Source organism: Physcomitrium patens, chromosome 5 (genome assembly GCF_059467195.1).
Source record: "Physcomitrium patens ecotype Gransden chromosome 5, ASM5946719v1, whole genome shotgun sequence".
NCBI classification, from domain to species: Eukaryota; Viridiplantae; Streptophyta; class Bryopsida; order Funariales; family Funariaceae; genus Physcomitrium; species Physcomitrium patens.
Window position 1 is genome coordinate 12,475,647 of NC_143414.1, and position 67,419 is coordinate 12,543,065.

The 67,419-nt window shown below is 34.5% G+C and overlaps 2 protein-coding genes across 9 annotated transcripts; both read left to right on the forward strand.

Moving 5' to 3' along the window:
• Positions 1–25,950: 25,950 nt before the first annotated feature.
• LOC112282780 (uncharacterized) lies at positions 25,951–27,141 on the forward strand. Its single transcript, XM_090250868.1, has 3 exons — positions 25,951–25,973; positions 26,289–26,742; positions 26,868–27,141. The coding sequence occupies exons 1-2, from the start codon at positions 25,951–25,953 to the stop codon at positions 26,731–26,733; spliced, it is 468 nt and encodes a 155-aa protein (XP_090106994.1). The 3' UTR covers positions 26,734–26,742; positions 26,868–27,141.
• Positions 27,142–42,988: 15,847 nt separating this feature from the next.
• On the forward strand, positions 42,989–53,653 carry LOC112282167 (alpha,alpha-trehalose-phosphate synthase [UDP-forming] 1). Of its 8 annotated transcripts, none has more exons than XM_024519495.2 (21): positions 42,989–43,291; positions 43,534–43,686; positions 44,327–44,418; positions 45,310–45,644; positions 46,052–46,152; positions 46,404–46,607; positions 47,091–47,275; positions 47,532–47,646; positions 47,877–47,978; positions 48,437–48,587; positions 48,776–48,864; positions 49,282–49,330; positions 49,496–49,602; positions 49,830–50,017; positions 50,338–50,455; positions 50,856–51,026; positions 51,187–51,306; positions 51,528–51,615; positions 51,790–51,920; positions 52,827–52,943; positions 53,071–53,653. In XM_024519495.2, exons 4-21 carry the CDS (start codon positions 45,398–45,400, stop codon positions 53,596–53,598), a joined length of 2,811 nt encoding a protein of 936 aa, XP_024375263.1. In that variant the 5' UTR covers positions 42,989–43,291; positions 43,534–43,686; positions 44,327–44,418; positions 45,310–45,397; the 3' UTR covers positions 53,599–53,653. The 8 variants fall into 8 exon arrangements, with proteins under 8 accessions (XP_024375263.1, XP_024375262.1, XP_090106693.1 ...); XM_024519494.3 differs by having other exon boundaries at positions 43,023–43,136; positions 43,534–43,872; XM_090250567.1 differs by having other exon boundaries at positions 43,023–43,136.
• Positions 53,654–67,419: the final 13,766 nt, after the last annotated feature.

Here is a 67,419-nt window from a genome sequence, read left to right on the forward strand (position 1 = left end):
TCTCGAGCTACTTCTATTAACTAGGAAGCTTCTAGAAAGTTCCAGGGGATTCTTTTCTAGAAGCTTCTAGAAACTTCTCTCTAAAAGGTTCCAGAGGCTTCTCTTCTAGAAGGTTCCAAAGGCTTCTTTTCTAGAAGGTTCTAGAAACTTCTCTCTAGAAAGTTCTAAGAAATATGTCCCTAACATCACCCCTTCCTTTAGCTTCGAGGTCTCTGAGAAGCAATATTGTTGATCAGTACCAACGCAAGAAAATGAAGATCTATCGCATAACTTCTGCTATGAACTCCAACTGTTGTTCACGAGGTAAGTGGTTCATCGACCCTTGAAGCCAACGGTAGTGGCCCACGCCTTCGACTTCTGACCAAGCATGAACTTCCGTGTCCTCATTGTGAAATTGTCCTGCAAACACGCCTTCTGGTTGACCATCGTAAGCAGGCTCGATCTCAAATACGATCACCAATGATCGATTACTTGGTATCCTCCGTCGTCATCGTGATACATGTAGTTCTTCATCTCGGGGTCGCCTTCGTGAGCTACTCGGTTGCGATACTCTGACTGGCATAGTATCTATCTCTTGGCTATCCATATCAAAAGACCAAACTACGATCTATCTTGGAGAAAATAACTACATCAACTATGAATTTTGTTGGTGCTATCCCCTTTTCTTATAATGTTGGGAGAACAAGCTTCAGAAAGAAGCTATCATCGAATTGATTTAGGTTTATCGGGATGTTGTTGATGAAACTCCTGTATCTTCTGTGGCGCATTCGCAAGATTTTCAGCTGGCTCCCACGTTCGCTCATAATGTCATAGCCACACCAATGAACAAGATATTCTAACTTTTCTTACCTTCGCCGTGAATCCAATACCTTTTCAACCTCGTATTCTTCGTAGTTCTCGATTTCAATACTAGGTGGCAGACATTGCACTCTTCCGAAAAAGATGACTCTCGATAAGGTTCCAACAAAGAAATATGAAAGCCTGGATGTACCTTCATAGAAGCCGGGAATTCCAGCCGGTATGCCACTGGATTAATTTGCTTCTGGATGATAAATGGTCCCAATCTTCGATAGTCCAACTTATCACATGGTCGCTTGGTCTTGATATTTCGTCGAAGAAGCCAGGCTTTGTCTCCAACTTTGAAAGTAGGTGCTGGATTCCGAAATCTATCTGCAAACGTCTTATAGGATTCTTGAGCGGATTGTAATTGAAGCTTCAACATAGTTTGAAGCTCTGATAGTTGCTTCGCAAATCCTTCAGCTGCTGGATTGTTATTTGTTGACAGACTCAATAAATCAAGCTTCGGATAATATCCATAGTTAGAAAAGAATGATGTTTGTTGAATCGACGCATGGAAGGTGTTGTTATATGCAAACTCGGCTAGCGGTAGATATGCAGTCCAATCGTCTTGCTGATAGTTGATGCTGCATCGTAAATACTACTCCAAGACTTGGTTCACCCGTTCCGTTTGGCCATCGGTTTGAGGATGAAAAGCTGAAGAAAGCTTGATATCTACCTTCAATATCCCAAAGAGAGATCTCCAAAACTTTGACACGAACTGGGTACCTCGATCTCATATGATATCATCTGGTAGTCCATGATATCGATACACATTATCGAGAAAGAGTCTTGCTGTGACTTCACTGGACGATGTCTTCTTACAAGGAACAAAGTGTGCCATCTTCGTCAGCCGATCTATCACGACAAAGATGCTGTCAAATGAGTTTGATGATGGCAAGTCTATGATGAAGTCCATAGAAATTGAAGACCATGGTCGACGTGGAATTGGCAATGGCTGTAGAAGTCCATAAGGGCGATGCCGAGGATTCTTAGATCTTGAACAGATGTCACAAGAGAGGACAAAATCTTTCACATCCTTCCACATTTGGGGCCACCAAAAATCTCGGAAAATAAGCTCCAAGGTCTTATTGAATCCAAAATGTCTCACAGCTGGAAAATCATGGCGAGATTGAAGAACTTGGAGTCGTGCTAGTCCTTTTGGAATGTACAATCGCTCTTCAAAGTATAAAAGATCTCCCTCCACCTTGAACTTGTCATCATTGGTACGTTGTGTGATATCAATGGCTACTGAATCTTTAATAGTCATAGCACGTACCTGGTTTAGGAAGTCAGCATCAAATGATACAATAGTAGCACAAAGTTGAAATCTCTCTGGCTTCAATAACGTTGTACATTGTTGATCAAACGCTGCTTCTCCAGCCTTTGGTACAAGATACGATCTCCTTGATAAAGCATCGGATAGTCCTTGCTGCCTTCCAGATCGATAAGTGATAACAAAATCGAATCTAGATAGCGACATATTCCACCGAGCTTGACGTCGATTTAAAACTCGAGCCGTCATGAAATACTCCAAATTCTTGTGATCCGTATATACGGTTACTGGATGTGCAGCTCCTTCAAGAAAGTGATGCCATTCTTCGAAAGAATCCACTATAGCAAGAAGTTTCTTATCATGGATCTCATAATTGATTTCAGCAGCAGAGAACTTTCGAGAATAGAATGCAACTGGATGGAGCTTCTTATCTTCACTCATTTGTGAAAGCACAGCTCCCAAAGCAAAATCTGAAGCATCAGTTTCTAAATAGAAGGCCTTTGTAAAGTCTGGATGTACCAAAATTGGAGCTGTAGTAAATGCTGTCTTCAAATCTTGAAACGCCTTTTCCGCCAAAGGTCCCCATTCCAACTTATTCTTGCATGTTAATCAAGTGAGAGGAGCAGCAACTTGAGAATAATTCTTGATGAAGATCCGATAGAAGTTAGCAAAACCAAGAGAGCATTGTACGTCTCTAACCGTCTTCGGAACCTCCCAAGACATGATTGCTTCTATTTTCTTGGGATCCATCTTCAAACCTTCTATAGTCGCAATGAGCCCCAAAAATTCCATCTCCGTCTGGTGAAATAAACACTTTTCTAATTTGGCATATAGTCCTCGCTTGCGTAGTTTCTCCAAGACCAAACGAATATGCTCCTCATGTTCTTCCTCATTTTTAGAGAATATTAGAATATCCTCCAAGTAGATGACAACAAAATCGTCAAGGTGTTCTCGAAAGATGTCATTTATCATATGTTGGAAAACCGCTGGAGCATTGGTAAGACCAAAAGGCATGACATTATATTCGAAATGACCATACCTTGTATGGAATGTTGTCTTCCAATCATCTCCTTCCTTGATTTGTACGAGATTATAAGCTCCCCTTAGATCAATTTTTGTAAAGATCTTTGCATGTCCAAGTTGTTCTAAGAGACTAGAAATCAAGGGTAATGGGTAACGATTTTTCTTTGTTACCTTGTTGAGGCCTCGATAGTCCACACATATCTGTAATGATCCATCTTTCTTCTTCACAAATAAGATGGGTGCTCCAGCTGATGTTTTGAATGACGAATGAAGTTCTTGGCTAGATTCTCGTCGATGTACTTTCGTAACTCTACCTACTCCGTTTGCGATAGATTGTAGATTGGGCCAAAAGGTGGTTGTGCTCCTTCTTGCAAGTCTATGGCACAATCATATGGTCGGTGTTTCGATAGTATATCGGCATTCTTCTTTTGAAACACGTCTTCAAAATCTTTATATTGCTCCGGTATACTTGCTGTTGAGATCTTCTCCTCGGTAGTTGGAGCCGCATAAATGACAAATGGAGTGCCTTCCTTAGATGATCATATAAACGCTCTTGCTCTAATGAATAAGGATTTCTTTTTTCGAGGTTTTTTACTAGGTTTTTTCTTGGATGGTTTTGTGGGAAAAGTCATCTTCTGCAACCTCCAATCTATCAATGGATTATGTTTTTTCAACCAAGAAAGACCAAGAATAATAGGATTTGATGGGGTTCTAATAATATTAAAAATAATATGACTACTATGGTCTTTAAACGTTACTTCTATAGGTTTTGATTCATAGGTGATGCTACCAGACAATAAAGGTCGCCCATCTATGACCTCAACATGAACAGGTTTTGAATTTTGTACTAAAGGGATCTTATGACGCTTTGAAAATTCTTCGTCTAAAAAACAAGCAGATGCTCCTGAGTCTAGTAGTGCTAAGGTTCTCAGTTTTTAAGGGCCGATAAACAGAGGGATTGTAAAACAAAGTGCAGGTTGGGCAGAAAGAAAGGAACCTGATTGTTGTTGGGATATTTCATTGTCCAGCCGCACGGTTCCTACTATGGCTGGGCATCCTCGTTTTCCTGAACAAATACTCCCCTAGTCTTGACTATGCCTCGATTTTGCTTTTTGGAGCAGTTTCCGACTTTGTGGCCTTCTCCACCGCAATACAAGCATAAATTTTCCTCCATACGTCGCTTTTTTTCTTCTATAGTAAGAGATTTGATACGTACCACATCAATTTGCATGTCTTCTACCTCTGAATGCGAATTTACACCGCTTGCCGACATAGTTGGAGCATGGCGAATTGTATGTTGTCTTGAGCGTTGGTCTTGGCGACGTTGGAATAGGCGATTATCGCACTTCACAGCTTGGCTAATGACTTCATTGAGCGTTTGTGGATTAGGAAGAGTTAACAGCAAATCCTTCACATCATCTCTTAAACTCCAATAGAATTTACTCATCAACGCTTCTTCATCCCAATTGATGTCGCATACTAATTACCTGAAATCCGAAGCATAGACTGATGTAGAATGCATCCCTTGTCGTAGCAACCGGATCTTTGTTGTAGCCCATCGAACCTTATCGTGTTCACCAAATGCTTCCGCAAATGCTTCCAAAAAGGTTTCAAAGTTGTTTAATATGGATGATCGTTTCTCAAACAAAGGAGCAAACCATGATAGAGCTTGTCCCGTAAGTAAGGTTCCAACAAGCCCAACACGTGACTCCTCCATTGGATATCGTTCGGGCTGTAAAACTGTTATCAACCTGATTTGATTGACGAATCCTCGAAACTTGAAACGTGTTCCATCAAACTTATCTGGAAGGCTAACTCGAGGCTCCTTATGTTGTAGAACTAGTGGTTCTTGTCGAACTTTAGGTAAAGTTCTTTCTCCAAGTGCCAAAATTTGAGGCTGGTGTAGTTTAGATTGTGCTATCCCAGATACTCCATCATTATGAAGCCTTGCCACCACTCCTTCAATCTCTGCAGTTCTTTGTAATAACGTAGCGAGGGCATTCATAATAGCATCTAACTTAGACTCCGAACTTTCTGTCATACTAATGTCTTGACCTCCGGCCATTCTAAAAGAAGGATAAAAATGATCCTATAAGAGGCAATATTGGTTTATAGGAGGGTAATCCACAACCTATAAAATGCCTTAAGAATTTCAAAAAGAAGGATAATCCACTCTCTCCAAGAAGAATAAGACTCCAATATTGTAACAGAAGAAGTATCAGTTTAGAGGAGGGTAATCCGCAACCTCTAAAAAATGCTAGTATACCTTCAAGTAGAGGGGTAATCCACACTCTACTAAGAAAGAACTAGCTTTGATATCTCAAGTTAGTGTAGTCTCGACAAACTGTCACGGACACAAAATACAGACTTGAAATCTAACAAGAAGTTCAAGAAGAAGTGGCAAAACTAGATTAAACAGATGAGTATAAGAACAACACCAGAAAGGTGAGCTAGAACTCCAAGAGATGTGTTGTCGAGACTGAAGAACTCTTCAGCCTCGATCCCTATATATACTCCTACTTAGGAAGCTTCTCGAGCTACTTCTATTAACTAGGAAGCTTCTAGAAGGTTCCAGAGGCTTCTTTTCTAGAAGGTTCTAGAAACTTCTCGAGCTACTTCTATTAACTAGGAAGCTTCTAGAAGGTTCCAGGGGATTCCTTTCTAGAAGCTTCTAGAAATTTCTCTTCTAGAAGGTTCTAGAGACTTCCTTTCTAGAAGCTTCTAGAAACTTCTCTCTAAAAGGTTCCAAAGGCTTCTCTTCTAGAAGGTTCCAGAGGCTTGTTTTCTAGAAGGTTCTAGAAACTTCTCTCTAGAAATTTCTAAGAAATATGTCCCTAACACCACATTAGATGCATCAACATACACATGAAAGGACTCGGTCCAACGAGGGGCCACTAATATTGGTGTAGAGACCAATTTTGACTTCAATGCTTCAAAAGCCACGGTACACTCCATGGTCCAAATGGGACTAGTCCCATCTAATGGAGGTTTCTTGAATAAGTTCGTTAAAGGTTGACAATTAACTATAAAAAAATAAATAAATCGTCGATAATAACTGACATGGTCGACGAACCCTCGAATATTGAAGACCGTCTCCGGTCTAGGCAAGTTCATAATATGTGTCACTTTATCTGGATCTGTAGCGATACCACAGCTAGAGACAATATGTCCCAATAATTTTCTTGACGGAACACTGAATTGACACTTATCCAACTTCAACGATATTCCAAACTTAGCTCATTGAGCCAAGCATTTGCGAGACAATTAAGATGATCTTGTTTTGTACTGAATGCACAGAAGTCATCTAAAAAGATCTCCATAAACAGTCAGAGATAGTCTTAGAAGGCCTGAGTCATCACTCTCTAAAACATGGCTGAGGCGTTACATAACCCAAAAGGCATCACGTAATAAGCGAATGTGCCCCATTCCTTAGTAAAGGTCGTCTTGAGCTGGTCTTCTATTGCAATTTGAACCTGATTATACCCAAAAAATCCATCTAGGAACGAATAACATTCAGGACCTGTTACAGCGTCCAATATACTATCTGTGAAGGGCAATGGGAAGTAATCTTTCTTAGTGGCCGCATTAAGTTTCCAGAAATCCTGACAAATTCAGATTTTTCCATTCTTTTTTGGCACCATCAGGATTGGAGAAACCCACTCACTATTTGGTACCAGATAAATAAAACCAACCTCAAGAAGCTTGTCCAATTCTTCCTTCACCATGACGAAATATTTAGGATTAAGGCGATGTTGCCTTTGTCGTATTAGTTTAGTATTCTCCTCTAAAATGATATGATGCTCACAGACTTCAGCGGGAATACCTTTTAAATCATCATAAGTCCAAGTAAAAGCGGATTTATGATGCAAGAAAAATTCAATCCAGCAGGTCAGCTCTTGTTCCTTAATACCTTCATAGACCTTAATTGTCCGAGGTTCTGTTGTGGTCGCCAAGTTGGTAGTTTGACATAAAGGTGCAATGGCGATGTTCTGTTTTAATTCCTATGCTGGTTCAAAGTTAGTCGATAAGTTCGACATATACGAAGTACTGAATCTTATGTCTAGGGCACTAACATGGTGCACATCATACTTGGTCATCCAATCAGTAGTAACATAATCCGAGTTTTTTGAGTCCGTCGGGTATATCAAGTACTCCTTTGGAGCTCCACATTGATACACTACTCCAGGATATAGTGCTGCCTCCACGGGCACCTCCGTAATTGGTGCTACTACATCGTCATCAAAGCTAAGCTCGTCGTTCAATATTAATTCAGATGCTGGCAATTGAGACTCCCCGTGATAGTATACTGGGTACATTTGTAACACCATTTTGTCTCTGTCCTTGTCAATTATCAAAGTACCTCGACCCCAATTGTTCTTGGCCTTTGTTTGATAAAGCCAAGGTCGTTCCAATAAAATTAGATACGATAAAGTCGAACATTGTAATCAAAAGACAATATAATCGATTTCATATGCAATATCGGTAATCATAGTTTGAACACTCCGTAAGATACCCATTGATTTAATCCGGCTATGATCTGCCATCCGTAATACCAATGTCGTGGATATTAAGTGTTCCAAATCTAAAGCATCCATTGTATCAACATTCATTAAATTGACATTGGAACCACCATCCACCTCAACACCTGAGATCATAACTATGTCAATCAAAACATCGATGGTTGGTGCACCTGGGTCAGGGTTCAAATTGACTTCACAAACTTCTTTATTATGGTACGTATGCCGTGTTAACAATGAATTTAATGTAGAACAGTACTCTAGTGTGACCGCTAGAAGTTGCTTCATAGAAATAGAAGGCCAAATAGCGTCCAGATCCTTTAAAATATCATAGGATTCCATATTTAGGATAATTTCTAATACCCTCTTTCTTTTCATTGGTTTGAGTTTAACTATGTGAGGTAAGATAGTCTTCTACCTTGGACTCAAAATTAGAACAGCAGCCGGGGCTTCCTTTGAATTCTCGCCCCCGAGAGGATCTATCAATGGATAGGACGTTTCTCGAAACTACGTAGAGATCGAAATTGTTTGGAACGGAACCGAAGCCTCCGTAATTGGGACCTCATTGGGTTGTGCCACCGAGTGAGGTCTCATACTGGGTACGAAGCCCATAACAAGACCTGAATTGGATGGTCCCTTAATTGGATCAAATTAGTCTTTCGCATCAAGATTACTCAAATGTTGAATTGGTCCTTTTTCTTTTTGCTGACTCCAGATAAGAATGGCTTAGACACATTCCACTCCATTTATTGGAGAATCTTGAGGACCTCGATTTATCTCCTCAAATTTTCCTTGGCTTTGGATCTGTTGATCTCGATTATTGACATTGAATGGAGCATTACATTGCTGATACATATGCCTCGACTGCTTGTAATTTCCACAAATTGGTGCATAATTGTCATTGGCTCTGGGATTGGGACATTCATTAGCATAATAATCAATCTGAATGCAATGGAAACAACGAAGTGGTCTTCTTGTACCCCCATCAGGCATATTAGGTGTCTCCCCCGGTATATACCTACTAGGCTTGTTCCATGTAGGGTTAGAAAATGATCCTGGTTGTCCCGTTGATACTGAAAAAACTTGGTTTGATGACGTCGGTGGAGCATATTGCTGATACCTCTGCTACTCCTTATCATAGTTATGGGGGTTCGATGCAGACCCCTGATTAAAATTGGAACTTTGAAAGTTATTGAATGCTCAATTTTGTTGATTAAATCGATTTCCATTCTATCCAAACGTATTTCCTGTTTGTACTTCATTGACGTTCCACTGGGTTGGTGGGATCATGGTCTGATTACTAAATTATTGTTGTTGTCTTTGCCAATTCCAACAATTTGCTGTTAGGTGCTTTCCTCTGTAAAATATACATTGACCTATTATTTGTGAGGGTGAGGGGCATTCTGTTATAGAATGATCGAGGCCCTTACAATTACTGCACCATACATTCGTCCTAGTATTGGTAGGCTTTTGTCTCTTCTCCTTATCTTTGGCCATATTGACGGCCATTTCCTCCATTTTCTTCGTCAAATTCAATAATAAGGTTTCATTGGAATCTTTTAGGACTGGCATTATTGATATCTCTGCCGTAGTTAACGCTTGTTGTTGATATGAAAAATATGGAGCATACGTTGTTGTCACGTTCGGTGGTATAGCTTGTAATAGGGTGACATTAACTGGCCCCTGAATATTGGCACAGGAATTGGCCCCTGTTTCTAATATCCATGGATAACTACCCACTCATTCGTTCCAAGTCGAATTTTGATATTTACCTTGAATTGGAATTATCGTGGCTCCTGCAGTTAAAAACTAATCATAATGGCATTCCTTCCAAATTTTGGCTCTATTAAAGGACACAGCCATCGTAACGGTTTAAGCTTCCTTTACAAATACTTTTAGCTCTGGTGGGTGCAAACCATGGATTAATATGGATAAGATAAATGCCTCTAGCATTTGGTGATTTAGACACTTACTAAGTATATCAGCCACTCAGCCATAGTACTATTCCATCGCCTCCCCTAGGATCATTTTGCTGTTCATTAACCTCTCTCGAAGGCGGTCCTCAAAACCAATTGGTCAAAAATGAGATAAAAATATAATCTTCAATGCTTCCCAATTTAAAAATTGATCTACTAGTTGGCAGTTGTACCATTCAAATATCCGTGGCAGCCATCGCAATCAAATAACTTTAGTTCTACCATTATTAGCTACACATGTTGTAAGAAACTGAGACAAATGTTGATCAAGATCCGCACCCAAAAATCCCCAAAAAATAAGTAGTGGTACAACACTAGTCGTATGATCGCCTACTACATCCATTTGTACTGCAATTGGAACGGCTGGTCCTCCTGACGCCATTGAATTTTTTATTCCGCTAAACTCTATTTTAAAATAATCTCTGCTTTCCCTTATTCTAATTTCCGAGCTCTCAATGCTCTTCTATTTACTGTTATTTTCTGCAAATAGTTTTATTGGTTGAATTGCAGGTGATAACCTCGAATTTTGAAATACAATATAGTTATCTTTATTGGCGACCAATTTGTGCCAATCTGAAGAGCCACTATTGCTCGTTTCAGCGGTACCTCCTACTGAAAAAATACCCAATGGAGTACCAAATTCTTCTACGCCTCCTTCTCTTTCAGTTAACGGCTTCAAGATTTCCACTAGAATGTTAACGAAATTTTTCGCGAGTGTTCTTGACTATTTTTTTAACTGTACATATGACTGCAGAATTAATAATCTATCTGGTTCTTGATATGTTCAGATGTGTCGACAAGCTTGCACCCATGGTTTAATCCAATTCTGTCGATGCTTCCTTTTAAGATTACGTTCTTGCTCTTCTCTAAGCAAGTTCCTTCCTTGTGCTCTTCCCTGTCTTTCTCTCAATTGATTTATTTTCCTCGATGCAATACTCTCATTCTTATTAACCATAATCTTGCTTCAAACACTACTGAAATCGTCTTCCATTGCCAATTTTTTTATACGTTTGGTAATTAATTCCTAACACTCAAAGCTATTATCACTCCCCGACAGCGGTGCCAAAATGTGATTGCTCGTTTTACTTATTCCGGAAGAAACCTCCCAGAATAAATCTGTATAGGAGGATTCAAATACGGGGAATAACTAGTTGCTTAAGCGTTCATGTTAGGGTTACACAATCAATTATTTTCTGAATGTATTATCTCTATTTATAATATCTGAACACACAAAGAAACTATAATCTCCTCCTTCACCTTATCGGTCTCTTCCTTACAGTAATTCAATCATACCAATAACTGCTATTTCTACCAATATATTCACCCTCATAATCTCCAACTGTAATATTATGCCCTCACAGCTTTTAGCACACAATTATCCTCGTTCCAATCACTGGAATTCTTCACACAAAATTGCCATTCACATTACGATGTTTCACACAAACACAGACTCATTCTCTCTACTGAACTACAATCAGATTTCAACATTCAATCTTTCTTCTTCTCAAATAATACCAATCACATTTCCATTCCATAATTCACTTCACAATATTCAGAAACTCTCAATCCTCTTATTCAAAGAAAATAACAAACAAAAGAAAAGAGGTAGCATCAAGCTTACCCCGGCTCACAACTATCACAACTATGGCCCTCGGCTCATGACTATCATAATCTGGCACCTTAATTAACTTCTACAACTCCTATATACTTTCTCCTAATTCTCCAGATTCTAACCGTAATTCTATAATTAACCACTTTTAAGAACTAAATCACTCATCCATCTTACTAAATTTCCTATTACATGGACTATTAATATATTTTACCAATATCTTTCAAAAATGAATTAATATCTATTCTACAATTCATCAATGTACATATTCACAAGTCAAAAGAAAACTATGGAAAGTTATTTTGATTATAAAAGCTAAAAAAGATTATTTGATTGGTGGAGTGGTAGTGATTGAAATAGATTGCTTATCATTGCTTGAAATGATTACTACTTGTTCAATATCAAATATTGTAATATTTCAATAGATTGCTTATACTAAATCATTAAATTTAGAATTTAGACTCGTTGCTAGAAAAAGCAATTTAGTAGCGGACATGTTGTCTTAAACAAGATATGAAAGAGAAGATAAGATAGTTGAAGACTTTGATGATGTTGGAACAAAATTCTATTCAATATCAAATCTAACAAAGAAGATAAGTTGTTTTTTGAAGAGCTTTATAAAGAATAATTATTAAATATTAACCATTATTAAAATATCTTAAATAAAAAAATAAAAAAATAATCTAAAAAAATTTAATATATATATATATATATATATATATATATATATATATGGATTTTTGCCTCAAAAAATATTTTATAGAAGAAACCAAAGAAAGATATTGGGATACCATAATAAGTGATAGGAAATAAAGAAAAATAAAAAAAAATCATTAAAGATATTTTATGATAGTTTACAGGCAAGACATAAGAGAATTTGAGCTACTTTTGTTAAACTTAAAGAATGATTTTAGTAAAAAAATATGTATCAAGATATACTTTTATTTATAAAATCATATAAAACTTTTCAAATGTATTCTAATATATAACATTGAAATGGTTTTCATCTAATATATTCATTAGCTATTTATTTTAAATAAATTATTGATTTAATTATTGTACCAATTGGATTATGGAAAATAAAATATTTGATCTTAGCTTGTGAAGATTTATCAAACTAAGTAAAAGATAGAATATTGATAAAAAAGTCTACAAAAATAATTTGTAGATTTTTGCTAGAAGATATTATTTGCCACTATAGATGTATAGGAATAGTCATTGCAAAGTTTAGAGAATTAAATGCATAAGAAGCTTAAGATTTATTTGAATGATGTGGAAATAAGTTATCATTTATTATTACTTATAATCTTAAAGGAAATATAAAGAATGAATGTAATCATCTACGAATTGTAGAAGCATTAGTTAAAGCTTATAATAAAAAGATTAGCAAATGGCCTCAATTTTTTCCATTTGCATAATAGGTTGATGAAACAATTCATAGTTAAATAATGGAATATATGTATATTAAGCTCCAGACAAGTCAAAAATCTATTGTGCTAATTAAAAAGAAAGTATCCACTTGGAGTGTATTACTAGAAAAAGATGAATTGACTAGAAAAGAACTTTTAATTATTAGAATTCAATAACTTGAGCAAAGACCAAAAGATGAGCAAATATAATTAAAAATATTTAAAATGGCAAGGTCATAAAATAAGGCACGATTTGATAAATAACATTTATAGAAATTTAAAGCAATTGAAGTGAATAATTAGATTTTTGCCTATAATAGTAGCTTAGATAATTAATATAATATTTTAAAGAATTTTTTAAATATTGATTTGGATCATATGTAGTAATAATTTTTTATGATAATACAACTTATTTGTTATAAGAGATAGATGGTACAAAATTAAAAATATTAGTTGTACAAAAGCAAGTAAAGATATTCAAATGAAGATATACAGAAACAAATATATGCTAAAAGAAGAATAAAAAGATTATATTATAGAAAAGCTTAAATAAAAATATTTTAGAAAATTATCTTAAAATTATACATAATAGATAAAGAAGTAGTAAAAATTAATAAATAGTAACATTGCCTTCTTAGAGAAGAGACTTCTACTTACTTTGTAAGGCTATAAGTAAACCAAATCAAAGTAAATGTGATGAATAATTAATATAGAGATTTTTAAGATGGAATTAAGAATAGATTTTAGCAAAAATCACCTCAAAATATAAATAATTTATATCCAAAGAAGACCAATTGTGTATCGAGGACAAAATCAAATCCTAAGGCACAAAACCACACACTTATAGCAACACCAAAATCATATGGATGATTGAAGAGCATTATTTGAAAGCAAACTTGTGAATCAATAATTATATTTGTCTTAAACATCTTTAAAATTTTTGATATTAATCAAATAGTTAAATTGATAGTTATAAGAGATTTTATCGATTATGATCTTGGATAATTGAAATTTGGAATCAACGAGGGTGTGAGTGGTTTTTTCTCTCCTTACTTAAATTCAATTTGATTTGATTATAATTTAGATTAAAATTAAATATTAATCAATGTAGAAATTTAAACCATAAATATATAATAAATAAATAAATTTAAATTTAAATTTAAATAATTTATTTGTTAATCATAATTAATACAATAAAACACAATAAAATAAGATTATAATTTTTATGATTTCTTAAATATTATAGTCTAATAAGTTAATTACCTTCCAAGGTTTATTTGATCAAGCTTAAATTCTCAAAAGTATGAATAAAAATTAAATTAAATTAAATTAATCATTAAAAGTTGAATGAAGAAGTTTAAAACATCTACACTAAAAAATTGAAAATAAAAAGTAAATTTTTATAAACTACAATTAAAAGTAAAAGGTGAAAATAAAAAGATAAGATAAATTTTTATTTTCTTTTTTCTTTTAAAGATAAAGATGGATAAAAAAATGAAACTTTACTAATTAATTATTGGAATGAGGAAAAAGTTCTTAAAAATTATTTAATAATATTAATTAATAATAATAAGATGATTAAGAACTAATATAGCAGATATGTGCTAAAAGAATGTGATTATAGGATGATTAGAGAGGAAAACAATAACATATCTTGAATATGTCAATTTGTATGCAATCACCCATGCCACTCAAAAATTCAACAAAAATTCCATGAAACTTCAATACATATGAAACTTGGTGTAATCAAGGTTAACTCTAGCATGCTTCTACTTTCTCAAAAATCTTATGGTAATCCAATCTAAAATGCTTGAGATATGGTTTTTTCCAAATAGCACTACTTGGGCTGCCTTAGCAGCAGACCTTTTTTACTTAAAAATTTACTAAAAGTTGGTTAATGATTCAAAGTTAATAATTCAATTTTTTTCTAAAACCAAACTTAAAAAAATTATTTTCCAAAAAAAATTCAATAAAAAAATATCAATAGGTATTAAGCTATATTTTTCCAAAAATTATTACTTTAAACTACTAAGGAAATACATCCATCTTCACTTTAAAAATTATCAAAAAAAAATTATAACTTGGAAGTTAGTGACTTAAAATTTCTAATAAATAAGACTTTAAATTTCATTCATAATAGCAATTCATATTAAAGTTGAGTTAGAAATCACCAAGTTACAATTTTTTGAAGTTGACGCTTCTATGCAACTAAAGGTAATAAACCCCCTGTCACTTCGAAATTCACCAAACATCCGTCCAAGCTTCAAATTTCTTGTGGCTACATCATTGAAATGTTTGTATTTAAAATAATATGGCTACCAAATACTTCTCAAAATCATAAAAAATTAAATGACAGAGAAAATAAATACCGAGGCAATAATAAGATAGGAAAAAATTCCTTCATTAAAAAGCCTAGAAACAATTTGGCAAGGCTTCGCCTTACAAATGGAAGAAACAATGTCAGGGACATGAATCTCAAAGAAAGAGAATCCTTAGTACACTCTTGTGTCACTGAAGAGAACTAGAAAGTCATTCAATAGGTAATGTAATACTAATTAGATTAGCTATTGTCAAAAACAAGAAGACTAGAAAGACTTAAAACAAGATTGAAGACTAGAACAATGTTCACAAGAGTGAAGAAGGCTTCACTCTTGCCTCCATACATATTCTTAACTAGGAGCTATGTCGCGATGTCCTATAACACCTCCAAAATATGTTGACTTTACAAATAGGAAAAGGTTTGAGCCTACAATAGTCCAACTTTTCATAAGGACAAGTATTCTTGATATTTTGACGAAGTAACCATACTTTGTCACCTATGTTGAATTGTGGTTGCTCTAAAATACTAAGGCTCTATTACTTAAAAATTCTTGAGTTAAAATTTTATGATTTGAAGTTTTAATAATTATAATAAGTTTAAAATAAGATATAAGATGTGGTGGTAGTATGAAACATATATTTTACGGTCTAAGGTTGTTCAATCCTAAAGTTCTTATTATAGCTTAATATCTTTGTTTTTAATTTTTTTATGATTAAAAATTATATTCTTTGTTTTAAATATTATTAATTTGATTTAATTATTAAATCTTATAATCTATTTATTTAAAATATAAATATAATTTTTTTCAATAATATCTGTATTTTTTTATCAATTGTTAAAATAGAATTGTATCAATTTACATAAATTTCAACCTTGATAAGTAATTTTTTGACAACTTAAAGTTATTATAAATTTATTTATTCTCCTTCAACTAAATTTTTATTCTTTGTACCTTGCAAAGACTCAATTATTACTTATAATGACTTGAGTACTAAATTATTTCAATGAGTCTATTTTTTTATTACTAAAAAAATCTTTAAATTTATTATTTAACCAATATCAAAATTTATTGATAAGGGCTTTATTATTTCTATCTACTTTATAAGCAAGGATTTGGAATTTGACAACATAGATACTAATTAACTATGATCTTAATTCTAAAGATAGAAACTTTATTTTTATAACCTCTTTTAATTATTTTTTAGAAATATTTAATTATAAATACTTTTAAATTTTATTTGAATCAAACATCACTTATGAATATTTTTATTAAAGGTACAAACCAAAAGAAAATATTTTTAGATTAAAATATGCCTATAAATCCAACTTGAATAAATCCTTTAAGATATAGAGAAGAATGTAATCTTAAACAAAACTTGACTTGTTGTAGAAATCTTTAAAATATTGATGTTATTTTATCAATATTTTTATTATGGATATACATATTTATTCTAATAATTATCTATATGATTAAATAGAAGTAAGTTATAATAGATTTATTTCATAATAATATTTAGAAAAGCTTTTTGAAAGCTTCATAGATGCTTTTTTGAAATTATATGTATTTATAAATGATTGCTAGATTAAAAACTTAGTCAATAAGTTAATCACATATTAGTAGCTTACAAAACAAGCAAATTATATGGCACACATATTGAAAACTTGCCTTGCTAGTTAAGATATATATCTTATAAAGTCAACATATTTTGGAGATCCTTTGAGATATTGCCATGTAGCTCCTAGTTAAGAGTATATGTGGAGGCAAGTGTGAAGCCTTCTTTATTCTTATCAATGCTTTTTTAGTCTTTAGTCTTGTTTCAAGTCTTTCTAATCTTTTTATCTTTGGCAATAGCCATTCTAATTTAATATTATATCATCTTTGAATGACTTTCTAATTCTTTTGAGTGACACAAGAGTATATTGAGGATTTCTTTCTTTGAAGTTCATATCCTTGACATTTTGATGAGTGCTAATTCATTCTTTTTGTCTTATTTTAAAAAAGACAAGATTATCTCAATTCTATTGTTATATTTCAAAGGTTGTAAATTATCCACTTTTAAATAAAAATTTTAATTTTTTAATACTTATATCTTCCTTAAAGAGAGAAAATTATCCCTCTTTGTGGAAATTTTTATTTGATATTAAAAATTACAGATTATCCTTTCTTAATTTGACTTTTGGATTTGTTAAGTTATTTGAAATAGAAAGAAAAATCATGGATGCTACACTTCGTAGAAATGAGAATAGATTTACAAGTATTATAGATCTTTAAGAACTTCTCAATATTCTTAGGGTAGAATTTTCATGTACCACAAGTACCAACCATGAAAATACTAATCCTACACCTATAGAAGAAGTCCATAATCTACTTCAAAAAGTAGTATACTTGAAGGTAGAAAGTAAATCAACCTTATAATTAAATCCAAGAAGTTTTGCTTCTACAAGTATGATAGGGACAAAGATTAGTATGCCCAAGAAGTTTGATGGAAAAAGATCAAAATTTTGAAGATTTTTGTAACAAATCAAGCTCAATTTAAAGTTGAATTCTATCCAATATCTTGATGGATTTACTCAAGTTGAATTCATAGGTGCACTCTCATCTAGAAGTACTCTTTCTTAGTTTGCATTTTTGGTAGAAAAGGATTCACATCTCTTTTATGATTTTAATTCATTCTTAAAAGTATTTATAGTCATATTTAGAAAAAATAATCAAAAAAAATAGTAAAAAATAAGATCTTATCTTTACAACAAAGATCATGATAAGCCACCATATATGTTGCTAAATTCCAAAATCTTACTTGTAATGTGGATTGGAATAAAAAAGCCTTCATCAATAAATTTTGATATGAATTCAAGGATAATATCAAAGATTTTTTATTGATAATGGTGAAAGTAGAAACTTTGGAATAATTTCTATGGAACAATTGATTATTTAAAAGGAATCAAGAGTAAAGACTTGGTTGGAGAAGAACAAGCTAAGTAATAATAGCACCTCCAACGTTTTCAGAAATTCATTTATTAAGGCAAAAAACCAATGGAAATTAATAAGATATATTTTAAATTCCTCACTAGGCAAAAAAAGACTCAATATTGTCAAAAGGGTTTATACTTATATTATAGAGAAGTTAAGAACATTACTCAATATTATCCAAAAAAACAACACAATCACAAAATAAGAAGCACTGTTGCTATAAAAGACAATGTGTTGAAAAATGAATTTTTTTAGCTACAATAGGAGCCATGTGGCTAATATCATGTGCAACATCTAGTAAAGATTTTATTCTGTCCTTAGATCCATTATTTTTTTTTACAATAGATATATATTTAGGACCTAAAAATTACAAAGTCTTTGCATTATTAAATTCAAGGGTCTCAGCTTATTTTATAGACAAAGACTTTGTCAAGAAAGAAGAAATATTTTTAGTCAAAAAAACTAAACTTGTACATGTAGAAGTCATAAATGATAGTTATTTGTCTTCTAGAGATATTATTCATGAGATTGTTTCTTTAGATGTAGCAATTAAAGATCATAATACTATAATAATATTTAATACGATAAGATCTTCTTTTAATCTAGTTATTTTAGGATTATTATAGTTAAAAAAAAAATAATCGTTATATAGGTTGAAATTCTTGTTACCTTAACTTTTCTTGTAATTTAATCCAAAATTTTGATAATAAAGTAGAAATGAATAAGCTTAATACATCCAAATTCTTACTCATAGCTACAAGAACTTTTATACTTGCAAAAAAAGAAGGGCCATCTTTTGCTATTTATGTCACATCTATTTTTTATAGTAAAAAGATATTAAGTGATATTTTTAGTCAATATTAAGATTTTTAAGATATTTTTGGAAAAAAAATGTAGACATTATTTCAAAGCATCAACCTATGATTGTACAATTGATCTACAAAAAAGAGGTCAACTACCATTTGGACCAATCTACAACTAATTGCAAAATGAATTGGTTGCACTAAAGGAACATATTCATAAAAACTTCACTAAAAACTTCATAAGCTATTTAAAATCTCTAGTAGGAGCTCTTATCTTATTTGTGAAGAAAAAAGATGGATCTTTGTAGATGTGTATAGACTATCAAGGACTTAAAAAGATCACCATTTAAAATAGGTGTCTCCTAGTTTTGATTTTAGGACTTCTTGACCAACTGAATCAAATAAAGATCTACATAAAAATAGATCTACAAGGACCATATAATTTGATCATCATTAAAAAAAAAATGAATAGAAGATTGATTTTTGAATTAAATGTAGATATTTTGAATATAATATCTTACCTTTTGGACTCACAAATGCACAAGCTACTTTTTAATATTTCATGAATAATATCTATTATGAATTTCTTGATGATTTTGTTGTCTATTATTTAGACAACATTCTAATCTACTCTAAGAATATAGAAAAATATGAACTTCATATTCATCATGTATTACAAAAGTTTAGAGATGTAGGATTATATGCAAAGATGGAAAAGTGTATATTCTACATTATTTAAGATAATTTCTTATGATACATTATTTCTAACAAAGGATTAATGATAGATCCTAAGAAGGTTGAAATTATAATAGATTGGAAGGGTCCAAAAACAATCAAAGATGTGCAATATTTTTTGAGATTTTCCAATTATTATTGAATCTTCATCAAGAACTTTTTTGAAATTGTTGCTCCTCTTATATATTTGACATATAAAGAAAAACTCGAGTAGACCAAAGAAGTGGAAATACCTTTTGAAACCTTGAATGTAGTATTTATTTTTGGACTAATTTTGTATCACATTGATTTTTTCAAGGCATTCTTTATAGAAATAGATGCATCAAACTTTCCTACGGATATTATTTTATTACAAATGAGAGCACATGATAAGCTCCATCTAATAGCTTTTCATTCTAAGAAATTTTTAATAATTGACATTAACTACAAGATCCATAACAAAGAGCTTCGTGCAATTATAGATTCAATTGAAGAATGATGTCATTATTTAAAAGATGCTTTGAATTCAAATATTATATATATGGATTACAAAAATCTTAAGTACTTCATGTTGGCATGTATTTTGAATCATTGCTAAGTTTGTTGGAATATGTCTTTATCAAGATTTGATTTTAAGTTCACCTATAGATCCAAAAAATAATAAGGTTAATTGAATATCTTTTTTAGTTGTTTTTATCTTGTATCAAAAGAAATAGATGTAGCTTTTGATTAACAAAAAATAATTCTCTTGAAGTAGAAGCATTTTCATCAATCAGCAATAAAATCAACATTGACTATTGATTCAACTTTTGTCAAGAAAATTCAATCAAGTATGTCTTCCGATCTTCTTGTTCATGTTATCAAGAATAATTCTTCCAAGTCTCATGATGCTTTCAAGTTTGAGTTCAAAAATAATCTATTCTATTTCAAGGGATAATTATACATTTCAAAAGATAAAGCATAATTATGTATTTTTTAAGCTTGTCATGATATTTTAGCAGCCATATTTTGGATATAATAAGACTTTGGAGCCAATATCTAAAATAAATTAGTGGTCTAAAATATAGAAGGCAATTAAAGACTTTGACCAATTATATGATATTTGTTCAAGATCCAAAATTCCTTATCATTGATCTTATAGAGTTTTTTAGCCATTACCTATTATGAAACAACAATGGTCTTTTGTTTCTATAGATTTTATCATGAATCTTTTAATCTTAGGATAATAAAGAAATAATTAAATTTTTTCTTGACAACATTTATTGCTATCATATATTGCTCAAAGATATTATATCAAACTCAATTTATATTAAGATTTTGAAAGGTAGATATTAAGCTCTCTTTGGCTTTTCATCTTCAATCTGATGGGCAAAAAAAATATGTGAATTTAGTTTTGGAGTAGTATTTGAGATATACCATCAATCATCATCAAGTTGATTTAACAACTCATTTGCCATTGGTAGAGTTTGCATACAATAATTTGATATATTCTTCTATTTGAAAAATATCTTTCTTTACCAATTATGGTTGTCATCCTTGACTTCATACTTGTGACTTTTTAAAAGTTGATAATTCTATAGCAAAAAAATTGGTAAGTCATTTATTAAAACTACATACAACAATAAAGGCATAGTTTAAAGAAGCTCAAGAATGATAAAAGATCAATGCGGATGCCTATTGTAAGAAATAACTACAATTTAATGTAGATGATAAGATATGGCTACTTCATTGTAATATCAAGATTACTTATCTTTGTGACAAGTTGGATTATTATAGGCTTGAATCTTTTTCTTATTTATAAATAAGTCATTCCTATTGCTTATTGATTTTATCTATCAAAGTCTATGAAGATCCATCTTATATTCTGTGCATCTCTTTTTGAGCCATATAAGACAATTAATATCATGAGAAGAAGACAAATGCCACCTCTTCCTATAGAAGTGGATAATAATCAAGAATTCAAGGTGAAAAAAGTCTTAGATTCAAGGCAACATGAAAAAAGGTTAGAATATCTTTTTTATTAGTATAAATATGATATTAATGAATGTACATGGGAGTCAACAAAGAATCTTATAAATGTAACAAAGAAGGTTGAGGTTTTTTATTGACGACATCCATCAAAACTAAGATAAATAATTAAAAAATTATTACTATAAAAGAAACAATATTTAAAGAAGATAGAATTCTACCTTCTATTCTTATTTGGTACTTTTGTACATTTGTGATACTAAGAAGATAGAAAATCAACAATCAGTATATTCAACTTAAGAGCTATCACTTGTTGACTTATTAAATGAAATATTAGAATTGTTACAACTTTCAAGACAATATAATCAAGATGAAGATCTTCAAGAAAAATATGTCTTTCCTCAAATAAATGGCAAGATACAACGTATTTGGTATCATGACCTTAGAAGAGAACTCCAATATTTGATCATAATAACTCTTGATAGTATTTCAAATGTATTATTTGAAGGAAGTTACAAAGGCCTTTATAACAATCAAATAATAGGATGGACTTTTTGCCTTGATATAGGATACTATCAATGGCTGAGATGACCTATTAACTATCTTTAAAGATAACAAAGATCAGAATATGTAACAAATATAATTTGCTGCATCTTGAAATTCTTCAATATATGATAATTGCTCCTCATTGAACTCGTCATTGAAAGGAAGAATAATGTCATGGACATACATATTTACTCTAATATTTATCTATATGATTAAATAGAAGTAAGTAAAAGTAGATTTATTTCATAATACTTTTTAGAAAAGCTTCACAAATGTTGCTTTGACTATATATGTGTTTGTAATTGATTGGTAGGTTAGAAACTTAATCAATAACTTAATCACATATTGGTAGCTTGTGAAACAAGATAACTATGTGGTACACATATTAAAAACTTATCTTGCAAGTAAAGATATGTATCTTGCAAAGTCAACACATTTTCGAGGTCCTATAGAACACTGCCACGTAACTCTTAGTTAAGAATATATATGGAGGTAAGAATGAAGCCTTCTTCACTCTTATCAATGCTTTTTTAGTCTTTGGTCTTGTTTCAAGATTTTTTAGTTTTCTTGTCTTTAATAATAGCCATTCTATTTTAATACTATATCATGTTTGAGTGATTTTCTAGTTCTTTTGAGTGATACAAGAGTATGTTGAGGATTTCTTTTTTCAAGCTTTATGTCCTTAAAACTTTCCTAGAATATTAATCTTTTTTCAAATCACAAACTATAGTAAAATACTTAAAAAGAAAATATATTTTTACATCACCAAATGAAAAAAAAAATAGATAATTAAAAAAAAGATAAAGAATTAAAACTAGAATTGTTATTGCCAAACATAAACAGATAAGAAAGACTTGAACCTAGATAGAATATTAAAAAAATATTGATAAGAATGAAAAAGGCTTTCTTCTTGCATCTATATATATTATCTATTAAAGAATTAAGTAGTAATGTCTTATAGGCCATTTCATAAGTGTTCAACTTATGGAATACATATCTAATCTGTATGGAAGTCTCAAATTAATTATTTGTATTATAAAAAATATTTATATTTAAAATTTATAATATTTTTTAAATAAATTGATATATAATTGATTAGAATTAATAAATTAATAAATTAATTTTGAAGATTGAATAATTTATTCATTCTAATCAAAATCTTATTAAAATTTAATCAAAATATTTAAAAAATATTCTTTACTTATAATTTATTTATATGTATATATAATAATAATAATAATGATAATAATAATAATAATAATAATATTTTAGGACTATATTAATAGATAATAAGAATTATTTTATATATAAAAAAGATAATAATTTTTTAGAAGATATATCATTTATATTGATAAATATTTTTAGTTTTTCAATGACTATCTATGTTTATAACAATCTAATGAAAGAATATATATATATATATATATATATATATATATATATATATATAAATAATTTATTTCTTATAAATTATCTATTTATAATTTATTAATAATAATTTTAGATTTAATCTTTAGAAGCATGTAGATAAGGTGCTTATTGTTATGAAATTACATAAAAATATCATGTTTTAAACATAAAAAGTAATTTTATGTGAGTGATACGCCTCTTATTGGCATTGTTGAGATGGAGAGTTGAGGCTTGGCAAAGTCTAGGAAGAAAAATTTAAATAGATTTTTTTGGAGTATGATCCATGCTTTGGAGTTTAAATGAGGGTTAATATGTTGAAAATTTTAAAATATGACTTAAATTTGTAAATTTTAATATAAGAAAATAAAAAATAAAAATAAATTCTTATAAATATGTAATAATATATATAAAAAATTAACATATATTTATGTTGAAAAGATATTCTATTTTAAATAAAAGTTCTCAAAGATTAGTAGCAAAATAAAAAGTCTTAAAATAAGCATTTGAAATCTAAAAAACTACTATTGCTACTATTGCTTTATATTAGTTAATTTTTCTAATTACGTTAATTTTTTAAGTATAAATACTTAATTTAAAGATTTAAATTATCTATATATATTATTTTAAAAATAAAATAAAATAACTGAAATTTTAATTTTTTAACAAATGATTAAATACATATATACATGTACTAAATTCATACACATTTATCTAAAACATCTTTTAAATATTGAACGATTATTAATTTGATTTTATAAAAAATTGATAATATAATCAAAGGTGAAAATATCATATCAAAATGTTAAAATACTATTTTTTTCTAATAAAAATAAATAAATGAAACAAGGGCAAAATTTTGAAGTATTACAAGCAAATGACATAACTGACATCTACAAAATAATTTTGCTACCTACGAAATATGACATCTTCTAACCTTAGATACTGAACATTAATTGCATGCCCTCCAAAAATGATATCTCCTATAAAATCTACATTGTGATAAATGATAAGTACCAAATATGCAAACATCATGTAAATTAGCATATATTGATCATATAATGTGAATCTGAATGTGGCATTGAGAATAGGTCCCAAAGTTCAATCACACAGAAGGGATCCCTTTCAATTTTCATAGGAAATACAGAACTTGTAACTCCTTTATTTTATTTTATTTTATTTTTGATTTTTTGAAGTTAAGTGATGGTGTTGGGAACCTCCAGAATGCCAGTAAGGAGTATGGGCATATTTTGGATGGGTTCTCATCCACAGAAAACATCCTTGTTAATCTAAAACAAATCTCAGCAAAACAGATCAAATTAAACTATTTTTTTATAGAAAACATGATTGTTTACGGTAGATGACTCACATCCTTGTGTGCTGTGGTGTTGGAGATGGCAATGCTTTAGAAAAAGTACCATTAGATGTAAATCCAATCATAGAACAAAAAATCTCCACAAAAGTACATTTGTTAATCACATGGGTTTGGATTATGTATCAAAAGTCAACCCCCATGTTTTCCTCATTCATATCCAAGATTTCCTCATTGATATAACTTCCATGTGGGGTGACTCAACATTTGCCAATGGTTAGGATGGAGTACAACCCTAGTTTGAAGAAACTCTTGGGTTCCTCTTAAAAAGTCCCACACTCTTACTACTTTCAGAACCCTTCTTTCCTTCTTTTCAGCAATGAGCAACTACATCAAATCATCACATTCATACGCATACCCAAGTGAATGTGATGGTATGGGCAACTTTATATGGTCAAAGAAAACCACGTGCCAAAGCATTTTGATAATTATTGTGAGCCCTGCGTTTCCCATCCTCATCCTCTGCCTTGTCGCTGCCACAACATCTATACCGAAGCTCACTCTTTCATTTTTTTCATTTTTTCACTCATTCATCAAATCAATCTATCACATGTGTTGCTTCCCTTCACTGCTGTACAAACGGCAATTGCCTCTCCTGTAACACATAACAACACAAAAGTATGAGACAGGAAATCATGATTAAACAGTAGATTCTGCATATCTCATTTATCAATCTACTTTGATTTTTTTATGCTTTTTTCAAACTTTTTGGAAAGGTACTCCTGTGCAGAAAGGACATTGTGATGTGAATGATGGAATTCATCCACTGGAATGAACACACATATGTGTATATATATACATATGTATACACATATACAATGCTTGAATGATGACTCTAGACAAATAGACCTCACCATGGCAAATGCAAGAGCTACCTTTAATAGGGATTGAATTGTTTTATAAGGTCATGTCATTTGAAAATCATATCCTAAACCAAGATGGGGAAATTCTCCAGAGCCCAAGGTCACACTGCCCAAGGCTTCTACTTCTTCCTATTCAATGCATGACCATGTATATTTATATCTGTATGTGTGAGAGAGGTTGTAAGTGTATACACACACAGTGTAACCCTGAGGTATTTTTTTTTCTTATTCTTATTTCGCAGTGGGACTGTGAGATATCTCAAGCATCTTTCATTCACAAAGCAGAGTTCTAAGAGCATGAAGAGGCCAGCTTCTGTGGAGTGGTAGCGCTGAACTTCCATGGCAGTGCCAGTGCCATTCAGGTACAAACAAGGGTATGGAAGGGACACAAACGAAGGCTCTGAAATTTCCTCCATCCATCCATCTATCCGTTCAACGCCTTCGCATCGGACGGCCACATCTACACACACGTGAAATCGCTCCCTTCCTTGTCGCACGGCAGGAATTGAATGCAGCGAGTGACCAGAAAGCCATGATCACCGCCCCACACACACACACATTTCCACACACAACTCTCACACACTCTCTCTCTCTCTCGCACTCTCTCTCTCTCTCTCTATATATATATATATATTGTACATGTATATTTACCCATAAATAAGTAATAAAGGGCAAAGGTACCACCCCAAAGTGCATGGCCGTGAAAGATTCTCAGACAACCCGAAAAGCGGAAGTCAGTGGCAACAGCATACAGCCGTTCCCGGGGCCACATGGCAGGCTTTTCGCAAACCCAGTGAATGGGCAGGGCAGGGCACGCAGAGCAGGGCAGGTGCGGCGGACCAAAGGTCGCTGGGAAAGCGCGTCAACAACCATGTCGGAGCTCTTACTGCTGCTGGTGCTGCTGATGCTCCGATCTCCCTCCCCTCCTCTCCTCTACCCCCACTGAGCTCAGCGCAGCTCAGCTCAGCCTCATGCAGGACGGGCGCCGCTCTTGCAGCATTCGGTAGCATCCAGATTCCCACGAGTTGGGTCTGGCACCGGCTTGTGGGAATGTGCCTGCCAGGCAGCCAGCGAGCGACTGAGCCAGGGAGGGAGGGATCGACAAGTGAAGCAGCAAACTAAGTTACACAGGTAGGACAGGGGTTCAATCCCCATGGCCATCCAATCTGTGTATCGATGCGACTTGTGCAAAGTTTGTTGAGGTCTGTCCCCAGATTGCAATGCTGTGATCCCTGCTCTCTCGCCAATGCTTGCAGGCAGGCAGGCAGCACATCCTGACACACGGCTAGACATGGTCGATCCAGCAACAACAACAAAGCATTTCAAAACTCGGAAACCGAAACACGGTGGGTGACCTTTGTTGTATTCTCACGCTGTCAATCGCACTTTGACATCCTGGTGTGAGCTTTCATGCCCACAAACATGCTGGATTCTTTTCATTCTATACCATTTTATGTACTCAAAAACTTGTTGTGCTTAAGTAAATAAATAAAAGATCAGAAAATGTTCTGACATATTCACTTTGCTAATTTTAAGACTTTAGAGTTGGAAAGTGGTTCATGTGTTGTGCAACTAAAATCTAAAACAATTGTAATGGGTCTCCACATAGTCAATGTTTATTGAAGATATTAATAGAAGTGCAAGGAAGGTGAGTAAAGCTTCAATTAGAATTAGATGTACATGGGATTTAAAATTTATCACTATGTAAGGAATAGCACTTGAGGTCTACTAAAATGTCCTCATTAATATAATAAAATTTATTTTCTTGGCAATTTTAAAATTCATAAAACTGATTCTTACATGCTTAGATATGCAATATTATAGCCCCTAGTTTTTTGTTTTTAATTTTCATACAATCTAACATACCATTGAATTTTAAAAGAAATCAACAAAATTACCTTTCTAAAAATAGTCGTGCTCAGATCAGTTTGTGTTAGTGTAATGTCCGAATTTGTTGGTTTTAGCAGCAAATATGTGTATATATATATATATATATATATGCATATCATTCTTCTATACATTATTATCAAATATCATAATATTTTTATATTTATATCTATTAAAGTAAAAGTATAAAATATAAAAGTAGAATATATAAAAGTAGAATATATAAAGTACAAGATAAAAGGAAAAACACGATAAAAGTTCAAACTTACATTAAATTAAAATCAGTAAACTTATAGCTCATTAAATTATTTTATAACCACATAGTAAAAATAAATAAATAAAATTAATCAATATTTCAGAAATTTTCATAATTTTTTCAAATGATTTGAATGCTTATATATTTTTGATAGATTTTGTTACATTACAAATATCTATTGAAACTATCCAAGCATTTACAATCTTAACTATTACATTGAAATTATATGACAGAATTTAAGCATATCACATATATATGTATATATATATATATTAAAATGACTCGCTCATTTACTAAAACAACCCATCCTATCATGGGGAACATAGGAGAAAGAGAGGAAGGGAACTAGGAGAGGGGTCAAGATGATGAAGCTTGGGAATTGAAGTAGTAGGGGGTGGGGATGAGGGCTATGATTGTGATGATGACTTCTAGAGATGATCCATTTTTCTAATGAGGGTAACAATAAGCTGGGCCGATTTAGTAAATGAAAGGGTTATACTAATATTTCTTTTTACATAAAGTAGAAATATTATAAACATGATAAAATCATAAAAATAATATGACTAAAGATAAAGATGCAAATATCATATTTATTCAATAATAATATTTTTTACATATGTGAATTGCTTGAGGATTTTTTTAATATAAAAATAATTAAACAAAAAAATGATTACTTGTATTGAATGCATGAAGAATACTACAAAGGAACTTCAAAATATTCTCTCAGTTATATTTTTGAATATAATTATTTTTTAAAGTAAATATACAATAAAATAAAAAAAATTATCTATTACTTAATTAAATAAAAATAATTTTATTAATTATATATATTTATAAATTAATTAAAAATTATTATCTGTATTTGAAGTTTTCTATTTAGCCAAATCATAATACTTTTAAAGGGATTAAATAAATAAACTAACATTAAATAAAAATAAAAAATATATTTAAATTAAATTATATTATATTAGTTTTTTTTAGATATAATATTTTTTTACTTTAAACTAAACTAAGTTCAATCTATATGGGCCTAAACATAAAAATCATAAAAGAAGTTATCACCTATTAAAAAATTTGAAAATATTTTAAGCTTTTCAGGATTTTTAAAGAGGTATTTTCACTTTTATGTGTTGAGTATAATAAGACAAAAATTTATCATATGCTATTTCATATATATATATATATATATATATATACTTATTATAGAATATAGATTATATATTGAAACAAATAATTATCTGTATGAATTCGTACTTTTATCTTTTATTTATTTATCAATAAAATACTTAATTTTTAAAACTTCTAAAAAATACATATAAATATCTTTATAAATCTTAAATTTAGTATTAAACATAATTTTTTTAATATATATTCCAAGTTATTAAAAAAAATTACAATGTAAATTAGTATGAAAGATTATTTTATAAACATATTGCTTAATTTAAAGCATCAATACAATAAATATCTTAATGCAGAATATGTATACATTATTCTTAAATATGTACTTAGCTTCCAATATATAGTGCATTTGATTCCAATAGATTGAATTGTACTCGAAGTTACATGATGAATTAATTTAAGTTTCAGGTTTGTCAATTTTAATACTCTTCTCAAAATATTTTAAAATATTTATTTACATTATTTTAAAAATATTTGAACATATAAGATATTATTTTAAATATTAACATAATAGATTCATTTGAAGATGCCAACTTTTTAAAATAAAGATAAAAATTCTCTCTAGATTATAAAATTTAGAATAAATCAGAATATTTTATTATTTAAAAATATTCTATAAAAAAAAATATTAAAATAAGTTAAATACATTTTTTACTTAATTGAAAAGGACATTGAGTGATGACACAAATAAAACTCTACTTAAATGTATTATTATAGATTACTAATTTATAATTACAAAAACATCAAGTAATCCATACTAATACATATCTTGGATTGTTTGTAGTCCATTAATCCATGTTTTTTTTAAATGATATTAATTTTGTAAGAATAATATATATATCAACTAAATACACATAATTAATATAAATTTATATATATTCAATAATTTTCTCTCTTTTATCATTCATGTTTTTATTTTTCTTTAAATAACAATGTGCTCACAACCTCCTGTGTCAAAAGCAGGACTGTTTGCAGATTCATGAGGGGAACAACGCCACTACCACAACTGTAGAACCATTACACTTACCATCACCTTTTCTACAAAAATAAAAAAATAAAAACAAAACAAAGTACATATTGAAGAAGTGAACATCATAGTCTCTAATCCACAAACTGGGCAGTGCTTGTGACCAAATCCCCAAACAAATTACAGTGAAGCAGCATCAGAACCACTGAAACAAAGTACATTTAAGCCGCAGTCCAAAAGAGCAAGCAAGCAGAGAGTGAGTGAGTAGAATCTGCAGCCTTGATATGGAGTTGGGTACAAAGCCCAGTGAAGGGGGGGCTCTGGAGGAATGAGAGAGAGAGAGAGAGAGAGGAGAGTAGGAGAGAGTCCAATAACTGAACACCTCCATTGCCCTCTCTAACCTCCTCTCACCACCACTCACTCACCCACTCACCCACTCACTCACCCTCTCACAAACCTCCCACCACGGGCAGGCAAGGAAGGGCAGTAGTCAGTGAGGGGCAGTCAGTACCTGGCTGTCTGTATGTCTGCACTTGGGCAGCCTGAAAAAAGCTCATTTCTTGGCTGTGCACCGTTGTTGTAACAAAGGTCAGTGTTGGGCAGGGACGGAGAAGAAGGAATAAAAACGAAGGAAGAAGAAGAAAGTGAGAATGGATGGATGGATGGATGGTGGATGAACGAGTGACGACATGTGTCTTGGATTACTTCCTTCCTTTCATTCGTTCATTCTTGGGCGGCCTTGTGTTGTTGTGCCCAGACAATTGTTGGGTCAGCAGCCATGCTAGGGATTGTGAGTGGATGGGTCCTTGGGTGAGCCCACAAGAGGGGAGGAAAAGGAAAAGGGAAAAGAAAGGAAGAAGCTGCTGGCACAAGTAGTGGTGGAGGTTACATGGAACACTGGGAAAGAAAGAAAGGAATAAATAAATAAATAAATAATCAATTCCAACAAATATACATATAGATAGATATATATATATATATATATATCTGTATCTTACCCCCCCCCTTTTCTTTCTTTGTCACAGTACACATGTAACATGGTTGGAGCATGACAGTACACTGTTGACCAAGAGAAGGTAGAAGAAGTGCCACATATGCCCTAGGCAAGAGAAAAAGAGGCCTTGCAAGGTCAATAATGGGAGGCTCTCCAGAGTAGGTAGAGGGAGAGAGGTCTCACTCTAGATGGGTTGGACAAATGGCAGGTGGGCTGAAAGTAAGAAAGAAAGAAAGAGGATATATAAACACAGATATGCACAAACACACCAATATACTCATGTTAGTGAGTGAGAAATGTTGGTGTGGAAGCAAGAGAAGAAAGGAAGGAAGGAAGGGAAGGGAAAGGAAGGAAAGGGGTGCTGAATGGTTGGTTGGTTGGTTGCCTTATGGCCCCAGCATGCTAAAAAGTTTTCAAAACACCTTTTCATTCATTCATCATTCCAACCATGTTTATCATCCATCCATTTCCCCTCCCTCCCTCCCTCCCTGCCCATCAAATGGTGAGCTAGCTGAGGGAGGAGCAGGACTGACTGGGTGAGCAAGCCATCATACAAAGTGAGTGCATGGAGCTTGTTTGTTGTGAGGGTTGACAGGGCAGTGCGTGATGATTCACCAGCTGTATGATCCTCTCAGATATGGTTGGGCTTTGGGGGGGGGGCACTGCCATGCCCTGGCTTGTGCCACTTGTAAAAACAAACATATCTCTCTCTCTCTCTCTCTCTCTATATATATATATATATATATATCAATGAAATTCATGAATGAGAAAATCGTTCAAATATTTTAGTGAAAATATTTGACCATGAAAATTCAATTCACTTTTCATCAATTTGAATCCATCTTTTGAGAGACTTGGGAGGAGAATGCATGGCAGAGAAAGAAAGCAATGCAAATGGTCTGCCACATGACCCTCTCCTGAAGAGTATAAAAAGGAAAAAGGAAGGCATCAAAAACTAAGAAAAACTAATTCACGGATGCTGCTACATTGCTTAAGCACTATTGTTGCTTGTCGGCAACCATGGATGGATTCCTCTTCTCTTTCATATTAAGATAGAGGGTAGAAGAATTGATTAAACAAAAAAAAGGGTACAAATGCAAATAAAAAACCACTAAGAAAATTTGAAACAAAAATATTAATAAAATAACAAAAAGATCACACAGGGGAATCATGGTGAAGAGGGAATATGCTACAGGTATGATCTCCTTGGCAGTCAGTCACAAAGATAGGAAACAAGACAGGGAGCTACAGTTGAGGGGGGGGGGTATGGCAGGGTCTTCATCACTTTGGGTCATGTGCTCTTTGTTCCAACAGGTGCCACTTTAATTGTACCAAAAGGGGGGAAAACATATATATACCAATATATATTACAGTTACAAGTGGACTTTGAAGTTGATGATGTATTGAGAGTTCTTTACCAGATGGGACTCATGATGATGCTGACCAGGCTGCTGCCCATGAGAATCAACCATGAGCCACCCACTACAAAAGTAAATTTAAAATAAGAAGATAAAAATTCTATACCCCACCACCGTTTGTTTTGGCTGGTGTGGATTCAAAGGACCTGGCAGGCTCATAGATTGCCAAGCCCTCCTCCCAACTAATACAACTGCACCAGCAATGGCAGAAACCCCTCAGCAGAGCAACCATAGGCATTTGCCCAGTCTTGATGCCCACACACTCTAGTACACACACACTGAGACAAATGGAGAACAGTAGAAAAATGTCACCCTGGATCAAAGGCATTTGTTGCATTGCACATTGTACATGAATATTTGTGTGGTCCCCCCCCCCCATATCCTACCCTACATCTCCTTGCCACATTAAGAAGCCATGGATGGATATCTGATTTGGCTAAGGAGTTTTGTATGCTCTTAAAAAGCATAACCATGAAGATGCTACACCTTCCTTGTGTGTTTTTCTAATTGATTTTATAGAAAGTCCATTGTTCTTTACACTTTTATTAATCAGTTGAAAATCCAATTTGTGTAACTCTTCAAATGAATGACACTCTCTCTGTCATCATGATTTTTGTATTTCATCAAACCCTGCCAAAAGTGTACCATTCCCCACAGTCAATGTGAAAGATATATACTTTGACTGTGGAGAGTATTTAATACTTAGCATGAACACAGATTACAATCATATAATTTTGTATTACACAGCCATTTATTTTTAAAGTTCGAGGTTTAAAAAATCCATCAGTTTGCAGATGCACGTCAACAATATTTATTAAAAAAATGTTGCTATCTAGAAAAGATTTTGGACTATGTAATTTTTATACACTCACTTGGGTCTATTACTACATGAAGTTGTAAATGTGTTGGAAAATAAAAGTTTTGATCATTTCTGGTAGTTATGTACAATATAAAATCAAGCCCAACAATTTTCTTTAATTCTGCCACAAATAAACAAACTAAATTAAAAATAGTGGCTCTATAGTTGGTTTAAAGAAATCTAAGATGCAGAGTTACCAGTTATTATTATTTTTATTTTTTTATTGAAGCTGTCAAAGGTCATTAATATGAGCAGAAGTAGACATGCTCTTAAAAAAATTTGCAATAAGTTCATGTGATCTAAAGAATTCGAAACTGATCTTCTGTCACCTCAATTGTTAAAAACTGACTCTTTCACTATGTGTATCTGTGTGTGTATCTATCTGTATATAGATAGATAGATATGTTATTATCTCCACTTGGAGGAGAATGTGAGCAGCCTTTTCTCTGGGTCACCTTTTCACATAGATGAGGGTGATCAACAATAGTAATAAGAACAAGGAAAATGATACAATGGAAAAATAGAAACAAACCAGTCACATCACAGAGGCCATCTTCACATCCTAAGGAGCCAACTCACAATATCCAGAGACACAGATGCTAAAGGACTTGGGCCAATCACCTCCCCTTCATGCACAAAGGACTCCACCAAGGGAGGACATTTCCCACCCTCCCCCTTAGCACACTAGCAATGCAACCAATGCCCTCTTGTTCATCTTCAATACACTTCACACATACATGTGTGTGTGTGTGTGTATGTATATATTTCTATATTTTAAATTTTTTGTGTGAGTCTCTCTCTCCAGCACCCACTGCAAATGAGTACAATGTGTACTCAGGAATTTCTGTATCCATCCCCAACTTTAGATATTTACTTGTTTGAAAATTTCACCTCATAAAAACTTTTGTTATTGTTGTTGAAGTGGTGGTCGTGCATGATGCTGTTTGGCTTTGTGCAATCTGTGTGGAGAGGGAAGAAGGAGTGGTGGTGGGAAGAGTAGCCAGCAGCAGCAGCAGCAGCAGTTGTACATAGCAAGACAGGCTTTCATTGTCAGGCAGAGGAGGAGGAAGACCAGGATGCGAAAAAGTCTTGGTAGGGCTGGGCTGGGGCTAGGCTGGACTGGGGCTAGGCAGGACTAGGCTTGTGCACTGGCTGCTGCTGGCATGTGGACAGTGGTGTCTGTGGTTGTGGTACAGCATGGGAGTTTGTCTGTTTGAGAGAGCTCATCAACATAGAACGAGTTCAAAGAATATTTGACTGTCAATTTGGAAGGAAGTGTGTGGGGGCAATTAGTACGAAAAGATGGAAGATGGAGCAGCAGAAGAAGAAGGGGATTGTGTGTGTCTGTGTCACCCTCTTCTCTCTCTCTCTCCTGCTTCTTCACTACACATGTGTGTAATCTTCCATGGGGAGAAAGATCAATGAGAAAATTGTGCCAAAGATATTTTGTCCCAGTCTTCACACCAGTCTGCCAGGCATGCATCAGTCTCCTACTGGATTGCTGGCAGCAAGCTCCAGAATGAAATTGGAGAGCTCAAGCAAACTTGGCTTTTACATGTTGAACAAATATATATATATATATATATATGCATGCAAACAATTTCTCCATGCTTCAAACAAACAAATGCCACTGAATTGGGAAAGTATATTCATTCAACCTCAAGCACTATACTGTTGATTGTTGTTGTTATCATTATGGTGAGGAAAGTAGTTTGAAATATCTGATTTTTGGTATGTAAGGTTTGATTTTGAGTGGCACATATACTCACAAATATGGCCTTAAGTTTAAGTGTGCTGTTTTGAAATTGTTAGTAAAGTTGAATGAAGACATGGATGCAATGTAAATCAACCAACAAATTGTACAATAATCTTTACAACTATCATCAGAAGATATACCATCTAGTTTTCTGACATGGCTGAGTGTGAATTTGAAACTTCCCTGTACAAAATAGTGAATTGACCACCCTTGAAACTCCCAAAAAAAGACCAATAACCTTTTCTAAAATGACATCTATCTTTTTGCAATTCACTACTTGTAGCACCAACATTTACCATTCCTCTTTTTGATCCTTGTAAAGGTGTCAGAACAAGTTCAAAAGAAGTACATTAAATTGAATTCACATTGATTGTATGTATTTTGGGAGTGATGTATAGGGAACTATTTTCATAGACAGCTGATGGTATGAAGTAGCCATCAGTAATACTCAGATGTTTAAGTGGTGAGAGTAGGCACTTGAGGGATGTTTTGGAAGGCTACAGGGAGGCTATTATTGACGTGAGCGACATTACTCACATGAGTGAATTGTGTGTGTGAGAAAGAGATGGTGGCATGCTACTGGAAAATGGAAAGGCAGGAGAAGACAAGTACAACTGTAGATACATCACTGGTAGAGGCTGGGTTTGAAAGTGCCATGTGTGTACAGGGCCTCATGCCAACACCTTCCAGGATTACAAGTCAAGAAAATGCAAAACACACCCCCACACATACAGTGCTGGTTTTTGCACACCATGCACTAAAAAGCCCACCCAGACACACAGCCCTATTTCCCTCCCCACAGTCATCCATTGTGGTGGATAAATGCATGAGGAGATGCTGCACCCCTCAACTCTAGATTTTTATGAATTTTGCCATTTGAGCTTGTCTCAACCATTGTGATGTGGGTGAGAGTTGTTTCCACTGTCCCCCATTTGGGATGAATAAATAAATAAGTAAACTCACTATTTTATTTTCTTTTGTTCTTCTTCTCCTAGTGTGTCCATTCAAGCAGGCTAAATTTTCCCATGTTCAATGTGATCAGAGGGATTGATTGAGGCACATGCAACACCTGATAAAAAAGTAAGACTAGAATAAATCCCTCTTCATGGGTTTGAGGCATGATGTGGCCTTTGACCATGTTTTAGGCAACAAAGAGAAAAATAAATTCAAAAACCCACTGTTCCATGTCTCCCACCCCATGAAAGAAAGTACAAAATAGAAGCATTTCTTCTTTAGATACCACCACTACAACCACCATTGTGCAGGAGGGGGGTTATAATTAACATGTCCCTTTTCACATTGGGATTTGAAAAAGCCATGCTCTGCGTGCAAATTAAGCAGTCAAAGGCTAAACAAACAACAAGGAGAGAGAAAGAGAGAGAGAGAGAGAGAGGGAAGAGGACAGAGCCATATACCTACTCCAATTCCAATGCCATGTGATTGCCTATTTTGTTTTTATACATTTTTTAGGATGGGTTTTCCCTGCTTTTGTGAAGAAGAAGAGGGGAGGAGTCTCACACTCTCTCTCCCCTGCACTTCAGAACCCAGCTCGAAGCTCCTAACTCCCAGGCACCAACCATTGCCCAGTTCCCATATCTCCTTTTTCATATTGAAAGGGTCTCACCAGAGTAAGGAAATGGTGCCCCCCAGTAATCTCCATTCCCTCCCTGGCCTTCCTTTGCCAGCCAGCACAAAGAGGAGGACTGCATCCACTTGCATCATGTCCTCCTCCTCATGGCCTTTGTCAGTTTCTGTGGGGATTAATACTGTAAAGGAGCCCATGTCCTCAGGCCTGATATCCCTGAAAAAGAACAATCACCCCTCAGTCTACTACTATCCTTCATTTTCCCATTAATATCCTGTGCAGATGCACACACACACATTTCTATGGAAGGGTTATGTAATGTTGTGTTGACTTAACCAAAGGAATGGACAGGGCTGGGCTGGGCTGGGTTGGGCCTGGTGGGTGAGGGTGGGTGGCAGTCTGCCTGCCTGCCTATCTTGGTTGAATGATGCCTTGGTCTGGGCTCTCAAAGATTCTATGTCCCTCCCCATTTGCCAAATAGACCTGATTCTACAGTATTGCTTAAAAGAAAGGGTGAACTACTGACTTGGTCTTCATCTTTCCATTTTTGCTTCCCTGGGATGATTAGTGTGCACCCCCCCCTGTAGGTTATTCATCCAAACCAAGTTTCATCCATCCTGTACACTACCCTCAAACCCCCTCCCCATGGGCTCTCTTCCTCTGGTAGAAATCTAATGTACAATTCTCAAGAAGTGTTTGCTCCCCAAACTGATACAAAAAGCAATCACAGGGATTCTTGAACATTTCAATCCAGATCCCTTGGTTCACATGTGTTCATTTGGCCCAAAATCCTTGTGTGCAGAGGAATTATCTTAGTATATAAATAAATAAATACTATTCTTATATGTAGTGTGTGCTTATTAGTGAATTACTAAATCAGCTTCTATAATAAAATTCCACATCTTTTTCATTGACTTTCACTCTTGGGATTGCTTATTTTTTTGGTGGTAATGTGGACATTTGATAGCCAAAGAGTACTTGATTTGCCTTGGTAATGTAAAAGTAAAAATTGAAAACTAAAAGCTGGGTGTAGATTTATTCATATTAATAGTAGCATTTTATTCTTTTAATATCATTTTTTGACTTGAGAAATTCATTTCAAGAACATATAACTCCAAATTGAACTTGATAGTTATATAAGTATAAATAACAATGTATTTCCAATTTATGTCAAACTTTTAAATATAAACTAGACTTAGTTTTATTTTAACAATTGACATGGAATTTGGTGAATTTTTTTAATTTATTTTATGTTATTCAACAAGTGTAGTCCAGTTATCATAATTAAGGAACTGTTAGCAAAACAATTCTCAAAATATTGTAACAATACATTTACAAAGTAATGAATTTCATATAACAAATCCTGCTCATGCATGCATTAGTTCTATATAAGGGGATGAATAATATAATAATCAATTAGCAGAAATTTCAGTTAATAAAATAAAAAGTGGCATAGTGTTTGTTTTCAAATACAAAATTTAAAAATGTGATTTGTATTCCTTGACAGTTGTCTGTACAATGTATATCATATAAAATTGTTCCATCCAAGTTCCAAAGTGAACTTCATTATACTTAAATTAAAATCATACCATGGATACCATGTAGTATTATTGTTCTTATTGTACTTCTGACTCTGTTGTTAGATATTTCAACTGAGTATTTCCAAGTCAATAAGCTTTTCTATTGAGCTTTAAATTAATATGAAATATGATTTGTTATATAAACTAAATTAATTTTGTAACTTTTAAAAAATACAATTTAAATCAAAACATGTCATCAAATGCACTCTTGAAGATGCTATTTTGTATTATATATATATACATATATATATAAACATGTGATTTTTTTTTTTTAATGGTAGATATTGCTTTGGTGTTGACGATTTCAAAAAAATGAGAAAACATTATGCATTATTATGCCTTTAAGTTGTAATGGTAAAAAATGCATCAATGGATAAGAGAAATTGGCACATTGGCTTATTAATGCATCAGAAGAGACATGTGTTAGCTTTGAATTAGTGTGAGACACTTTACAAAGACACAAGGGTACCAAGTTAACACTAATCTCAATGGAACCAATGACTCTTTTATTCCTTATGCAAATCAATCTATAATCCATGTAATTAATTGGAGTGACTGCACGACTTGATAAAACTACTAACACTCAAGGTGCTACTGCACAAATGGCTAACCATCAAAAATATAATAAAATAAAATAAAATAATCAGTTCCTTCGATGCCTTTTTATGTGCCTAACATTTTCTTAAAAAACCACTCAATATCCTACTTTTATTGTGGTGCTGCTAGTAGTTACTGCAGTAATTGTTATTGGGGCAACTTTGTAAATTTTGCAACTATTTTGTAATTGTGCTGATATGCAGTAATTCCTTGTTTATATATATATATATATATTGAACAATGAAAAAAATGTTGTGGTAGTCGTAACAAAAAGAATATTTTCGCTAAAAATAAAAATAAAACCTGTATGTTTTCCAAGTAATCACTTACTTGGCCTTCCATCCATTGGCCATTCTCTATGTTATGACTTAGGTTAGGCAACAGATTGGGGAATCTCTAAACATCCACATGCACCAATCATTGCATCATCTTTGCTTTAGCCACTTCATCTCTTTATGTTTACTCTAATTATATATATATATATATATATATATGTATATATTTATCTGAATGACTAAAGCAAACATGGCTATTGGCAACTTGCTGGTACAACTCTGGACAAAGCTTTTTTAACGTGGTACAAAAATAAATAGATAATAAATAAACTGCAATATCACAAGTGGGATTTGAGAGGCACATGGTAGTTGCAAATGACAGTCTTTTTCTATTTTTTTTCATTTACTTTTTCTCTGTATTCTTTGGTTATGGATTGCTTATGGAGAAATACATACACACATACAAATAAAAAGCATGCTTCTAAACTTTAGATATATATATATATATGAATACACATACATGCATAATTGCAATTACATATATTTTGAAATATACTTTTTAAATGACTTACATTCAAAGAGGATTTTTTTTTTTTTTTTTTTTTTTCTAATTCTGGTATTTATAACCCTGAAAATATAAAACTTATATAAATTCCAAGACTTGCAAACTGCAAGAACCATCCCCCGTCTTGCATAATTATGAATCATAATATGGATCTCCAGATAAGGTTCTCATGAAATGTATTGGACAAAAAATAAAAAATAACAAAAAAAAATTCCACAACAACACCATATATTTGCTTATGTATAGACCTACACATAAACACATGCATGAAATAAGTTGTTCATTATAGTGTCAAGCCAATTCACCAATATTCATTATATTTCAAACATCAGGTTGGAAGTTGCACCTTTTTTCAATACTAAACAATGCATGGGAACCAACATGAATGAAAGGAATGATGCAAAAATTGTGGTTCCCAAACATTCAGCTGTCTCATAATAATGTGATGGGAACCAAAAAGACTGAATGAGTGGAGCTTGGTTCCCAGGGTCAAGGGGACAGGAGGACAACATTAGCACTATGGCAGCCTTTGTCAGTCCATGGGATTGATTTCTTGACCTCATTCATTCCTCTTTTAGAAATGAATGCAAATCCCAGAGTTTAATTTATGAATGGGAACCATAAAAAGACTATGGACAATTTTGCAAAAAGGTTTTCAGTTTCCAATGCATTTATTTATAATAAAAATGAGAATCCAAGGCCACTTTCCCTTCGAGTGTTTGTTTCAGGAGATGGGAAGAAATTTGGGGGCAAGTTTGTATTAATGCATGCGAGTGGAGCTTTTGAGTCATGGGTTCCAATGCAATGCATTCTGAGCCCAAGAATTGAGACCCATCAAAGAAACTTTTGAGTTCTGTGCATATAAAGGATAATCCAAGGCAAAAAGGGAGAAAAATAAATAAAAATTATGGAGGGTTAAAGTTGAAGCATTTAAAACTTTTTTTTCTCTCTTTGTATATGTCTTTTTCCACATTTTGAGTGGTAATGATGGATTCTCAAGTGCATGATGTTTTATTATTATTAATACTTTTTTAGAACTGATCAGATTGATTGTTTTCCATAAAAGCATGTTCTCAAGCATTGCAAAAATGGCAATAGATCATATCATTACCATAAATGAATAGCAGTGTTAGCACCATCTTGTTTTGTGAACCTTTTCTTCTTCTTCTTCTTCTTTTTTGTTCCTTTTCCCCCTTTTTTTGTTTTTAAATATTTTATGATTATTGAATAAAACAGTATCAAATGTCCCAACTTTATGATCTGCCCACTATCATTATCCACAGTTGTTGACATTATTGTTCTTTTTATGTTTTAACCAATTTTAGTGAAAAAAATAAGATTTGCATTCACTTATTTATTATTTAACTTCAAACGGCAGAGAAATCTAAAAGAAAAATATCTTGTCAGATTGCAACAGCAATTTGATTCAAACATCCAATACTTTTTTCAATATGTATGTATGTATATATATATATATATATATATATCACATTTTCCCGAAACTTATCAGATTTAGAGTTTAATGTCTTTTTATTTTGTTTAATTTCTTTATCATATTACATGTTTTTCTCAGAACCAAGGTTTCAACACCAATCACTCATGGATCTGCACCTCCACAAGGAATCCATATTCTTTACAGCCAAAATATCTTACATGTACTAATTATTTGTTGTATGGCTTCATTGAATAGTTATACATGAAAACTTAAATAAATAATACAGCTTGAAATATGAAAAATATATGTGTATGTGTGTCATAATCATAAAAAAATTAACCACACTAATCCATGGAAACCATCCATTCATTACAATTTCCTACATTATTATTATTGTTGATGCAACAACTGGATGTATTATAAAATATTTTTCTTGCTCTAATAAATCTCTTAATGTAAAATCATAAATTGAATCAAGAAAATAAAATTTCTCTTTGTAGGTAATATTTTCAACAACAGTTAAACCTATTTACATGCTAAATTAAATAAATTTTAATGTAGCACACCTATTTGTTTATTCAGTTAAAACATTCATTCATTCTTCACTGCCTGTTTATTCTATATTATGCCATCAATAAACAACATTAAATTTCTTTCCCTACTTTTGGAGTATTTATCAACAAACACTTTAATAATTTAGTATTTGTATCACTGACATCATCACATCACATTATATGGAAGGGCAAGTGGTGATTAGAGTATAGAATGGGCAAGGATGGGAAAGAATAAAAATAATAATAAAGATCTCCCTCACGTGGTTGACCAAGTCTGTTGTGGCACGTCAGGGACGGTAGTCCTCAATCACTGAACTCAATGTATGATGACAGGAGCAAGCTCACTCTCCCTCAATCCTTCTTGTGGGTGTGGTGGAAAGAAGGAAAAGCAGGCAGGTACAAAGGGAAGGAAGGAAGGGAGCAAGGAAGGGAGGCCAGACTGAGAGAAGGGGGAAAACGTGGGTGGGGGGCTGAGATTGCAAAGCCCATACATTCTCATATCATATGGCTGGCTGACTCCATACCTACTTGGGTGTTGGGTGTTGTTGTGCTTGCATTGCATTGCATTGCATTGCAAGCAGGCAGGCAGGCAGGCAGGGTGCTAGCTTGTTATCTATTTCTATTTGACTGGGATGATGGTATTGCCACTGCTACTACCCTGTGACTCAGCTTTCAAACAGTCTACAGCTGCATCTCAGCAGCTCAGCTTGGCACTGGGGCCAAGTCCCACCCACCCCATATTCATTCTCCTCCAATTCTTCACCCTACTCATGTTCAATTCCAGATGGAAACATGAGCCATGCTCCCCTAGTAATCATAGAAATCTTTATCCAAAAATAACATTACTAAAAAGAAAAGGTAAGGAAAAAGCAAAAATAAACAAAATAAATGTTTATATATATATATATATATATATATAGTCTTGGAAAAAGAAGGACAGGAAAGGGAAAAGAGGACACCTTGTGGTTCCAAACCCACCACAAAAGTTTCTGAATACATTTTAATGCATTTTATGTACTTTATTATTGTTGTTTTGGATAGAACATAAATATGATGTTAGAAAAAGTGTGTGTGTGTGTGTGTGTGTTTTTTGACAACTGTACTATTCACAAGACCTTTTTTTCTAAATGATTACTTCACACTCCAATTGTAGCTCCAGCAACCATTTTAAATATATGTATGTGTGTCACACATTTTGATCATTTGTTTGATTGCAAGATGGATGGTGCATTGCAACAACAAAGGAGAGAAACCATGGAACATTATCCATTAGAAAGGCATGGTTATATTTCATGTTCTCTCTGCATTATGCAACAAACATCTCTGTGGCTGCGTGGAGCCTGCAGAGCGAATGAATAAGCAAAGCAGATGATGGATGAGAACTAGGGAGCTGGAAATGGATGAATGACGGGTCGGGGGGGGGGAGGGTGTCATGGAAAGGGTAAAGGGGAACGGAAAGGGAGGCTAGGGGGGGGGAGGGCATTGCGGCGGGGTCACACAGCTTCTTCCAGATTCGAAGAAGGCGCTGCTGTTCCAGTAGAGTAGTAGTGGCAACTTATTAGAAGAGCCAGCCAGCAGCGTAGCCTCCCTAGCCCTCCAACCCAAAGCCCCTTTCATGGTCAGCAGCCGACCATTTTCCTTTTTCTTTCGATTGATTTTAGGGATTCCCTTTCTAGTGAACTGACTGGACGGATCGTGTCGTTGTATATTTTTTCAATTCTGCCTCGCTCTTTGTTTTCTTGAAGCGATGGATCTTGCGACTGAGGTTGGGAGGTGCTGATGCCGCTCTTTTTGGTTTTTATTTTTATTTTTATTTTTATATATTTTTTTCAGTTTTTTTTATTCCTGCCTTGAAAGAATTGAATTATGATGAGACTTCTGTAGTTCCGAGCTTTTCTGCGGTTTGATTTGTGTAAGTTAAGTAGCAGGACAGTTTTAGCCGTAAAATTGTGTCTCTGAAGGCGACGAGGAGCCTGACGGAGGTGGTGGTGCTGTTGTGCTGTGCTGTGCTGTAGTTCATAGGTTGGCAAAGCCTGGACGAGGATATTTTTTTCTGTCGAGAAGAGAGAAGCGATGGTCACAAACCAGCTGCCAGGCTCCAGGAGCGGTGTGGTGAGGAGTCGCTTTAGTGAAGACCATCTCTCTCGGTCGACGATTTTCCTCCGCAAGTTTGTAGACCTCATTGCCGTCTTCTTCCTTTCCTTTCCCAACCTTACTTTCATAAGCGGTGTAGAGGAGTCCAGCACCTAGGGTTGTGATTTCAGAGAGGAGAGTATTGGAGACAAGAGAGTCCGAGAGAGCACGTGCGAGTGAGAAGCAGCAGCTGAGGCACCGTGGTTTCTGAAACTCGTCCGGTCCGTTCATCCTTTCCTCCTTGTCCTGGACCTCATCGCCATGTAGAGTTTCTCCACTTTTGCAATGTCCTCTACATTCTCCTCCACTTCCCATTCAGTGAAGTTTGTGTGTGTATCCAAGTTGCACGTATCCTGTGGACCGGCCGGTGTGTCCTAGTGCAAACATTGCTCGGCTGACCGTCGACCGAATCGTTCTTCTTTCACTTATAGTATCAATTTCCTCGTTTGATTAGTGTCCTACTTTGCTGTAGTCATCTGGTCCAACTCCTCCGAACGTGCCTGTCTCTTCCAACTTCCCTATCTCTCACTTCGAGCGGATGACTGTAGTATGAGTTTGGAAAGTGTATTGATATTGTATCTCAATAGTTTGAAGTTTCTGCGTGTCTTGTGCTACACATTTTTTTCCCTTCAGGATGGCTACGCTGCATTTCAGATATTTGCATTGTTGATGCAGTGATGAATTTCTGGCTCTGCATGCGCGCCTCGTCGTTCCTTTCGTTCAGATATTATCCATTGTGGAGCAGGAAGTCTACCTGGTAGACTAAGGTGGCTACCTTAACTTCAATCTCTTCGTTCATGAGTGGTGGTTGTCAGTAGGCTGGGATATTGTACATGTGCTGGTTGTCACTGTGGGCTGTATGGTGGTATGGTTCAGCTGGACGGGTTATTGTAGATTTGAACCTTTTGCAAGGAAGTTTGCGCTCGGCTGAAATCTGGTTTGCGAAGCAATAGTGCTCCAGTTCTTTCCCTGAAGGAATCCAGACTTTGTCAGGCTGTTGGTCTGTTTTGTCCTGTCCAAAACCTTAACTCTATTTTCAGTGAGGCTGAGGGCTTCTTGAGAAGTTCTTCTTGAATGGTGATTTCAGCCTGGTCTAAGTTTCGTGGCCGGGTGCTCCGGTTAAAAGTTGTTGGTAAACTGAAATGTAGGACAGTTCTGGAGGATTGTCAATCCTGTGTCTTCTTGCCATTCAAGTTGCTAGATACTGAAGCGTTGTAAAGGATTGATTGTGACATACATTACAACTAGTTTACATTTTAACTTCCTGAAACTCACTGAACAAGCGTCTTTAAATATTTGAGTATAGCTCTCGAATGGAATCGAGAGTCGTTACAGGAAGAGAGTTTTAGAGGTACAACAAGGTTGATCGAACTGTGTGGAGAGATATTATTGACAGAGGGGAGGCGTATGCCGTACTCTCTGACAATAAAGGCCTCACAGAAAACGAAACAAGTATGGGAAGGAGACGAAAGTTCCGTTCCCACCAGTACACCTCAACGTCGATCCTCTCTTTCTTTCTTGGGAGAACTGAACTGTAGGCCTTCCAATCTAATTCGAACTACTAGTCTTACTGAGGATGAGGCCAAGCATGATCTTTCAGTCCCGAAAGTGAGCCTCACTCCATCTGTCACGTCTGCTCGGGTGGAACGTTTGGTCAGGGAGCGCCAGCTGAGAAGGAGCGGAAGCTGTTATACGCTTGGTGATGAAGTTGATGCGAAAAGTGAGGCCCTGGGGGGGAATGGGGGAATGGTTGGCGGCGGCGGGAACAGAATGGGGGAATGGTGGGCGGCTACTGAACCCCAGAGCAGTCACAGCAAAGCAGGTGCACATATGGACAACTACGAAGGTTCTAGGAACCTGAATGAAAAGCTCCACCCAAGTAAACAAAGATTACTGGTGGTTGCCAATCGCCTTCCTGTTTCTGCAATTCGCCTGGAGGGGGACAAGTGGGATTTGCAGTTGAGTGCCGGGGGGCTCGTGAGTGCACTCTTGGGTATGGTCCTTGAAACCCATAAATTTTAATAAAGGAACACTATTTAGCCACGTTGGTGTTTCTATTAAAACTCCATACATAATGTGTTGCGTGAACAGTGATGTGCCATATATTTTAGATATATATTATGATTGATGCATATATAAACTTGGTCTTGATTCTCGTGTGATTACGACAAAGTACGTAGTGTCGGGATTCAATAGACAGAGAACCGGGTTCCAAATCCAGGTAGCTGCAACTCTATGCTATCGTGCTTGCACTTTTGATCTCCAGGAATTCCTTCATCACTTCACACTGTTTTTAAGATTTGGTTTCACTGGATTGTGCACGATGAGTTCAGGCGCCTTTTATACACATTAGGTCTGATTATATACAGCTTGATCAGTAATATGAACAATGTCGTGCAGGTGTGAAGCATAGTTTCGAAACAAGGTGGATTGGATGGCCAGGTGTCAGTGTGCATGATGAGAAAGGGCGTGCTTCGTTGACGGAGGCATTAGCTTTGAAGGTTGGTCCTGTGATCTTTGATATATGCTTAGTTTGGATTAATCTTGTTTGCGCAGCAGGAAAGAGCTTTGGTTGCATGGCACTTGTTTGGTCTGGTGTTTGCCTTTCGCCCAACAGCGTCTTTTCCTGAGATTCAAGCGGCAATAACTCGTGTTCCTGCCAGTGTCAGATTATTTTATTATTATTATTTTTTGCATTGACATACACTGATTCCGTGGAACAATTCTTATGTGTCTACCTTGTGAGTTTCAGGGTTGCGTTCCAGTGTTTCTAGACGATGATACGGTAGATCAATATTACAATGGCTACTGCAACAATGTGCTTTGGCCTCTCTTCCACTACATTGGACTGCCTCAGGCGGATCGGCTCGCTGCAACCAGGAGCTTGGATTCGCAATTTCAAGCTTATCAGCACGCAAATAGTTTGTTCGCTAAGATTGTTTTTTCACAATATCAAGTAAGTTGTACTCTCTTCTACCAGAATTGACTATCCTGGTCGCGAGCGATTGCATGTTTTTCATATTTACTATTACTGGCAGCACTTGAGCTGTCGTTATCTACTTCCTTGACTTTTCTTTGCGCTTGATTATCTCTAGTCTGTCTAGTTTCACACTCATGCTGGAAATTTTTATCGATGTGGTCGGATCACATAGAATTTGTGCAGCGGATTGTTGTTGTACTGCGCATACAAACAGGGCTATGCTTGTGTTTGGTGGGTGCAATGTAGTATGTTGGGTTTTTGAGATCATGAATTCGTCGATCAACAATTTGCAAGGAGCTATTTTTCAGGCATATTGGTTTAGAATCAGTCAGATTGTCTCAATCGTCTGTCTGAGTCTTCAGAACAAGACCAGCAATCATTCACCTTCCATGAGTAGAAGTAATTTGAAGTCGTTAGAGACACATGTGTTGATAACATCCTTTCTGTTTTTGTTAACAGGAGGGTGATGTGGTCTGGTGTCACGATTACCACCTCATGTGCCTCCCACAAAAATTGAAGGAGTTAAATCCTCACATGAAAGTGGGATGGTTCTTGCACACACCATTCCCTTCCTCTGAAATATATCGGACTTTGCCACTACGTTCAGAGTTATTGAAGGCTGTGCTCACTGCAGATCTCATTGGGTGGGTGCTATTTGCACCTTTGTCTCTTGATGCAACACTTGAAGTAGGAATTGTGCAGTGTGGCGAATCCGTTGAAAGAAAGCAGTTTGTTTATTTTCATGCGAGTGAAGTTGTGACTACAACTGTTGGGTTGTCAACTCCACTCTACTCTTTAGTTTATTGTGTAGTTTTAGTATGAACTGGTTCAGCTGAACTCGAGTTCCTATTTTAGCTATTAGAGTGTGTGACTTGGAACATTTCATGTGGTGCAATGCAGATTTCATACTTATGACTACGCAAGACATTTTGTGAGCGCATGTACACGCATTTTGGGGCTGGAGGGTACTCCAGAAGGTGTCGAGGACCAAGGAAAGCTTACTCGTGTTGCAGCTGTATGATTCTCTCATCTACTGTTCCTGTATGATAGGGGATAGGAAGAAGCTGTGCGTCGGTGCACGTTTGGAGTTAAACATCGTTTACAGAAGCTAGTGTCACTACTTTCACTTCCTTCTCCGCCATATGCTGGTACTCTGGTGATGTTGTAGTGAAGGTGGCAGTGCTTAAAATGTGGTGAAACCTTCTTCCACAGTGGATTAAGAAAACCTAATTGCTTGCTTTGCAGTTTCCTATAGGTATCGATCCTGAGAGGTTCATTTCAGCTCTAGAAACAGAGCAGGTGAAGCTCCATGTGAAGGAGTTGTTGCGTTTCTTTGCAGGCAGGAAGGTAAGTATTATATTCGATGAGCAAGTTTGTATCAGCTGTCAAGAAACAGGGCTTCAATAAGCCTTTCTAGGGTTTTGGATATTGAAGTGCGATATCATCTTTTTAAAATATTCGACTCTGGCCGGGCAGACCTTGGATCTGGCTTGAGAGGTCTTTTTCCTCGATAAGCAAAATGTCTTCGTACAAATTTGGGGTAGTAGTTGTCCTTTTAGTAGACGATTAACATGGTGTTTCATAACTCACGAGTGGCGTTTAGATGCTTATGATGGTTACTTTTCGCACTACTAAGGCTATTAAGACAACATTTTGAAGTAGAGTGTAATCAATGCCGTCGTTATGCGGAGAAGGATTGTCACCTTTGCACCGGAAGAATTAACTCTTCGATCGGCATCCTAATGAAATTGGATGAGTCGCCTTGCTTTATGGTCTTTTAAACTTACGTTTGTAATTTTTAACAGGTGATGTTGGGTGTTGATCGTCTCGATATGATTAAAGGGATTCCCCAGAAGCTGCTCGCATTTGAGATGTTTCTGGAAAAGAATCCTCAATGGCGCGAGAAAGTGATGCTTGTCCAAATTGCTGTGCCAACCCGAACAGATGTTCACGAGTGTAAGACACTCCACTTTATTTAATTTCGCTTTTATTGATTAAACTGGACCGTTCTGTTTTTCAACTCTTCTTGATTGCTTTTGGTAATTCTATTTCTATCTTTTTGCAGTAGCATGGATAAGACAGAATCAGATCGTTTTGAAGACAATGTGTTATTTGAGTTGACGGAAGGGATTTGGTCGGTGCAGATCAACGTTTGACCAGTCAGGTCCATGAAATAGTTGGACGTATAAATGGTCGCTTTGGAACGGTTACTTTCGTGCCCATCAATCACTTGGTACGTTTCTGTTTCGTGTCCTCTTCCTCATTGCACCACCTTCGAATTCTTTTATTTTTCATTTTTTTCCTGCTAGGGAGAGGACGTTTTTCGGCTTAGAGTGATAAGTGATCTTGTGAAGCAGTGTTAATTCACATTCAGTAGACAGGTGGTAATCATGCTTTATGTTTGATGTTCATTGGATATGGATTTGTGAAAATGTGACTGATACGCTCTTGAAGTCCTGAATTCTTGGACTATATTTATGTTTAATCACTTGAAAGTTGTTGGTTCTTTTCAAAAGACCAGTGTAGTGGGGATTGAAGTCCCATGAGAGGGATACTGGATATTTCTTTAATTTCCCATCCAACCTTTGTTGTTGAGACACGACTGGCATTTTCCGAGCTGATTTTAAGTGAATGTGTTCTATGTTTGCAGGATCGATCTTTGGCTTTCCACGAATTGTGTGCTTTGTATGCCAGCACAGGTATTACTCTTGGCCACTTGTAACACTTCATTTTCATGTTTGCTAAGTGTAGAGCGAGTGTTCTTCAGAGTGAGGTTACCAATTTGACATGATAGAAGTAGCCCTTGAATGCTTCTGTTTTTTGAGAATTGTTTGATCTTATGTCTGAACTCTACTTCTGTATAGATGTGGTGTTGGTGACTTCGTTGCGAGATGGGATGAATCTTGTTAGCTATGAGTATGTTGCCTGCCAGCATATGAAGAACACTGAAGGTGTACTCGTATTAAGTGAGGTCAGTCTGCTAATTTACAACTTGAATCTTTTTAAGTTACAAGAGAAAACTGTGTCTGGTTTCGTAGTGCATTTCATAAAGTTCTACTGGACTTCACTTCCGTTTGATATTTCGTTGAAAGAAAGAGAAGCACTAAAGATACAAGTAGTAAGATACTGGTCACTGTTACATTTTGTTTTGTTTGTTACGTTTTTGGTCTCAGTTACTGAAGCAAACATTCTGTGCAGTTTGCAGGAGCAGCCCAGTCTTTAGGAGCTGGGGCTATACTTGTGAATCCTTGGAATATAAGGGAGATGTACAAAGCTATCGAAGAGGCTCTGACAATGAGTGATGAGGAAAGAAAGGAACGGCATCGTCACAACTTCACTCATGTTATGACCCACACGGCTCAGGCCTGGGCTGTTAACTTTGTCAGGTGATATTGAGTACCAAGAGGCGTCCTATGCAGGGCACTGCACTTACCCAGTGTTCTAAGTCCTCACGTATGTATCCTGTGTGCACTATCCAGATATGTTGCATTCGTTCTACTTAGTTGCTGGTGGTTGCAGGTGATCGCTGAAGTTTGATGATTTGCTTCTCCAGTAACTTCTAGAATGGTGAATGTATCATCTTAAACTGAAGCAGCGACAATCTGTAATAATTATGTAACGAAATTATCGTTAATGTATTCATACATGGCTTCTTCTTGCAGCTTGATTGCAAAGATACTAACTATACAGGTTCTGCGAATGCTAGTGAGCTGAACGACACCTACGTGGAGGCTGAGCTTCGAACGCTGAATGAACCTCCAGTTTTACCAGTCGATACTGCCAAGGAAAGTTTTCGGAGGTGTACTAATCGATTACTTATTTTTGTGAGTTTTCTAGACGCACCAGGTTTCTCATTCTTCAATTGCTTCGGTTTGTGAATAATGTTTATTTTTGTGATTTCCCTTCACCGCGCGACTAGAAACATATGAGCACTCTGGCAACTTCTGAATTGATAAGTGTGTTTCTAGTTATTATTCTTCTAGGTAGGTTTCTTGTAAAGAAAGATTAGTGAGAATGGCAGCCGGATTTTTGTCAAACACTGGCGTCTATTACCGGTGCCCCTCCAAAAAGCTAGTTGAAAAGTTTCAAAGTAGTAGCGCCTGAAAAGAAGTCCTTCAGAGCTGTGAATTACCTTGTGTCGACTTTAGATTTCCTTATGTATGAATTGTTCACTTTCTAGGGTCTTATTAACACAGGATTGTGGTGCACAAATGTTGCAATCAGGGTTTCAATTCGACCATCACTGCTGCAGTGGAAGCTCCACGGCGGGATCAGATAAAGGAATCCAAGTTGGGTTTACACCCAGGCATGAAAGACTCCCTCAAGACTCTTTGCTCTGATCCCAACACTGACGTTGTCATCCTCAGTGGTAGCAGGCTGGATGTACTGGAAGAGGTTTCTCCGTTACCTCATGCATTCCATTGGGTTGTATTACAAGCATTGGGTGATCTGTGCAGGTGTAACTGTACCTGTCTGTTTGGCGTTCTTTCGAACAATTTGATATATTTTTGTTTACGGAGATTTCCAAGCCCAATAATCCGCCTCTGTTTTGTAGGTCTTTGGAGAATATGGAATTTGGCTCGCAGCTGAAAATGGAATGTATTTGCGTGATCTTAGTGGTAATTGGATGCCCACTATGGAGCATTTGAACATGGATTGGAAAGAATATGTGCAGGTAAGAGGTGTGGGCTACGTGGATGACTGGCTTATCAGAGATTGGATTTCAGTTTTAGTTCGTGTTGTTAATATTTTGTACAATGCATCGTGGCCTTCGCTGATCAGTATGGAATGATAGCGTTCTAGCATTCTTCATAAGTATTTAGTTTTCATTTTGCAAGGAAATTTTTCCTTTTGAATTTGCCAGTATTTCACTTTGTTGAGGTTTTGTTTTTACAGCGTGTATTTGATTATTTCTGCCAAAGAACGCCACGATCTTATGTGGAGAAACGAGAGACATCTTTGGTTTGGAATTATAAGTATGCTGGTATGTTCTTCATATTTCTGCTTCTTCTGGTAACAATTTTACTGCTGGGGTGTACCTTTTCTGTCAATCCATGTGAGTGAAATTTAGTCAGCTCTCTCATGATTGGATTGAGTAAATTTCCGTAGTGGAAGAGTGTCAGCGACTAATTCCGTATTAATCTATAATACTTTGCAGATGTGGATTTTGGGAAGGTCCAAGCTCGAAACATGCTCCAACATCTATGGACAGGTCCGATCTCTAATGCAGCCGTGGATGTTGTTCAAGGGCAAAAGTCGGTGGAGGTTCGACCCATCGGTGTTTCGAAGGTACGATTTTATTTCTACGTTTGTCTTTTACTGCTTTTGTGCTGTTCGATAGACATTTATGCCTCTGTTTCGATGGCAATCTCTACACGTCTATCTCAGCTAGAATTCCACCTTTCTGTACTGCTGCTTCTAAGTCAGTATAACCCACTATTTGATATCATGGTACGATCATACATGAGTTGGTGTTAGAAGATATCTTGCTCTAACTAGAATTTGAGAGTCATATTGCTTCAGAGTTCGTTTCAAATCTCATATTCGTTCAATCACACCGGTCTGTATGTTTTTACTTGAAAGTTGAATGTAGTGCAATTTTGAGAGTCACACACTGCAATAATCCAAGACATCTCTGGTGTTTATGTCGTCTTGACTCGTTACCCATTTCCACGCAAATTTGTGATGATTTGATGAAATTTATTATAATAATTCACATAATTTCTTTTCCAGTCCCGTAAGAAGTCGGAGGTTTTGGCTCTCTTTTCCCTTCCATGTTACTTGGGCAACTTATGCGTGCCCTCCTTTGACTGAGAATGACAGATCTGGAAAAATCTGCACAGGAAAGAGAAATTTTGGTTCCAAAATTATCAATCTGATGAGAATTGTTAATCAATCAAAATGAACATGCTTAATGTGGATGTTGAAGCTCATTCAAAGGCATCCGTTTTCAATTTGTAGTTCTCTTATGGACGATGTACAGTTTTGAGTACGGAAATTCAGTCTAGCTTTTTAGGGTTTCTTTGACTTTGAAAACTTAACAGACTAATGAAAATCTGCCTGACGTGGTTTATATAATATGCATTTACAGGCGTTGATTCTGTTGTTCATTTGGTTGAGTACTGTGTTTTGTAAAATTTACTAGATAGAATTCTACTTTGGCATCTAATCTATTTGTGTCTCTGCATGTGGCAGGGTGCTGCAATCGATCGGATCGTATTTGAAATCTTACGTAACAAATATCCTAATGGTTCATACACATCAAATATTCAGTTTGACTTTGTCATGTGCGTGGGCCATTTTTTGAGCAAGGTGATTATGTCAACCCTTACATTGTCTTCGAAAACATCGATAATGGTTGAACTCATGCAATTTTTTCGTTATGCTGTTATAGTCTGTTTCGTTTTCCTAGTGTTTTGACGAGTCAAAGCATTTGCAGGATGAAGATGTGTTTGCCTATTTCGATCCGGAGATAGTACTCCATAGAGATTATCGTTGCAGCAATGGAAAGATGGAAAGGAACTTAGATCCACGGTTGCCTGCCAAGTCATATGATCGCGTATCATCCAAAAGTAACAAAACAAGCGTGGTCCGGACTAAGACCTACCCACTTATTTCTCCGGATCATAATGGGTCTCATTCCAGTTCTTCGCATTCAAGATCGAACAGCTCCAAAGACGGCAGTATCTATTCGTACTCTGATAGAGACCTGATGGGAGACCTGGTGAATGTGTCGTCAGATACGTACATCTCCTGTGCAGTGGGAAAGAAACGTTCATCCGCCCGATATTATTTGGATACAGTAAACGAGGTCGTCTCATTTGTTAAGTCACTTGCTGATGCGTGTCCCTGTGAATTGGATTCAGAAGATCAATCGGTGTTATCGGTCGGTTCAGGGTCTGGTCCTCATGTGTCCCCATGTTCTGCTGATTCGTTGCCTAACGGAATCCCTAGGCATGATTTATGAATTACAGTAAAACCATTTTTTTGATATGTTACTGGTACCAGTACCAGTAACGCTACTCCAACTTGCAAGATTCAATCTACTTTGCAGTCACTATCTCTCCTTACATGGCGTTATGTCAGCTTCAGGCCTGGTTGTTTCCTGAAAGAAGTACATGCTGTGGCAAATGGAATGTGTCTGGAGTTTATCAAAGATGAGGTATCCAATGCCTGGGGTGTTGAGCTCAGTGCCTAAACCATCCTTGGTAAGTGTTGTACTATTTTCTCATTTTCCATCATTACTTCCTAAATGTAAATAAAGTAGAGTTACCATTTCGGTTAAATATGAGGATACTTTGCCATCAGGTGGAGTTGGATATGGAGGCCCTTAGCATAGAGCTAACATTGATTTGCACATGGGGTGCCTTTCTGCACAGTTGTAGCCAGCAGGCATCATTGAATATCTTGTATAAACATATCTTGTGATGATGTTTTGATATCCACATCCATGGAGCAGGTCAACTCGAGGGTTCTCTTTGCTAGTGTCCTTCTCCATTGGTTGTCTTTCCTGGAAGTTTTTCTTCCAAAGTAGTCAGAAGGCAATGCCTGGTCATTCTGTGTTGTTGTAGCCTTTTTTCTCCTTCGAAAGTATGCTTCGTCGTAAAGGAATGCATGGATCTGTTTGCGAAAAGTGTGGGTATGGGTGTGAGTGAAAATATCGTGTTTAAGTAGCACATTTGCCTTACACAATCATAGAACCATAAATCACAAACCATTAGAATGACAATCGATTCTAAATTCTTTGAGATGTGAGTGTCAGATTTCGAATTTTTTAAGAGTTCACTTCTCTAAAACAACTCTCTTTCAATATTGTTCATTTCGAAACGATTGATGACAAGCAAGGTGTAGTCCAGTTAACACTCCTAGAATTTTTACTGAATATTGGTGTGAGCACCAACTAATGTTATATACAAGCGCACACACAGATACTTACATACTGACAAATAGAACAGTAACATAAACTTGATTGGAATGTAGTAGTGACTAAAATGACTTGTAACCACCTAATTCCAAACTTGCTTTACAGCAAACAACAGTGGGTTGTGTGGAAGGGATAAAGGAATCAATCTCTACTAAACTCTGCAATCACACACACGATCCTCCAAAGTCCCCTTGAGACACTATTTTGTTTTTTTAATTCACATTCTGCATGTTTGGAATGAAAAGCAAGAGCAAGGAGGAAGAGAAGGAGAGGTGAGTTCTATCTAGTACAATGCACAAGCCCCAAGCCCAGAGGCCCACAAGAGTCTGCACCGGTGCAAGTCTCATCACGTCCAACATGTCGTCCTGACTGAAGCAGAAACTGGACCCATGTAACGGAAAAAAGCTATTCTAAATTCTCTATGTCAGACTGACGCTCAACGCCGATCGATCAGCTTCGTGTGACAACATGGGTGCCTATCATGTCACTCAGGCGGCTGTGACTTTCGTCTGTCGTGTTGACACAAGACTCATAGAGCGGTAGATATGCGTTGATCGGGTGCGAGGAGCCACAAGCAAATGTCAGTCAGTGAGGAATAACGCTCTGGTGCTCAAACGAGCTCATGGGTGAAGATCCCAAGATTTTGACACAGCCCTAGATTGCCATATGTTTGAAGGTTCGGTGAAGCGGCAGCAGAGAAGGAATCAGACACACACACAAGCGGACACACCGTAACACTGCAGATCGACGTGACGTGAGTTGACAAGTCTTTGAATGCGGGATGGTGGCGTCGTCTAACGCTCTGGGGACCGATCATCTTTTCTCTCCTGCAAAGAAGACGGCTGAACCGATCCCAAATTCTAGACCCGGGACGTGAGAACCAGCCTAGTATACTGGTATATATATACATATATAAATGTGAAAGTGTGTGTGTTCGAATCTGTGTGTGCATGTATTCGTTTACTCGAGATGTGGGAAGGAGTTGCGGGGATGCTGAGAGCGGCAGCATTCCCGAGGATTCCTGAGTTGGGAAAGGGAGGGGGGGCCTTTATTCCCTTGCATCACATCCGTCGACCAGGAAAGGTCTTTCCCAATCGGCCAAGTGCCTGCTTTTTCCTTCTCGATCTTCGCCTTCATATTAAAGGCAGTGCCTGCGGCACAAGTCAAGCTTGTCAAAATCTGAGGTTCAGTTTAGCTCCTGCTGGCTGGTTGGCTGGCTTGCTGGCTATCTGAAGATAATGGCAGTAATCGAAATGACTCTGTTCATTTATAGAATGTTTTTCGGCGGGTAAGGCCGCGGCACTGTGGGAAATCAACTCTGCGTTGCAGAGCGTGGCCAGGTAGGCAAACCAACCATGCACAGGACCCTCTTCTCCCTTCTTCGTTCTTCGTTCTTCTTCTTGTCCTCCTCTTCCGCCGATCTCCAGTTCAGTTGATGTCTCTGGTATTCCCTGCATTTCTGGCACAAGGAAATCTTTGCTTTTTTTTAATATTGCTTGCTTGTTTGCTTCGGTGGTTTGTTTGTTTTTGCAACAGGGTGCTTCTAATTCTATTTTTTTTTTTCCATCGGAAAGTTGGGATGATACGGTTGAGATTTGAACTGCCAATCAGTTTGGTGGAATTATTAGCCATCTATTTTAGGTGGTAATTATTTTGGACCGATGCTCTTGTGCGTCTGCCTCTCTTTGGGATTGTAGCAATTCGTGATAGAAAAGGAAAAAGGAAAATTAAAAACGAGATGAGGAAAAAGAAGATAACTGCCAATGTTTGGTTTCTAACGACCAAATATTTTTTGGTATACATGTATATGTATATATTTTAATAAAAATTCATTTAAAAAAAATCGTACATTTTTTTTCATTTATTTTGGAGATTTTAATGTTATGAACTTAATATGGAAAAAAAAAAAAAAAAAAAATCAAAGTCAAACACTAATCATAATTGAGAAAGATTTGTTAGACATGAAGATCTCAAAAAAATTCTTTGAGTAATCATTATAAATTATTATTGTGAAGTTTCATCTTACACTGGTTAGAACCAAAAAACATTATATGACTTTTAAGTTTTATTTAGAGTAATCACCATCATATTCTATAATATGTCTTTAATAGTGAAATTCATTCTTCAATTTAAGTTTACATGTTGACTTAAATAAAGGATTTCTTGAATAGTAAATAAAATAAAATTAGTAAAATTGAAATTACTGTAGTAAAAATACAAAATATTTTGTATGAAATTTCTAGTTTTTTCTTGTTTATTGCAAATAATTTGCTGACTTTTAGCTTATCTCATCATTCAACTGTTAATTCTTTTTTGCCTAATCCCTTTGTAATCATTGTACATATTTCCATATTGTGCTTGTTCACTCTAATGATTTATATTTTCTTTATTTCCTATGTTAACCTTGCTTGTTGGATTACACAAAACATTCTCATCAAATTGTACTTGTTGATTGATGGTGTTGTTTTTATAATAAACCTTGTGACAAATTTTTCTACCTTTTTTTCCTCTCTATATACACTAAATAAACCAATAATTTTCCTTGTCTTTAATTTTTTTGATGTTCTTTTAGCTACTATTAAAGAAATCCACATCTTATTAATTTGTATTCACTAACTTCTTTTCATCATCATCTCATTGCTATTTTTAAATGAATCTCTTTATACTTTTGCTTGTTTTTTTTTGACCTTATTGTTAAATTTTATATTATATTAATTTTTATTATTTTCTTATTTTAATCATCTCAATTGCTTTGATGATTGAACATTTTAATTATTTTTTTTCTAATTTTTTTTCCTTCTTTTATTTTTTTGTTGTCACTTCTTTTATAGATTTTAAAATGGCTCATTCCTATTTCTTTCTTTTTTTAGTTTGTTTTAATATATGATTTTTTTTCTAAATAATTTTATTATTTATTAATTATTAATTACTATATTTTTATTATACATGTTTGCTTTGACTTGGAATATGTCACTCAAATTTATTTCTAAATTTCTTGCTCTACTAAGCAAGATTGTGCTTTCTAAATATCTACTTTTTTTGCTCTATGTTTTAATTGTTTTTTCGTTTTTTGTTTTTTTGTAATGTAATTGCTTGTTTTTAAATAATGCTATTGATATCTTACACTTACTAGTCCCGTTAGTCTCATATTATTTTGACTAAGCTGGCATCAATTATTATGCTCAACTCTTTTTCCAATGTCACCTATACAATCATTGTCGTTCATTTTAGCTTGGTCTAATCTCCTTGTTGCTATCTAAAGAACAGATTTTTTTTGCATACACTTTGGTTTGTGTTTACATTGCTCTTCAATCTTCCTTGCTTAAAGTAGACAAAAAAATTCCTTAAATAAAAAAATCATTTCTTTCTTAAAAAACTTCCTAAAAAACATAAAATGTTCTTTAACTTACACATGCTAATTTATTTTATTTTTTATAGACATAAATTTTCTTACTTATCAAAAAAATAATATCACATATGAATATATATATATATATATATATGTATAGGAAAATATAAAACTGACCTACCCATTTACTAAATTAATCTACCTTATTATCAAGAACAAGGGAGAATAAAGGGGGATTGGGATGAGGGTTGATAATTGAAGAAGGGGAACAAGGGGATCAAGATGAAGAAGAGTGGGAACAAAGGAAGTGGCACTTGAGAACAAGGAGGTTAAGATGAAAAAAGATAGGAATTGAGAGAAAGCAAGAGTTGGGAATAAGGGAAGTGGAGATGAGAACCATAATTGTAAAGATGGTTTTTAGAGATGATGCAATTTTTTGGTGATGGTTATTATATAGTGGATTTATTTAGTAAATGAGTCGATTATTTTAACATTTCTCTTAATATATATAACTAAAACATTTGGGCTTAAAGAATGAGCTTAAATTTCTCTTCTTTTTCAACTACGAATAATAATCATTGATTATTTGAGCTAAAGATATCTTTAGATTTTTAGATTATATATACATATATATATATATAAAATTAAATTTATAAATAGGAATATATATATCAATAATAGAAATAAATAGATATTAATACAGAATTCTATTCACTAAAGTTTTTTTAAGATTTAACATATAGATATAAGAGGATTTTTGTCAAAACATATTTTATTTAAATTTTAGTTTAGTCCAAGAATCCATATAAGATCATAACTATATTATTATTATTATTATTATTATTTGTGTATCTTCGATTTGATTCCAAATTTAAACCTTTTTTTCCATTATTACAAGTCTTTGAATTGGAAAAATAATTATTTTAAAAAATTTAAATTAAATTTTGGAATTTTAGTTTGAGCATCTATTAAACTTATTTATATGTATTTTATTATATTTTACACCTTTGCATTAATTCATCTTTAATATTTTTTAATTTATTATTCTTTAATAATTTATTTAAAAAATATAGCCTGTGAAATATATTAGAATAAATCCAGAATATTTAGACTTACATTGTAGAATCTTCTAAATATAAGATTTATCATATTTATTTATATTTTCGAAATAGTATTTAAAATAAATGTATAAAAAAAATCTCATCTTGATATGTTTTGGACACATAAAAATTCATCATTCTTAGTTTTTTGTTGTAATATTTTTTTAGAATAATTTGTAAATATATAATTTTTAATATTATTTTTAAAAAATATATACATAATAAAATTAAGATATATGTGCATATACATATATATATATATATATATATATATACATACATAAAAAATTATTATTATACCATTAGAGGCCTTGAAATATTCTAATAAATCTAAAACATCCAATACTTTACATTTGGCTACATATTCTTTGATTCTTGGATTTTAAAAAATTAAGTTTGTACTATTATAGTAATAAAATATCAAAATTATATAGTATATTATTCACTTTAATATGTAATTTTTAAAATTTTGATAAATTCTTTAATCTATAAAAATTACTCATTACAAGATTTGCTTTAAGAAAAGTTCTAATTGATACATTGAAAAGATTCAAAGAAGTGGCATATTGAAATAAGATCAAGATATATAAAGAATGTAGTAGAATCAATTTCTAAATGAATAATTTTCCAAATAGTCTACTTCTACAATTAGTATTATAGATATAGATTATTAGAAAGAAAAGACATGAAAAAATATTATATTATTATAGCTAATAAAGAAAGAAGAAGTTATGATGATGTTTAATTTGGTAGGATTAATGAAAATAGTAAGGTAAACAAAGACAATCAAAGTAGAATCAAATTAAGTAAAACAAGCCAAAGGAATCTATAAGTTGGTATATCAAATTTAACAAAGTATTTATAATCATTTAAAATATATATATATATATATATATATATATATATATATATATATATATATTATTTAAATATGATTAAGTGAAGACTTGAAAAAAAAAACCACAATAAAGATTTTACTTTTTTATTGGAAGTCCTCTATTTCTTTTATTAACTACCAATAGAAACAAGCTAACATGTGTACTTGATTATAGTTATTGTATATAAATGGTAGCCTTATTTAAAATAATTTCAAATAAGACAAAATAAAAGAATATATTTGAAAAAAAGATTTTTTTTTTTTTTTTTTTTTTTTTTTGTTTTAGAAAAATTTATTGAGTTTTTGTGACATTTTTATAAGTCTTTTAAAAACCAAAAATAGTTTTAATTTTTTTATAATAATCTATATTATCATAAAAGTATTTAATTTATAAATAAAATAAATTAAAATATAAAAGATATTGAAAAATACGTTTTTGTTGAGTAAAAATAAATATAAGATAAGATTTAGCTAACATGCATGATTATGATATATGAATATGGAAATTTAACAAATATAATAATTTTTATAATTCTAAATAGATTTTTATTAAAAAATTAAAGGTATAAGTAAATTATACTACTATTGTCCATATAAAAAAAAATCATATGTGGGACTTTGTTTTCTTTTCAAATTCTTTATCTATTAGTGCTTTATATCTTTTTTTTTATTTTTTATTTTTTTTAATGCTATTGGCTATAATAATCTTAGTTCTTACTATTCTGCAATATAGAAATGACATTTATGAAAGCCTCAAGAAGTGATACTTTGCCTTTTTGTATCACCTCCACATATTTATACTTAATTGTAGACAAAATCACTAAATATTTTATTATATGCAAAGTACATGGTTCAGTCTTCTATATTACAATATTACTTTAGAACACTCTAATCTTTTATGTACTTATTAATATTTTTTTTTTTTATGTTAAGTTTCTCTTTAAAAATAGTTTTTATAATTATAAGCTTCTTATTCAATTTGTGTGAAAATGTCATCTATGTAATTATAATAATATTTAGAATTATAAATATGTTAGTTATTATTGTCATCTAATTTTATTTTTTACAAAAATATTTGCTAACATAACTATGTAATTATATTGGATTTTATTTTTTCAAGGTTTTTAGAATATAATAGAAAATATTAATAATATCCTAAAATTTAGAAAAAATTAATACAAATATTGTACCAAATTTACATGTAATTAAAAGTAAAGACATTCCAATATATTCTAGTAGGTGTTTGACAATAATATCTAAATTAAGGTAATAAAAACATTAAAATTTATATAAATTAGATTTTCTTTATCTTATTTACTCTATACAAAGATGAATTTATTTGATAACATTTTTATTTTATTTTTTATTTTTTTTGTAAAAAGAAAAAAAATAGAAGGATTAATACCTAATAAGTAAGAGTAATCACATAGAAGTGAGATGAAAGCAAGTTGGATGCATTGGCCAATGAAGAAATTAACATGGTCATGTATACCATAATTTTTTAAGCCTAAACCTGTCAAATTATATGTATAAGTAGTAGTAAATATCTACATGTATATATAGATTATCAATAATTACTATCATTTAAAATATATATTTCATCAATAATATATATTTAAAAATTTTATTAATTTGTACATTAATGATCAAAACTTATATTTAATTTTTGGCAAATGTTTCAAATCATCATTTATTTCTTCTAACAATTTCTTTAATTTTAGTCTTAAAGAAAAATTAAACTATTTGATACTTTACACATTAATCACGTTTGTCTTTTGAAAGGCTCATTCTATCGATCTTTTATTTTAATAGATGTGCTTGTTTCTTAGTTTCAAGAATTAGTCTTTTTATTATAATTTTATCTATAAAATATCGTATTTTTCTTCAATATATTATACTTCATGAGAACAATCATAATAATATTAATTTGTGACCATAAAAGAAAATTGCACCAGGTATCAAACTAGCTTGTAGCACACACAATATTTATAATAATTTTAGCATGTAGTTACACCCCAAAAAGATATTCTAATGCTGTATTATTGGTGTTGGTTTGTGGAGAGGTGTTTTTTTTATTGACAGTGTGTAAGCAGAGTTCCACTTGCCTTCGATTGAATTTGAATTTAATACCAAAGATTCTTAAAGGTTTTTAAACTTCATGTTGCTTTTATTGCTTCTAGCATTAAGGTTCTTATTCATACTGCAACCTCTTCAATAGCATTTATGACTGTATCATGAATGTTTGTGGGTACTTCATATGTAAATATGTATTCATTTAGGTCAACACTATTAATTATTTTTTAAGCCTATTAGTGTCCGAATTAGGACACGCTTTCATGACTATGAATGTCCTCTAAATTGCCTAGGGCCCCTACATAATTCGATAAGTAAATGATCCCTTATTGCAACTTTTTATCCATAGCTATCACTGGTCCTTTTTCAGCCTTGAACTCACCAGTGAATGAGTTGTTAGAAATTTTTCTCATTGGTGATGTTTTAAAGTTTGAACATATAACATTCAAAATAGTGGTAACTGTATGCATTTAGAAACATGTAAAATTTACAATTTTGAGTTGTATGTCTTAAAAGAATATTCATTTTAGATATTAATTCATGGGAAAAAGAAGAAGAAAAAGATTTTCCCTTTTATTTGATCAAGATGAACTTTTGAAATCAAAAATGACTTAGGTTCACTCCATTGTCAATAAATAGATAAACACTGGATAGGAAATTACCCAGATTTATTCAGATTTACTACTATTATAGGCTGTGCAATTAAGTTTCATATGTAATTATTCAAAACTAGACACACGCAAATTACATCATAGAAACATGCAGTTGTTCTTTTTGCATCTTAGCCCATAAGTCTAACTTTAATAATGTTCATGATTCAATTTTTTTCCACATGAATGGCAGGTCCATTTGTCTATGATTAATTTTGAATTATTTTTGAGCATCAATTTGAAATTCCCCTTTTCCTTTACAAAATCATTCCGTGTAACTCCCTTGATGAAAAAACAGACCTGGTTTAGGAAAAAAAACGGATGCTCGGATCTGACTGGGAGATGAATGTTGAAGCATTCACTGTCTGTCCCTTTCATGGACATCAAATCTCTGCAGCTTCTGCTCCCAAAAGCACACAGTTAGAAATTCCATTCAAACTTACAAGGGCAAAACAAAACATCATCTACAAAATAACACAACACAACAACAAACCAGCAAAATAAACAAGTAAGCGTGCAAGCAACAGAGTGGATGGCAATGGCAGTGGAGCCTTGGGAGGTGGATGGTTCCAGAGCAGAGACGATAGTGTGTGGGAAGAAGAATCTGCAGGTCGTAGGAAACCACGAACGTAGTCACCGAGGAACCCAGCCGGCCTTGGGGCTGCCCGGGCTTTTCAAGTCAGAAATTGCATCATCATCATCTTCATGATCTGCACCCTCACTTGCTGCTTCATCATCTAGATATGCAGCAGCAATGAGGTTGGATGCATGCTAACTGGGTCCTGTTGTTGAATGAATCGTTGGACGATAACCAGACGCAGAGCTGTGCTAGATCGCTGCCTCGAGGACTCGAGGTGGTGGCAGTGGTGGTGCCAGATCGGAGCTCCCTCGTGGAGCATGCAACGCGGCACGAATTTGTGAGTCCACGAGGGATTTGATTCCGGGCTCAGGGACTGCCACTCTGGAGCCTAAAACGAGGCTGTGCTAGTGAAGCACTCGTGTGATATAAGTATCTTCGGACCACATTGAATTTGGGATCATGGATGCAGCACCGGTTTCGGCGACTTGGAAAGGGCTTTTTTAATCAAACTAGTGATAAACCTCCGGTCGACATCGATCGTTGGGCTCGGTAGGGAGGAGTAATATGCGCAGTCTCTCCTGATCCAACTCATGGGGGAGTTGGGGGGCGTTTGGATTCCGCTCATGGCTGTCGGTGGGTCCGAGTTCTGGGTTGCATCAACTCATTCAAACACTACGCTACCCATTTTGACAGATGATCGATTCATCCCAACTACAGTCTCGTCTCTTGACATGCCATAAGTGTATTCCGGGTCGATTACTTGACAATGTGAACCTCACGGACGAAGCATTATCCATGTTTTGGTGGCGTGCCCCCTAAATGTGAGTCAGAGAAAGACCAGAAGGATATACAATAATATTAATAATAATAAAGAGATTAAGAGTGTATTCTATAGGGAAATATGTTGCATTCTTTTTCCCAGAAGTAGAAGTTTCCGTTTTATTCATCACAGAAAAAAATATGAAAGGAGTGAGGTTTTTATTCATTCATGGTTTTTTCAATTGATTCTATTGGCCAGTCTTATTTTAATTCAGAAGCAAACATTGTTGGTGGAGGTGATTCTTGAATTCTTTCTGGGGCTTAGTTTACCAGACATCTATTCTTCCAAGTTTTGAAGTCAAGAAACATCAATTGCGCTTTAAATCGACGTAATACTGGCAAAAGTCAATATGAATGCCTATTCCTCCTTTCTTAACAACCAAAAATAACGAGTATTGGAACGCTTAGAATCATCACTAAGACCACTTCTGTAAGAAGTTACTGAGAATTAAATGGGAACACTTCAGAAGATCCAAAACTAATCAATTTTCTGTTTATCAAAATGACAAAAGAAAAGAAGTAATCATCCATTTGATAGACTGTCCCACTTTTTCTTTTCTTTTTCTCAATTATTTCGTTTGCACCATTTTCACCGAGCTTCCCGCAGCTCCTATTCCCAACCCGGGCTACAGAGGTGTAGAATCCAGGGGTGTACACAATCAGTCCCCCAACGGCGGAGACTTGGGATAGAAGACATGGAGCTGATCCATTTACAACACCCACTATGTAAAGTTATGTGGATCGTGAGGCGAGAGGCAATTGCTGTAGTCTGTTGTTGCTTATCAATGAGTGGTTTGAGAAGCCTTGTTGTGGGCGTTAAATTCTGGTTGACAGGAAAGCCAATTGAACAGCCCAGAGGTTGTCAAATTCAAGTGGAGTGCCTCGAACTTCAGTCCCCCGAGTTCCGTTGCTGTTTCCTCCGTATGTTATACCTTCCTCTTGATTGGGTTATGTATCTGCATTTTGCTCAAGATGTACAAGTCCAATTCACCGTAGACGAGTCAGATTAGGTGGTCTTGCGCATTTCTGCAAGAGTGGGAAAACAGAGGTTCATCAGCTGTTTCATTTGATTTTCGTGGTGGGTGGACTGTTGTTTTATACAGTTCTTTTGTTTCTGGATTATTGTCAAACTCTACGGCTAGCAGATTTCTCTTAAGGTATCGGTGAAGTACAGCAAGATGAACTTGTGTGGCAAGCATTTTACACATTCCAGCAGGCTTTGCTGGTTCGACAACGTTCGAGTGCTGTTAGACTGAACACCACATAAAACTGGATCCAAGACTTCTCCCACAAACTATTTAAACTCGTCCAGATCTTCTCTCCCAGAATTATGGTTTTGTGACCAGTGAAATAGTAAACAGTTTCTAGCCAATTTCAGCAATTTATATTGTTGAGCGGATTAGAGTTGAAGTGCAATGGCTGATTTGAATAGGAGTGAGTGGATGGCATGGTTGACCAGTTTAGGGGCCGGGGTGGTGAAATTTGCAGGGCCCTGCTACCTATTCGACTTCTGATAAAACCATGTTGATTGTTCACTGCGATTCAAGTGTTGCAATACTGAGCAGATTCATTTCAATGTTTTTCGTGTACTGCATTGCATCTTGGGAAATATACTCGAGTCTTAGCATGGAACATAACAGAGTATAGCTGTAGAAAAATAATATATCTATAGACGGACATATAAATATGTATAAATAAATATTCCCCAATTTTCGATGCATAAAATACCATTTCTATCGTGCCAAGAGAACAAGTGTATAAAGAAAATGAAAATTAATGCTTGAGTAATCAACCACGTGATCGATGTCCAAGTTCATTACCTACTCGAATCTGCGGATTCTGTTTTATCAGGCTCAAAGTAATGCTTCTTCTGGTCACTCAATCAGAGGCTAGTGCATCTTCCTCACAATTGCATGCTACTCATAACACCTCAGATCGTTGGATCCAAATCGGCGAGGGTTCTCTGTACCCCAGGTCCCTTGCCACCTTTAAATGCTCACTGCCAACTGGGGTTTACCAGTCCTTATGAAAGGAGCAATTCAACGCTGCGGGAATGTTGTTCAGTAAGCCAAAGAGGCAACGTGGCGCTTGTGGTCACATATATTGAATCCTGATGGTTGCTTCTCTGGTCTTCGATTTTGCGCCTGCATCACTTATTAATAGACCTGGACGAGGCTTTTAATCTTAGAGCCTGGAAACCCACCCGCAGCTCTTCTCTTCCAACTTTGGAAACTAAACCATCTCACAACATCCTCATGCATATGCTTCCGGAATCATGCCATTGATCTCAGCACTTTCGCTCAGGAAAAAGAAAGAAAAAAACAACTAACAGACAAAAAATGAAAATTATAGTAATAAATACTCACGTGTCTATTTTTGCTGCGCAACAGCGTAAACACCGATACATCAATTGTAAAGCCTGCATTAAACCTCAGAATCTGAATCCTTCAGCAGTAAATGGATTTTTCTGCTTTGTTACGTAAACGCTAATCGCAGAACTCTGGCCCTGCTTGAATTAACTGGGCTGAGACGTCTACACCCTCAAGTTTAGCCTCTTTCAAAAAACTGGGCCTTCTTATCATTCTTCAAATGATTACACCAGGACTATAACTGTTGCATTTCAACTTCTCCAACCCCTTTTTTCTTGTCAGCAATTATTCAATTGTGAACACGATTCTTTGAAGAGCCTGGCGAGTTTGGGCACCCAAGTATATTCTCCAGCTTTGGAAGCTTCAAGACTATGAATGCTCCTCATGGGGAGAGTGCGATCGATCAATCTTACACATTCAGACACACACACCCACACACACACACATTGAAAATCATTGTCTTTAGTTTCTACCTTTTGTGATATTTAAATGAACCTCAATGTCAACTCCATGCCTGACAGCCCCTTTCGCATCCCCGTTGCAAAAACCTTGAACTGTGGGAACTAATAGTATTAACAGCAGAACTAGCAATAGCAGCAGCACCAGCATTAGGTACGCAGGCAGGCAGGCAGGCAGGCAGGCAGCGGGGGTGTGCTTTTAAAGAAGGGAGGGGATGTTAAGGCACTGAAATTGCTTCAGATTTATAGAGCTCCATGTCAACCTAATGGTGCAATGGATGGCTGGATGAATGGATTGGTACAGTCTTGGAACTCATGGTTTGGATCCTACACAGTGCCTGTCTTAACTCTTGCTATTATCTTTCTAATATTTGTTTGCTGCTTTCTAATCTTCTGGTGTTTTTGATTGGGTTGAAAAGGAGGTGTAAATGAGCACTATGTGAAGTCAAATGGGGCTCATTAACAGAGTGTATGGGGTGGGCAAGACTAGTTTGTGGTAATCATGGGTGCAACAGCTCTTAATTGGGTAATTGGGTAACCCCAGTTCATAATCACCTTGCTCATTGATAGGCCAGGTTCCACTTAGTGT

Bases quoted from the DNA above. Each gene is read 5' to 3' on its own strand.
- LOC112282167 (XM_024519495.2), top strand. From the start codon at position 45,398: ATGGTTGGCGGCGGCGGGAACAGAATGGGGGAATGGTGGGCGGCTACT. The intron at 46,153-46,403 runs GTTGGTCCTGTG...TGTGAGTTTCAG, and splicing joins CGGAGGCATTAGCTTTGAAG to GGTTGCGTTCCAGTGTTTCT. The intron at 51,616-51,789 runs GTATGTTCTTCA...AATACTTTGCAG, and splicing joins TTGGAATTATAAGTATGCTG to ATGTGGATTTTGGGAAGGTC.
- LOC112282780 (XM_090250868.1), top strand. From the start codon at position 25,951: ATGGCAGTGCCAGTGCCATTCAG. The intron at 25,974-26,288 runs GTACAAACAAGG...TAAAGGGCAAAG, and splicing joins GCAGTGCCAGTGCCATTCAG to GTACCACCCCAAAGTGCATG.